At 58.6% G+C, this 64,460-nt stretch overlaps 2 protein-coding genes and 1 non-coding gene across 8 annotated transcripts; all 3 read right to left on the bottom strand.

Moving 5' to 3' along the window:
• Nucleotides 1-20,740: 20,740 nt before the first annotated feature.
• GLI4 (GLI family zinc finger 4) lies at nucleotides 20,741-48,550 on the bottom strand. Its single transcript, XM_057308010.1, has 5 exons — nucleotides 48,398-48,550; nucleotides 47,076-47,237; nucleotides 43,808-43,924; nucleotides 42,091-43,000; nucleotides 20,741-24,824 (listed from the first exon to the last, which is right to left on the bottom strand). The coding sequence occupies exons 2-5, from the start codon at nucleotides 47,197-47,199 to the stop codon at nucleotides 24,050-24,052; spliced, it is 1,926 nt and encodes a 641-aa protein (XP_057163993.1). The 5' UTR covers nucleotides 47,200-47,237; nucleotides 48,398-48,550; the 3' UTR covers nucleotides 20,741-24,049.
• On the bottom strand, nucleotides 25,078-29,379 carry LOC113247662 (uncharacterized). The gene is made up of 4 exons (XR_008957848.1): nucleotides 29,314-29,379; nucleotides 27,830-27,933; nucleotides 27,146-27,542; nucleotides 25,078-25,158 (listed from the first exon to the last, which is right to left on the bottom strand). It is a non-coding gene; the product is annotated as an uncharacterized LOC113247662 (transcript).
• A 4,924-nt stretch (nucleotides 48,551-53,474) lies between the features above and the next one.
• Nucleotides 53,475-62,213, bottom strand: ZFP41 (ZFP41 zinc finger protein). 6 transcript variants are annotated; one of them, XR_008957847.1, is made up of 5 exons: nucleotides 60,966-62,213; nucleotides 57,743-59,367; nucleotides 57,229-57,372; nucleotides 56,209-56,345; nucleotides 53,475-55,761 (listed from the first exon to the last, which is right to left on the bottom strand). XR_008957847.1 is itself a non-coding variant. In XM_057308008.1 (5 exons), the coding sequence occupies exon 2, from the start codon at nucleotides 59,178-59,180 to the stop codon at nucleotides 58,590-58,592; it is 591 nt and encodes a 196-aa protein (XP_057163991.1). In that variant the 5' UTR covers nucleotides 59,181-59,367; nucleotides 61,336-62,213; the 3' UTR covers nucleotides 53,475-55,761; nucleotides 56,209-56,345; nucleotides 57,229-57,372; nucleotides 57,743-58,589. The 6 variants fall into 6 exon arrangements, 5 of the variants coding, with proteins under 5 accessions (XP_057163991.1, XP_057163992.1, XP_057163988.1 ...); XM_057308008.1 differs by having other exon boundaries at nucleotides 61,336-62,213; XM_057308009.1 differs by having other exon boundaries at nucleotides 61,981-62,213.
• Nucleotides 62,214-64,460: the final 2,247 nt, after the last annotated feature.

Below are 64,460 nucleotides of genomic sequence, written 5' to 3'. Positions count from 1 at the left end.
AGAGGAGGGGCAGCCTGAAGCAGCAGGGACAGAACCAGACGGCACCCAGAAACCTGGGGAAAGAACAGCTGGTGACTGGTGACCGATGCCTTGTGTCATGCTGCCGACGGCTAGAGGGATGAGACCAGGGATGTGGTACGGACCGGTGCAGACCTTGCCAGGAGACTTCTCAGGGGGGTGTGGACAAAAGGCTGCTTGGATCCGAATCAAAAGTGAGCTGGAGAGGAAGTGGACGTATGAAGTGAACACATGTCTGGGGAGTTCTGCTCTGGACGGGGCACAGAACTGGTGTGACCCCTGGCCGTGGGGTCAGGGGAGGGCCACAGGGCCGGCTGGCCTTTGGCAAAAGTACTAACAGTCCAACCACAGAACAGAAGGGAGTGGAAAGGGGGACATCGGCACGGTGCCCGTGGGGCTGGGAAGCGGCAGAGGCTCCCCGTGGACTGTTTCTGTGTGTTGGTGACCGAGGAAGCAAGGTCCCCCACTGACCGTGGGTTGCCGAGGGACAGAGGTGGTGGCAGGGGGGTGGGGCTCCATGGGGGGGGATTGGTGGTTTGTAGGGGTGAGAGGGCACGGGCCAGCCAGATGAGACCTTGGATAATGATTGTGCCATCCTGATAGCTCGTGGTATGTGGGGGGAAAAAAACCCTTAATTCCAAAAACTATCATTCGTGACCTAAGCCAGAAAGATTCAGATTCTAGATGGAGGTAACTCTGACATCACCACCGAATAGCTTATTGTCAGACAGTTTGGGATATGATTTATAAAATGTTTTTGACATCTGCCCTGCCAGTCCCCTGAGAACAAGGCTTTTACCCCAAATCCGGAACCACCTAGACAGAGCTGCCCTCAAAAATATGGATCATCAGAAAATACGCATCATTCATATACCAAGCAAAAAAGGGGGCATTATTCAGTGGAACCACAGCTTCCTTCTCCCTGAAAACCTGTTTCTATTTTCCACGTATGACTAATTTTTAATCTTAGTGACTGAGCGGTAATGCCATCGTCACTGGCGCTGACAAGGGGTTTTTAAGAAGCATATGATGGATGTTGCCTTCATGGTTCCCCTTTTTGGTTATTGTTCCTGTGGCGTTCTGAATAGAATGAGCACAGCCTCCGTGCGGCTCGAGCAAATCCAGGCACCATTGTAGATCAGCTGCCATCTTCACGCAAAGCTCGGGCGGCACGCGCTCGCTGGCAGCGTGAGGCCCCCGGCCCCGCAGAAGGCTGCCGTCGGGCCATGACTCACCGAGGCAGGAACACAGCTATTTACTTACCGTCCATTTGTTCAGAAGGCAGGAAAGCGGCATCTTTAATCATCTCACACAAAGGCACTCGAACTTATAAAATGATCAAACTGTAACGCCCCCTCTGCAGGTTTTCGGGTGGTTTTCCTGCGCCCGGGCCGGAGGAGAAGAGCCGACGCCGCAGGCAGCCGCGCGGACTGGAACCCTGCAGGCTCCTAGTTTCCACCTCCCTCCAGCCTCGCTTCCGTCTCCCGTTGGCTGGAGGCGTTCGGCGTCCTGCAGGCCTCCCTGCCCCATGGCCGTCTGCCCACCAAGGCCCAGTCATCTCTACAGTGCCAGGGGAAGGATGTGGTTGCATTAGCTGAGCCGGCGGTGCCCCCCGTCCCTGGCAGCTGCATCCGTGCCCCAACAGGCACACACTCTCGCTCACACTCTCACGCACGCTCAAACAGTTCGGCCAACAGGCTCCGCGGCCTGGCCAGGTGTCCTCTGCACTCCGATTCCTTCCACAGGCACCTGTGACCCTCAGGAGGGCCCTTCTCAGCCAGTGAGGCAGTGCTCCGGTCCCCCTCAGCTGGAGGAGCCCCACCTCACTCTGGAGGCGTCGTCTACCTTCTCCCAGCGGCCCCCAGCACGACGGAGCCACAGCGCGAGCTTGCGCTCCAGCACCCGTGGGCCTGGCCTCTCCCGCTTTTGGCCTTCGTCCGGCTCCCTTACCGGTGCTGCCCCGGCCGCCTTCCCAAATAAAGTATTTGCACAGAGGGTGTGCTGCTGGGGGAACCCAGCGTCGGACACTTGCATCCACAGTGCACCCACAACAGCTGTCGTGCCATTTGCAGCCACTGGCTGTGGCCTCGTCCACACGGCCCCCTGGCTGCCTGGAGTCCACTGTCCACGTTCCCGACTCAGCTCAGGCGTCTCCTGCCCCGACTGTCTCTGCAGACTCGGTCAGCCCTGCTGTGCTTTCAGGGTGACTGAAGAACACGCTCGTCTGCCCCACACCCCACACGCAGCCCAGCGCCCAGCACGCAGGGCTCCCCCGCACACCCGCTGCGCCCTGGCCATCCACCATGGTTCTGTGAGCTTCTCTCCAACAGTAACCCGTTCAGCGTTCAGACAGCAAAAGCAGCGTGATGTCTGCACTCCTCCAGGGCCCAAGTCCCAGCACAGCGTGCGAGGGTCCAGGAGGGACCGTGGTCAGCCTTGGCCTGGCCCTGGCCGCTCCTGTGCGGCCCGCCCCGCCCCTACCCCGCCCCATCAGCTGCGCATGCGCCAGCCAGCTTTCCCAGAGGCCCCCGCGGCAGCCAGCAGCACGTGGGGGCAGCGACTGTGCGTCAGGGACTGCGGACCCTGGCCGGGGGCGCAGGTGCTCTGGGTTTGGGGGTTCCGGGGAGCCTGGCACAGCCGCAGAGGGGATGAGACCCGGCCTGAGGGCGCAGGGGCTAGCGTGGGGCCCAGAGGAGGCCGTGCCCTGGGTGACTTGTTCCCGCCGCTGAGCTCATTCCTCTCGGTAACCTGGGCTGTGCCCTTGGTGACCCCTGCTATGCCTCGGTGCCCCCCTCGGGGTGCCTCCTGCTCATGTCCCCTTGCCCTCTCTGCAAGGCTGTCCCTGCTCCCTGCCCCCTGTTCCTGCGGAACGGAGTCAGGGGTGGGGGTGGGGTGGCCGGGACCACACCTGCTGCACAGGGAGAGCGCCTGCGCCAGTCCCAGGGCCCCAGGGTTTCCAGTCCTCAGGGGAGCTGACCCACCCCACGTCCCCTTCCTCTGCCCTAAAGGGCTTCCTGCCCTGGAGCCTGCCTGTCCAACTCCGGCTAAGCTTAGGGAGCCGGTCTTCCAGCTCCTCGCTCCTGACTCCGTGCAGCCCTCCTCCTTGTCACCTTGCTAGTAACGCCCTGTAATCTTGTAACACCTTGAGTTTACAGGGTTTTTTCCTTTTTCTTCTCGTCTGACACTTCTAAAGCCGTAAGTACTCAGCTAGAGTTGGCAAACGGGCTCTTTTCAGTGGAGTCTATGTGTGCATTCCCAATACTTGGTTGTAGTACTTAAAAGTATAGGCATGATGACGTATAAAACCCAGGAAAATGCTCAGGACCTGTTAGCGGAAGCTGTTTCTGGAGAGACTAATAAAAGAGTGACAACGGGGGTCAAGAACGAATACATCTGTGGACTGTCAGATCCAACACAGACCTCATGGACAGTGTGCCTTTGCTCTTCTCTTGGCTGCGGGCTGGGTTAGCTGTTGCTGTGTTTTAGGTGTGGACTCAGCTGGCTGCACCATCAGCTCCCGGCTCGACAGGTCATAGCACATGGGTGCCACGTGGGACGAGGCTCACCTTCAGAGCTGACCTGTTGCTTGCCCTGGGGTCTTCCACGATGCTTCCCCGGCCCCTGTGTTTTCTTACAGTCGGGGATATGCAGTTACAGATAAAGGAGGGGGCCAGGGGAGGTGGTCAAGTGTCTGATTTGAAGCCATTCTTGGTGAAGGATAAAGTTGCCCTCATGAGATAATAGGATAGTTTTGGGAAGAAGTGGCCTTTGCTAGGTGGGTTGTGATTTTGTTCACCAGCTGGCTGGGCTCTTGTAGTCGCTTAGTCTAATTGAGCCCTGCCTGCAGCTTGGAGAACCGGTTGGGAGGAGTGTGCGTCTGCAGACAGATACAGGTGTTGCGGAGCAAGGGCCTGGCTATCAGACTGGAGAAGGAGAGGGAGGCGGATACAGGTGGTGCGGAGCAAGGGCCTGGCTATCACACTGGAGAAGGAGAGGGAGGGGGTGATCTTATCACTTCTCTGTGCAGTTCCTGTTTCTTCCCATCAAAGACATTGTTTCAGTGTTGGCTTTGCGTTTTTCCCCTTGGGAGTCACGTTGAAACATTTCTTTGATTAAAGGAAGAAGAGAATACTGAACAGATGAAGCTAGAAACTCAAAGAAATACAAAGGGAAGGAACCAGACCAAAAGCAAATCAGGGAAGATGTGGGGAACACCAGGTTTGAGTCTTTTATTTGCTGTCAGTGTTTCACTTTTAAAGCCACAGCCTTCAGTATGTTGCATTCTTCATTTTTTTAGCCCCTGAGCCTTTCTTAATTTGCATGTCATCTTGTCAATTTGAAAATATGTACTTTGGGTTCACGTAAAGTACATTTATTTCAAATTTCAGAGGGTGTGCTGCTTTCTGTGTGGCGTGCGGGGACTGGAGTGGCCCTCAGAGGGGTGGGTGTGGTTGGTCACTAGTCAGAGCCCTTTTGGTGAGTTCCGCCAGCGGCAGCCACTAGCAGGTGTCAGAGTAACCTGGACCCCGTCTCACATCCCAGGGGCCCCGGTGGTGGTGGTCTTTTTAGTGCTTTAACAGAAGTTCTAACCGTCTATCATGACACCGAAATGCTCTCAGTGAAGGAAGGCTCCGTCGCTTGTGACTTGTAGCCGAGCTTGAAAGAAAGTATATTCTCCATTTCCAAAGAAAATCCAGGCCAGGATAATCTTGTTATCAGTAGGGTTTATTCTCAGTCCCTGTTCTCTGTGGAGGAGGGGAGGTAAGGGATGGGGAGGGAGTGAGGTGAGTGCCGTGCAAGGGGTCCTCAGTCTGGCCTTGGCCGTGGAGTTGGGGCCCTCATGTCTATGTTTAGCCAGTCTTTGCTTTGACGCAGGGAGAAGTAAGAATCCCGTCGAACTGGAACGGAGACAGAGGCTAACGGCCTGAGCGCGCCCTCTCTCAGCCACCATGGGTCTTTTTTTTTTTTTGGCTTTGTTTTTGTTTTAAATAAATGATTCTTGCGAGGAATAATTGTGAGCTTGGTAACAATCAACGTAACCACATGTCTTTCAAAGACTAAAAGCAAACATGGTTAACAAGGCATGAGGTAGGGGTGCCTGGGGGGCTCAGTCGGTGAAGCGTCTGCCTTCAGCTCAGGTCAGGATCCCAGGGTCCTGGGATGGAGCCCCACGTTGGGCTCCCTGCTCAGCAGGGAGCCTGCTTCTCCCTCTCCCTCCCCCTGCTCATGCTCTCTCTCTCGTTCAGTCTCTCTCTCAAATAAATAATAAGCAATATCTTTAAAAACAACAACAAAAGAACAAGGCATGAGGTACAGGGTTGTCGCTGGCCTGTCTTTCCCTCTCCCGTTCTCTACTCCGTTCCTGTATCAGATGATGTGTGAATAGCTCCCTTTGTCCCCGGCAACAAAGAAGACACCTGCTGGAAAAGATTGCGGTGGGGTCTGCTTCTGAGACGGTTGGCGCTGAGAGCAACCTGTGGCTCGACCATGGGATTCGCGTATCCCTTCCCGGTGAATGAGACGTGAGTTTTAGAATCAGGTAGTGTGACTTCTGTTCCGAATATATTTCCACTTTTCAATGACATGCCTGGCCCTGGACTATGTGCCTTGTAGCATTTGCTGTTTTCTCTGGGCAACACCCAGTGGTGTTTACTAGTTTTTTGTAGTCTTAGGGGAGACACTGGGGGGCTGGGCTGCTCCCTTCTGTGGCCAGCTGGGTGGCTTCCATGTCCCCGCTGTCCCTGCCGTGAGGTGTGTGCTCACGTCTAGGTGGGTATGTGCAGACCGAGACCCACACGTTCCGGGTGGCTGATCTGTTCAGGTCGCAGAAATTGGGACTGTTAAGGATGACGTGACCCAAACGTTAGACGTTGCCCGCGGTGTGCAGAGCTGCTGGCCGGCCGGCCGGAAGCATGTGTGGCGCGGATTCAGCTCGCAGGCAACCGTGTTTGGCCACGTGCTCTGGGCCAGCAGGGTTTCTCTCTGTGCCTGACGTCCCGTTCCAAATCCTCTTTTTCTCTCCTGGAAAACATCAGAAAGTTACAGAAGCTTTTATTTTGTGTTTCTTTTAATTGTGATAAAACTTATATAATAGAAAAGCCAAGCCGTGACCTCTTCAAAGTGTGCAGTTCGGTGGCAAGAAGTACGTTTGCAGCCTTGTGCCACCACCACCTGTACCGGCTTCCAGAGCCCCGAACCACCCTAAAGGGAACCCCGTACTCCTCTTTCCCTCTCCCCCAGCTCCTGACCACCTCTGACCAGCCTTCTGTTTCTATAGGTGGGCCCGTTCTGGGTATTTCATGTGAGGGGATCGTGCGATATGTGTCCCTTTGTGTCCCTGGAGCCCGTGTCGGTACGTTTGGTTCGTTTTCATGGCTGAGAACATTCCACCGGGTGAATATTCGTCCTTCCGCTTGTCCGTGCACGTGCTGATGGACGTCTGGCTTGTTCCTGCTACTGCTGTGAACGGCGTCTTTACGCGAACGCTGGTGAGCGGGACCGTGGGCCGGGTGGGGACTGTCCGCGCTGTGGGGGACGGGCCCGCGCGTGGCCGGAGCGGGAATTCGTTTCTCGGCATCCTTGACGGCGCCGGCTGTTTTCGGCCTTCCTCACAGTCCTGGTGCATGTGACGGGCGTCCTTGCGGGTTTTGTGCAGTGAGCTGGGCGGCCAGCTGACCAGCCGGTTGCCTGGCTCTGCTCGCCCCGATCCTCGCGCCCGGGCCCAACCGCCAGAGCCGCGAGGGCCGCTCAGGTGCCACGACGTTGGGTCCTCTCTGTTCAGTTTGCATTTTGTGTCTGTTTTCTCGCCCTGGTTATTTCTTCGGAAGCCGACGGGGGTGGTGAGCGAGCTGGCCATGCCGCCCCGTCTTTCCGGGGGCAGCAGGGCGGCTGTGGGGCCACACCTGCTCCTGCGCCTGGCCGGAGCCGGGCCCCTTCGCCCCTGCTCGCAGTTCGCGGTCTCTCTACCAAGCACAGGTCTAAAAATGGGAAAAGGTCCCTTGGAAAGATCGGAGACTTGTACAGGATTTCGAATCTTTCCCTCCGTGTTCAGAGCGGCAGGCTCGTGAGTGGGCGGAGATTCACATGTTCCGTATGAATGTGTGGTTTGGACCTGCAGAGATGGCCAGGCCGCCAGGACGAGTGACCGCGGAAAGCCGTCGGAGAAAAAAGGCAGGAGAGCATCTTGGAAGCGTGGTTCTCAGGACGGACGCCCTCAGCGCCCTGGGGTTGATTCTTTTTTTTTTTTTTTTTTTTAATTTTATTCGACAGAGATAGAGACAGCCAGCGAGAGAGGGAACACAAGCAGGGCGAGTGGGAGAGGAAGAAGCAGGCTCATAGCGGAGGAGCCTCATGTGGGGCTCGATCCCGTAACGCCGGGATCACGCCCTGAGCCGAAGGCAGACGCTTAACCGCTGTGCCACCCAGGCGCCCCCCTGGGGTTTATTCTTGCAGACAGACGGCAGCGCCTGAACCCAGGGCCTAACTTTCTAGCAGGGATTTTTTGTGAAGTGAATGGTGGGGCCCGGGTGGGGAAACCGGTGTTCGGGGCGGGGGCACGGAAGCCGGAGGTGGTCTGGCCCCGCGAGCGCGCCCGGTTCCGCTCCGAGAGCCGCGCCCGACGGCTCGGACACAGCCATTGCAGACGCCGCGGAGACCCCGGGCGTGGGGCGCGGCGGCAGGTGCTGCGGGGAGCGCGCGCTCGGGACCCTCGCCCGTCCCCGGGGGCTCCAGCGGGTGGCCCGCCGCCGCATCGTGCCCGCTCGCGGTGTGTTCGCTGTGTTCTGGGGACGAGGTGGAGACGGCCCTTGGTGGACGGGAGGTGGTCCCTGAGGACGCAGCCCGGCGCCCGCGGAGGGGAGACGCCAGCAAGTAGACGCTAGGCAGGGAAGAGACGCGGTGAAAATGAAAAGCAAGAGAGAAATAAAGGCAAAACTTCGGAAAGGAAAAGGCCGGAGGGCTCGAGGAGGAGGGCCGCGAGCCGCCGGCGCGGAGGGCGGCGTGGAGGAGGCGCGGCCCGGTCGGGGAGCCAGGAGCTGGCTGCCCCAGGGGCGGGAAGCGTTCGCGGACGGAGGCCGAGGCCGCACGGTCGGGAGGAGGGCGGAGGCGCGCGGATGGAAGGCACTAAGGAGAAGCTGCGGGCTTAGGAGCTGACGCCGAAGTCGGGGGGAAGGCACAGGGTAACGTGCCCCGATGGGGGACCGCGGTTTCCCCGAAAGCCCAGGAAAGGACGGCGGACGCAACAGGCGGGAAGGGGCCCTGGAGCCGGGGAGCCCAGACGCGCAGGGGGCCGCGCAGCGTGGGCACCAGGAGGCTCGGAACCTGGACTCGGGGGGGGGGGGGGGAGGTGAGACAGGGCGGAGACGGGGGCGGAGGAGAAGCAGGGTGGGGAGGAGCGGAGGCAGGTCGGAGGTGGGGCGGTGGGAGGGGCGGAGAAGAGGAGGGGCGAAGCGGAGGCCGGGAAGGTCCGAGGGGCTGGGAAGGGGCAAGGCGGGTGGAGATGGGGGGGGGGTGTCGCCCCCTCTCCGCCGTCTAGCCCCCCACCTCCAGTGTGTGGGTGCGGAGGGCTGGGTGCATTCAGTACAGGGAGTGCTACCTGCCCGCTGTAGGGCTGAGGGGAGGCCTGGGGGATAACTCCAGAAGGTTCTGGTGCAGGGGCAGCTTTTGAAATGTGGGTGTTTTGTTTTTTTTTTTAAGATTGATTTATTTATTTTAGAGAGAAGGGGAGGGGCAGAGGAAGAGACAGAGCCTGAAGCCGACTCCGCGCTGAGCATGGAGCCCGGCAAGACTTGACGCCCCCAACCCTGAGATCACAACCTGAGCAGAAACCAAAAAGCAGACCCTCAACCGACTGAGTCACCCAGGTGCCCCAAATGTGGGTTTTGTGGGTACAGTGGGCCGTCAGTGTGGATGCGTGTGTTCTGTGGCTGCACGGCTTCTGGCCCGTCCTCGGTGAGGTGGGTGCTGTTAGCGTCTCTCAGATGAGCAGTCCAGGGTACGGAGAAGTTTAGTGACTTGCTAAAGATTTAGTTATTTTTTAGGGAGCGTGCTTGCGAGCGACTGGGGGTGGGGGGGAAGGGAGGCAGAGGGAGAGAGAATCGTAAGCAGGCTCCACGCTCAGCACAGAGTCCGAAGCCGGGCCACATCTTACCACTGAGATCTTGACCTGAGCTGAAATCAAGAGTTGGTTACTTAACCCACTGAGCCTGGCAGGCGCCCCGAGATGTTGATCTTTGCATGTGCTTGCTGACCATGTGTTCATCTTCTTCGGAGAAATGCCTGTGCAGGGTCTTTGCCCATTTTTCATTAGGTTATTTGTCATCATTGTTGATGTGGGATAGTATTTTATAGGTTCTGGACACTGGATTAATGCCAGATATATGATTTGCAAAGATTTTCTTCCTTCCTATGGGTTGTTTTCTCGTTTTCTTGATGGTATTCTGTGAAGCACCAAGTTTTCACGTTTTGACGAGTCTAATTTAGCTGTTAGATCTTTGGTTGCTCATACTTTCAATGCCATATTTGAAAACCATTCATGAAGACGTACAGCTGCATTTTCTTTTGCGAGTGTTATTGTTTTCGATTTAGGACGTTGATCCCTTTTGAGTAAGTTTTATGAAGGGTGTGCTGCTGCTTTCTGCACACAGACAGTCCAGTAGCATGTGTTGAAGATGCCTTTTCCCTGTGGAGTGGCCCCACCGCCCTCGTGGGGAGCCAGCCTGCCGTAGCTGCGTGAGTTTATTTCTGGACGGTGAGCTTCGTTCCGTCCATCTGTACGCGTGCATTCTGGCGCCAGCAGCACGCCGTCTCGGTGACTAAAGCTTTACGATGCGTTTTTTAATCGGAATGTGGGATTCCTCCAACTTTGCTTTTCTCTTTCAAGACTCTTTCGGCTATCCTGGGTATCTTGTATTTTTGTGAGAATTTTAGAATTGGGTTGTCCATTTCCGCAAACATTTGGGGATCTGGGTGGGGACTGGGTTATATCTGCAGGTCACTTTGGGGAATATGTCCATCTTAGCGCACAAACACGGGATGAATTTCCATTTATGTAGCCTTCTTTCATTTCTTGCAGCTGCGTTTTGTTGCTGTCCTTGGCTAAATTCATTCCTAGATATTTTCCTTTTTGGTGGTTTTGCAAATGGAGCCGGCTCCTGACTTTCTGCTCGGACCTTGTACCCACAGCCGGGTTGCGTTCTCTTACTAGCTCTAGATATCCTGTAGATGTTTTGGGGTTCTCGAGCTGCACAATCATGCCGTCTGCAAGGAGAGGCCGTTTGCTTCTCCCTCTCCAGTTCGGATGCCTCTTATGTCATCCCCTCGCGCCTGAGCTCTTGGGTTTGCTGATCGTGAGAGGTATGGGATTTTGTCAGGTGCCTTTTCTGCATCCGTGTAAAGATCCTACAGCTTTTACCTGCTACGCTGTCATTTATAAACCTGCGTAGTCTGAACTTGAAAACAGTGGCCTCAGGATTCTGGTGACGGAACAGGGGCCTGAGCTAGAAGGCACTTCCTGGTTTTAGAAGGACGTCGGGAGAGTCTGTGCAAACCGTAAACACAGCTGGCACTAGGTCATGTCTCGTGTACGTCCAGCCAGCGACGGCATGGCTCACCCTGGAGTGGTGACCCCCCACCCCCCGCGTGGGTGCCTGGGTGCTGGGATCCAGCCCCTGCAGCCACACCGCTGTGTGCCGGGCTTCCGGCTGCCAGGTGTCAGTGGGAGCTGGAGAACTAGTAGCAGGGGTGAGGGCTGTTGGGAGCGTGCAGGGGGGCTTCCTGTCCACGAGCCTGGGTGTGCTCTGTGCTCTCAGGGTGGACGCCGCACAGGCCCCCTGAGGTGTGCTGCTGCGGGGGCTGCCACATTTTATGGGAAATCACCAGGTCATGAATACACAACAAAAGAAGTTGTCGTGGGAAGCTTGGGGGGCTCCGTCAGTTGAGCGTCTGCCTTCGGCTCAGGTCATAACCTCAAGGTCTTGGGATGGAGTCCAGGTCGGTCAGGCTCCCAGCTCAGAGGGCAGTCTGCTGCTCCTTCTCCCTCTGCCCCTCCCCTGTTCATGCTCTCTCTCTCAAATAAATTTTAAAAATCTTAAAAAAAAAAAAAGTTTTCCAAAATAACTCTCCAGCGACTGGTGCAAGTAGGTGCCACGGGCGGCCGTGGCCTCCAGCTTGGACGCGCCACGCCAGGGCTGAGCTGCCGTCGGCTGGTTGCTGCCTCTCCTGGCCTTGTTGGGCCCTCAGAGGCTACACCGTTTGGTCAGGACGGCCGAATGCTCTGCAGACGTTTCCCTGCCTGGTCACTCGTGTCCAGGAGCGCCGGAGAGGCGGGCACAGGGTGTGGAGCCAGAGCTGCCCGGACCGTGCCTCGTGCCCCCGTGAGGACCGTGTGGCTGCGGGGAGGGGTGCGGGAGGCCGGGAGGGGCCAGCGAAGGAGACAGCAACACTTGGTGGGAAGGTCTTTGAAGATAAAGTGCTACTTTTTCATGTTGAACACTGAGTTCTGCGTGAGTCCGCGCTCACCTTGGCGGACAGCTCAGACCTTCCGTATGTGTACGTGCAGCCATGGCCTCCGCCCGAGAAGGAGCATCCCCAGGCCTCTTCCCCGGCCTTCTTCGGCGTGACACCGGTCGGTCTGTCCCCGGGTTGCTGGTCACTGCTGGTGTCCTGCGCTCTGGGGACACATGTTTGCTTCCCTGTCGGCTGGTGTTCAGACGGTCAGCCTCACCGAGCGCCCTCAGCACTTGATGGACGGACTGGCCACCAAAGGGCTGTGCACGCGCCAGGCCAGCCTCACTCTGCGGGAGCAGCTGCGGGCGCAGACGAGAGCTGAGCGCATCCCCACTTGTCAGATGGAGAAGATGCCCTGGTTATGCACTGGCTCACAGCTGCTTGGTTGGGGGAAGGATGCCGTGTGGCCAGTGTGCAGGGAAGGGGTGGAGCCTGCTGGCCCAAGGGGACCGTCAGGAAGAGGGTCCGGGGTCTCCACTGAGTGGCCTGAGGGACCCCAGGCATGGTCGCCGTGGCTTCCCTGCAGGGCCCGCTGCTCCTGGCTGTGGCCTGGGGCATCCTGGGCGCCTCTGCTCAGCACCCCTTTCCCGACGGTGTCAGCCTCGTGGCCACACAACCCCACCTCGTGGCTCGTCCACCCCTGCCTCTCAGCACAGTTGGTCCACCTGCTGTATTTAAAGAAAAGAGCAGGGGCCGGGGGGCAATAAGTGAGGTGCCGGAGAGACGAGGAGCGCTAGCCTCGTGGGCGTGAGGCGCTATTTCACTGTGGGCTTGATTTGCATTTCCCCAACGGCTGACGGGCATCTTTTCTGTGCTTGTGTGTTTGTGTGTGTGTATGTGGTGTGAGGTAGGGGTCCGGCCTCCTCCTTCTGCGTGTGGACATGCAGCTGTCCCGCCCCATTTGCTGGGAAGCCCCTCCGCTCCCCATGGGGGGCCGTGGCCCCCGTCGAAGGCCCCGTGGCTGCGGGTGGCTGGGTTACTTGTAGACTCCCCGTTCTGCCTGTGTTTATCTGTGTGTCTGTCCTTGTGCCAACGCTGCTCAGTCTTGATTCTTGCAAGTTTCGGAGTCGGGAAGTGCACGTTCTCCAGCTTTGCTTTTCTCTTTGAGGGTTCTTGTGGCTCTTCAGGGTCCCTTGAAATTTGACCTGACGTTGAGGGTTCGGCCAGCGGGGATTCTGACCGGGCTTGCACTGAGTCTGTAGATCAGTTTGGGAAGCATTGTCTTCTTAACAAAGTCAAGCCTTCTATTTCTTCTTTAATTTCTTTCAACAAAGTTTTGGAGTACAAGTTTTGTACCTTTTTTGGGTTAGATTTATTTGTAAGTGTTTTATTTTTTGCTGCTGTTGTAAATGGAATTTTCTTGATTCATTTTTTGGGTTGTTCACTGCTTGCTCAGCTGGGGTCCCCAAAACCACCCCGGTTCAGTGATTCACTAGGAGGCCCCCCAGGACCTGGCACCGCTAAGGTTGGTTCCGGGGAAAGGGAAAAGGCCCGAAGCTCAGAGAAGCCAGGCGTGAACTTCAGAGGCCTCTCCTGGAGCGCCGGGGTCACAGGCCAGTGCAGATAACTCCGGTGCGACCGTGTGGTTTCAGAGCTCACTCCGCACCCCCCGCGCTCCGCCCCCTCCCACGGCCGGATCTCAGGGTTTTCTTCATTGTTACAGATTTGGAGCTCACATTCGGCCATCATGACCTCACACTTCTTCACGTGTCCTCTTTCTCCCCCAGACCTTTCGTCTGGGTTTTGTGCCCTGGGGACGAAAGCATCTCCCCAGACATTTCCAGGGATGGGGCAGGACAGAGGGCCGCATCTCCACGAAGTTCTGAATGGCTTTATGTCTGAGTGTGTGGGTCTCCTTTCTCCTGAAGACCCAGCGAGTGGCGGAGACAGCTCGACAGTCACCTGCCCCCTGAGGGCCGCAGAGACGCGAGGCCGGTGCTCCCTCTACCCCTGCAGACAGCGCTGACCTGGGAAGTGTCAGGTCGAGGGCTGAGCCACGCGTGCACGCGTGGGGGAGGGGGTGATGCGCCCACCTGCAGACGTGCAAGGCTCACGCAGGAGTGCGCTCAGTGTCACACACACACACACACACACACACACACACTTGGTTTCTGTCGGCCCCTCTGGAACGCGGCCTCTCCCCGTGGGCACCTGCAGGCACACTCGCTGGTCCAGCCGGCAGCCCTGACGGGGCTGTCCTAAAGCTGCGGCGTCCCAGGTCTGGGCCCGCCGGGGCCTCCATCAGCCCTGCTCTGCTGAGCAGACACCCCACAGCAGACGCATCTGCTCTCTGCTCAGGGCCTGGTCCAGGATCTGTGCCTTCAGGGTTCCACACAGACCCGCGGCTTTCCTTCCGCAGCCGCACAGCGTCCCCGGCCCTGACCAGCGCCTCTGTGTGGAGGTCAGAACCCCACCGGCTCAGAGTCCCACGGAGGGCTCAGGAGCGGCTGCGGCAGCTTGTCGGACTCCAGAGCGCGTCTCTATCCGGGGGCAGGGCCTGCTTCCCCAGAGACTCTGGTAGGTGACATCACGGTAAAAAGCCATCACTTAGGGACTCTGGTGTTTCCAGGACTCAGTGTAAATTCTGACCTCCCCGCGGGCTGCACAGAGCAAGGCCGTGTTGTCCCGCCGATGCGTTTTCCTGGCACCTTCCTGACTGGGACGACCCCTCTAGCGTTTATGGAATCATAAGCATTTAACATTCTGATTCCATGTTTTTTACTATACACGTGGATGCAGTAGACACAAAATAAATCATTTCAAAAACTCCGTGTTTTCTTGCCGCAAGTTTACTCTCAGCCCCGACAGTTACGGTCCTCCCAGGGCTAACGTTCCGGCTTCTGGGAAGATCCAGCTGCAATAGGAGGTGCGGGGTGCGGGTCAGCTGCCGAATCTGCCGCTTTGTTCCAGGCCAGGGAACTGCTCTGACAATCTTCTCTCCCACTGGGAGGGGAGAGCAATGCAAACTTTTCGCATTTTTGACCCATCCAAAGCTCACCCTTGGGAATTTGGGGAACTGCTTCTCCCACCTGGAGAAGAGAAGCCCAAAGCATCCTCTGTGCTGCGCTTCTCCGTCCCATGAGGCGGTGTGGCCAAAAGCAGCACGAGGATCCAAGCCCACTCTCTTGGGATTGGATCTACCATTTCCAGATCCCCCAGGTAACTCTTGCCCCTCACAACGGACAGCACTTCCGCTGGTCTCACACCATGGACGACTCGGTGCCCGCCTCCACCCCCGGCACCAACGGTGTCACGCCCCACCCCACATCCTTCCTTTCAGCCGGTGAGTCTGAGTGCAGGGGAATCCCGCTGTTACAGCAACCCCGTCAAAGGGCCCCAGGACCACCTCTAAGTTTGGTGATTCTGTGGGATCCCAGACTTGGCGCAGAATCACAGCTCTGACTTCGTACAGCGAAAGGGTACAGAGCAAAATTAGCGAAGGGAAAAGATGCACGGGCTTGCGGAGCCTTACAGGACATGCTGAATCCCCTCCCCAGCGATGTGTGACAGCCTGCGTGGAATGCCGTCCACAGGACGCTCCCTGGAGACTCGGGGCGGGGCGGTCACGGGGCTGGGCACCGTGGCGCTGTCTGGCACACACCCACCTTCTGGACGCCCAGAAGGAAAGCAGGTGTTCAGCACACACTCTGTGCTTTTTCCTCTTCTCTTGAGATGATTGTGTGCTTCTTTTTCCTGTTGATAGGGTGTGTTCCGTTAATTGTCGGGTGGGCCACCCTTGCGTCCCCAGGAAGCGTCCTCGGATCCCGGTGTGGGGTCTCTGCATATCGTGGGATTGTTTCACCAGCCGTGTGGGGGATTCCGGCTTCTGTGTTTGCAGTGGAGGCCAGCCTGTGGTTTTCTTGGATGCCTTTGGTTGTAGTATTGGGTGTAGTATCAGGGCAATGCTGCTCTCAGAGTTGGGGAGTGTTTCCTCCTTTTCTGTTTTGTGAAAACTTGTGAAGAATTGTTCATTCTTCTTTAAGCGTTTGGCGCGATTCTCCAGTGAAGTCCTTTGGGCCCGGGCTTTTCTTGTGGGGAGTTTTGAAGTTACTGGTTCATGTTCCTTACTTGTTACAGGCCTATCCAGATTTTCCATTTTCCTGAGTCAGGGTGCTTGTCCATGTCACCTGGGTCACCTGACCTGCCGGCGCAGTCTCCCCGCCCTCCCGCCTCACCCTTCCTGCTTCTGCACTGGGGAGGGCCCTTACTCTTCGTTGCTGCGGCTGTGGGCCTGGAGACTTCCTCACCGTGACAGACGTCCGCGTCACCGTGACGGGTGTCCACAGGTGCAGAGGACAGTGGTTTTTTTTTTCCCCAAGGTTTATTTGTTTATTTTGGGGGGGCAGAGGGAGAGAATCTCAAGCAGATTCCCCGCTGAGTGTGGAGCCCCATGCGGGCTCGATCTCACACCCCTGAGATCACGACCTGAGCTGGAACCAAGAGTTGGAGCCTAACTGACGGAGCCCTCCGGGGGCCCCAGAGGGTAGTTTTTAGTAGTGGGGTGCCTGTGTGAGGAACGTCAAGCAATTAGATCAACGAATGTTCCTACTCAATGAAGCTCAAGCCTGCACGCCCGCCCCCCAATCTCCGGATCCCCAGAAGCAGCTGCTGGGAAGCTTCTGGTGTGTGCCCCCCCCCCCCGCCACGTTCCCCTCCCTCTTCTCCACGTAAGCACCGGCCCAGTGTCTTCTGTCCTCCCTTTGCCCTCAGGCCCCTGGAGTGTTCACTGCAGTCGTTCTGGAGCGGCCCCTGGACGTGGAGCCCACGCCTCTTGACCGCTCGGGAGACTTGCCACCTTTCCGGCCGCGCTGCGGTGGCGGCTCTTGGGGCTGCTCTGGGCCTTGCGGCAGCACGTCCACTCGTACCCATGTCTGGGCGGAGGGGAGCGTGAGCTCCTGGAGGAGGCCTGGCGCCGGGGCCCATGTGCGCTGCTGTCATCTGCCCCATGCTGTCCCAGGGCCTCGGCCTGTCCAGCATCACCAAGGCCTGTGGAGCCAGGAAAGGAGGCCTCGGTTTGGATACATTTGATTTCCTTTGAAAGGTGAACAGAGGGCAACCTCTCGGTCCCTTCCCCCTTCGGGAGCTGTATATCCCTGTACCGTTGCTCAACAAACCTTGCTTTGCTGCCCACCAAAACAAAACCCAAACCAGACACGGTGGAACAGGGCTGAGCATCTGCTCGGGCACGGGAAGGCTCCTCTGCCTGCTCCCTTCCTCTCTGGCTAAGGCCTTTGCCTGTCACGTGTCAGACGTCCACACTTTCCCTCTCTGGGATGTCTGGGCCACGATGACTGCCCCCATCCTCTGAGAGCTCTTCGGTGGTGCAGGCACGGTCCCTGCCCCCCAGGGCTTCCCCTCTCCTCTCTGGGCAGTGGGCAGGCCAGGGGCCCGTTCGGGAAGTGTGGCCCCCCCATTTTTGCCAGACTGCTGGAGAAGCTGCTGGAGCGGCCATAAGACTGAGCGTGCAGGCTGCAGACAGGGCGGAGAGCAAGTCTGGGGCCCTGGCCACTCCCAGGCTCAGCTGCCGGGATCCCCAGATCAGTGTCACCTGCTTCATGGGCCCCAGCTTGGCCCCCTGTGCCCCTGTGGTCAGCATGGGTCCTTCCTAGGATGGTCACCCCCCCTGACTGCCATGCGTCTGATGCCAAGTTCCCTGTCATGTGTCCTCCCTCCTGAGAGCTCTGGGACGCGGGCCCAGTTAGATATGGTGGCCCTGAGCGTCAGGCTGCCTGCATCGCCCCACCCAGGAGGCACTCAGCCCACTTGCTGGGTGTGAGCTTGGCCGGGTCTCCTGTGAGTGCCACATGGTGGCGGCCTGGGCTGCGCAGGGGAAGCTGGCCCCGGCAGGTCCCTCTGCAGCCCTGGCGGGGTGGCTGTGCTGAGGGGCAGGAGGAGGTGGTCCTGACGGCCCTGGTGGCCTGACCTGTGTCCTGGGCGCTTCCCGAGAACCCTGGTCTTCTCTGCAGGTCTGAGAGGCTCGGCTGTCTGTGGAGAAGATCTATGAGGTGCGGAGGGAGAAGTTTGCGTGGGCTCCTGACCCAGCAAGCAAAGACCTTGAATTCTGAGTGCACGTCTCTGCCCTATTTCAACTTTGCGGTTTTTTCACTGTTAAAGCAATATTGGGGATTTTGTACAATGAAATGTTCGTGTGTTTGTTGCCGTTATACAGAAGGTGGCCGACACCCGTGGCCCGTCTTTCCAAGTGCGTCCCCCCTTTCCAAGTGCGTCCCCCCACCAGCTGGTGAGTCTTTGTTTCTTTTTTTAAGATTTTATTTATTTATTTGACAGAGACAGCCAGCGAGAGAGGGAACACAGCAGGGGGAGTGGGAGAGGAAGAAGCAGGCTCCCAGTCGAGGAGCCTAATGTGGGGCTCGATCCCAGGACTCCGGGATCACGACCTGAGCTGAAGGCAGACGCTTAACAGCTGGGCCATCCAGGCGCCCCTTCAGCTGGTGAGTCTTGAGCTGCCTCTCAGGCTTTCTTCACAGAGGGACGGACGGGAGGCGGTGGCCACTTGGCTGCCTGGCCAGGAGCCGTGTTCCCACCTGTGCCCACTGTGGAACCCGCGAAGGCTGTGCGGGGTGCTGGCACCGGCAGAGGGGCCCTAAAGAGGATGGACCCCAAGCCCTGACTCAGGGAAGAGTCTGATCGTCCCGTGAGAGGCCTGTGTGCCACCCCCACGCCCACACTCTGTCCCCGCTCTGGGCAGGGGCCCCGCAGACGTGCTGCACATCCTTCCCTGAACAGACAGGACAGCAGGGCCCCGACAGCCTGCCCGAGCCTGTCCGCTGGGGCGGGGCTGCCTAGTGCCCGTGGCCAGGCTCTCCTTCCAGGCTCTTCAGCTCAAGGGGGCCCTGGGATGGGAGGTGTCTTAAAATTCCGTTGCAGAGGGTGGGGTAATTTTTGTTTTTCGTTGCTAGGTCTCTGGCTCCAGAGGCATCTCCTCCACTTCCCGATCTGACGAAAAGGTGTTGCTCCCCCTTCGTGCTGGCCGTGGCGGCTGGACGAGACTCTGGGAGCCTTAAACGGGGCAAGTGTATTTCGCACGTGGAAGGGTAGTAAATGTTCGTGCCCGCAGGGTGCGCTGTGGGAAACCAGGCTGGCCGCGGAGCTCTGCCGTTCCTCCCGGACAGTCTGTCTGCCCATCCTGGGCGGGCCTTGGCTGCGCTGCTGTGGACCCATCTACTGGAGCCTTCTTAGTCCTCTGTCTCACTACGCCCTTGTTTTGGAGACCTCCGCTTAGTGTCTCGTGAAGAACACTTTCACAAAAGTCAGGAAACAGTTTTGCTGAATTTGCGCATCTGAAAATGCTGTTCTACTACCATCACACTGGATGATTCGACTGCGTGCCAACTTTTAGGCTGCAAATTATTTTCTCGTGTAATTGTTAAAGCCTCACTCCGCTGTCTTCTATCTGTGACACGGCTGTGAAGGAGTTTCCCCCGAGCCTCCTCATCCCTTGTGGGGTCCGCCACGTGGGCGCTTGCCAGGCCTTCACGCGCGGCCGCCGGTGCCACACCGTGTCGTGCGCGCTGTCACCAGGGGAGCTGGCAGGTGCTTCCACTGCGGTGACGTGCGTCTGTCGGTCCTGGGGAAACTCAGAGGAGGTCTCCGGCCACCCCACTCCCAGCTCGTTCTGGTTTTTCCTGGAATTCCTGCTGGTCCTCATCTGTCTGCCTCCTCACCCGCCTCTTCACCTTTTCCTTTTTGAAAAAGATTTCTTCACTTCACCTCTCAGCCGACTTACTAATTTGTTTTTAATTTTGGCTATCACATTTAACTTCTAAGGATTGTTTTGAATTTTTCCTTTTAAGATACTATTTGTTAGGGACGTCTGGGTGGCTCAGTGGGTTAAGCGTCTTCCTTCAGCTACGGTCATGATCAGGGTCCTGGGTTCGAGTCCCACATCGGGTTCCCTGCTCGGTGGGGAGCCTGCTTCTCCCTCTCCCTCTGCCGCTCCCCCTGCTGCGCTCTCGCTCTCTCTGAAGAATAAATAAAATCTTTAAAAAGAATTAGAATACTATTTATTCTTTTTTAATGGACGCAGTTCCTTTCCCATCTCAGGTCACTAGTCATCATTTTGTTCACCGTTTCTGCATTTCCTGCACCATCTCTTTTTCCTTTGGTTTGATTGCTCACTTGCACATCAGAAACATTCCTCAGATGCCTGGCGACGACCGGCTTCCCACCATGTAGGAGTGAAGAAGGCGGCCAGGAGTCCTGTGGGCACTGGCGAGGCTCACTGCTGCTCGAGCCCTTGAGCACTGGCTTTGGGGTTTGTAGAGCACATCAGCCCGTCCTGTCTCTGGGACAGCTCGCTAGCCCGTGACGTCCCCTTGGCGGGCTCTCGCCTCCGTCTATCTCCGTCTTCATCTATGTTGTGGTTCTGAGTAACAGACCCCTCTTACCCATCTTAATTTTTTAACTGGAAGTTTCCTCCAGTTAGACCTACTGTGATTATGGACCTGTTCTGCCATCTTGCTCTGTGATTATCTGCCCAGTCCTTTTCTTATCTTTCTCTTTTCCAACTTATGTTTTTAACTGATAGTTGTTCACTTTAAATCATTGCATTTTTTCTATCAGACTGGAAATATATACAGTTCATATTTACTAATTAACATTAAATTATACTACACGTATTCATCGAAGTCTAAACTTAAAGAGTCTTCTGCCCCTTCCCAGCTGTAGGAGGATCTTAGATCATTTACACCCCCTTCTAGCAGACATGCTATTGTCTGGTATTTCAGTCGACATTCTTCTTTTATACGGACAGTGTTTGGGCCTCACTATCATATTGGTCATTTTGTTTGCTCACCACTCCGTGTCATATCTAAGACCATCATTCTGCGATCATTTTCCTCCTCTTTGCAGTATAAACTTCAGAGGTCGTTTCAGTGAAAGTTCCTTACTGATAAATGATCTTATATTTTATATATCTATAAATGTTTACAACTTCTTTATGAAAAATAATTTTGCTGGGCATGCAATTCTAGGTTGACAGGTGTTTCCTCCCAGCACATCGAAGAGGCTAAGCCAACTGCCACCTGTGTTGCTTTGAGAAGTCTGCTGATAGGTGTGACGGTGGCTCTTTTTTGTGGGTGATCAAGCCTTTCAGATGTGAAGATCTCTCTTGCTGGTCTGTGCTTTTACTGTGTTGTGTCGAGGTGTGGATTTCTCTTTATTTATGCTGCTTCATATACATTATGCTTCCCAGATGTGTGAATTAAAGTTTTTTTATTAAATGAAGAAAAGCTTTTAGCAACACCATAAATGGAGGGGTCCAAAAAAATCCAGTCCTGTAAAGTGCAGAATCTCATCCTTCTGAAGAGTGAAATGAGCCTGCACCAATGCCAGGCCCCTCCACACAGTCTCAGCTGTCAATTGGCACGACTTGTTAACAGTTGTCCTTTGTGGCTTACATGTTGAATGTGACGGTTCTGGGTCTTGAGGATGGCTGGAATTGCCAGTGTATTGGTAACAAGTTCAGTGTCCTCTCCTTTCATTGATTATTTTGTTGGCCTGATTATGGGGAGACTGGGCCAGTTAAAATTGGGGATGCAAACACTCATCTTCCCCAGGTGGGGTTGGCTGCTGTCTCCCTGCCTGACTTCACCTTCACCTCCATTCTGAACCCTGCACAATACGGAGCTTGAGCCTGGCTGGAGAATAGGGACTGGGTGGGCTGTGGAAGCCAGCTGCTGATAAAGTTGGAAATTGTGTAATCGTGGCGCAGGTCATTGCGGGGCCTCACTGGGTGTCCTCTCCTTCACTCTCTCTTCTCCTGGGGCTTCTATCAGGTCCATGCCAGACCTTCTTATTCTGCTTTATAAATCCTTTCACATTTCCTGTAGATTTTTTATCTTGTCTCTGTGGTATCCGAGTTCCTTGGATACATCTTCCACTACACTAATGCTCTCTTCAGCAGTGTCTAATCTGCTATTTAACCTACCCACTGAGTTCTATTTCAACAATTATATTTTTCATTTATAGAAGTTCTTTAAAAACCCTGCCTGTCCATGCCTGATAGTCCTTTATTGCTTTCTCCTTGCTGTGATTGCCCTCTTTATTTCTGTGCATACTTCATACATAACCATCCCCTTGCCTGCATTATCTGGCAATTTCATTATCTGCAGTTCTTTGAGGTTTATGACTACTGTTTGGTGTTTTTGTTGACCCCCATTCAGTGAGATCTTCAGTGTGGTTGGTGATCTCTAAGCTCATTGCTTGACCTCATAAACAGCAATACTATAGGTCTAAGTAGCAGAAGCTTTCCTCTAAAGAGTGATTGCTTTGGCTTCTACTGGTATCTGAGAGGGACCATGAGCCTGGGCCCCCTCAGCCTATCTGAGGATTTGGGCTCAGCATGGGAATCCCGGGCTCAGTTTTCCACCTCACCACTGGCCCAAGAGTCAGCAGCCCAGTAGCTGTGGTGCCACTGAATCCACTCTGAGGGCAACTGTATCCTACAGGCTGCACAACCCTTGGCCTAAGCTCACATTTGCAAAGAAATAGGTGCCCACAAGAGCCCTAGACTGGTACTGCTATTTTGGAGGTCCCAGCCAGTTACAGGACCCAAAATAACTCACAATCAGCAGTTAAGCTAGAGCAGATGATAACCATGAAGTGACATCAAAGCAGAGCCTGACCAGGACAGATTTGGATCATGAATGGATGTTAGGACTCATGGCCAGGGGGCTGCTTAGATTTATCTTAGTTATCACAGTAAACTTCCAACAAGATGACCTCACTCAGTTCATTATGGCAGAGTTCTAGGACATGCAACAAAGATACTTGGCCACTCCTACCTGGCAAATAACACGTATCTGTATCCATGGCGCTGCCATGGTGTGATGTAAAATGTTGAGTTATGAATAGTGAGTTCACTTAAATTTTACTGTCTGCCTTCTCTGACTGCAGATTCCAAGGTTCCGTGAGTGAGCACATTTCTCATCCCCTTTCACGCCCCCTCGTGCACCCTGGCCCCTGCTTTGTACACAACATTTAGCCCATCTGTTGATTAAATCTTTTGAAGAACTAGCTCAGGAACCCCCATTCCTGGGAGCTCCTCCCAGTTTCTTCCCTCGCCCCGATCATCTGTGTGCACCTCTCTCCTGGGCTTAGTTCCTTGGAGGTACTTCTGTTACCAGGCTTTGTATTGGGCACTACACAAATGACTTTCCTTGTCTGTCTCGCTCTCTAACCTGTGAAGTCCCTGAGTGCTCATGTCATGCTGGTTTTGTCTCCCAGAACAGTGGCAGGGAGCCTGGACAAGTAAGTGCTTAGGAAACATTTGTTGAAAGTACTTTTTGTTTGTTTGTTTGAGAGAAAGCACCCTAGTGGGGCAGGGGCAGAGGGAGAGAATCCCAAGCAGACTCCATGCTAAGCATGGAGCCCAACACGGGGCTCAATCTCATGACCCTGAGATTATGACCTGAGCCCAATCAGGAGTCAGATGCTCAACCGAGCCAGCCAGGTGCCCCGAAAGTACAAATATCTTGAATCACTGAATTCTACTCCAGAAACCAATACTGCACTGTATGTTAACTAAAACTTAAATTAAAAAAAAAGAAAGTACAAATATCTTAAACTTCCTTTTCTTGTACTGCCGTTATGAGGCTGAGCAGAGTTCTGCAAGCTGCATACTCTGAAATGGTGTGAAAACACAGCAGATCTGTGTTCTCTTCTCCTCTGGCCGAGCCTGTGGTCTCCTCTGTAAGCCATCTGTCACACACTCCCTACATATTTCACACTCTTTGGTGGAGTATATTCTGCTTTTCCATACTCTGTATGGAGGGCTGTGTTAAAACAATTCTGGCTCCAGGAGCTCCTACTTTGATGGAGAGACACAAACACAGAGCTTTGATACAAAATAGAAAGTGACTCCTGCCTTTGAAAAAGTGCTATGGAACTAAGAAAACAACAACAACAACAAAAACCCAAAACAAAGTATGACTGATAGATAAACCTCAAAAACATGAAGCAGAAGGAAAGAAGTCAGACATAAAAAGTATATGTTAAATCAGTCTATTTGCATAAAGTTCTAGAATGAGCAAAACTCTAGTGACAGAAACGAGATCACTGGTTGCCTCTGAGGCTAAGGGGTTTGGCTTGAAGGGGTGATGGAGATAGTTTATTATCTTGATAGCATGGTGGTTCTAAAGGTCAAAACAGGTTATATCTGTCAAATCTCATAAAACCCAGCCCTTAGGATCTGTGCACTTCACCATATGTGAATTATAGGTCAGCAAAGTGTCACGAATGTGAAATTAGTTTCAGTGGACACACGTGTCCTCATCAGATCTCCACCATAAAGCCAGCCTTCCCTCAGACTCCTCCTTCTCTTCTGACTGGTGGGCAGGGGAGCAGCAGACACACCGGGGATTTCCCCATGGGCAAGAACTTAAAGCACCGGCAGCTCCCTCATCCTCCTCATGCAGGTGGGATGAAGTACATGGCCCTGCAGGTGCAGCCAGAGTTTCACGGGCGCTGCGCCCACCACATCCAGGTCAGTTCACCCACGGGAGGCTCAGTCTGCGCCATGGATGCGCTGGTGCTGGATCAGGTGTGAGCTCAGGCGGAAGGCGTGGCCACACTCGGTGCAGCGGAAAGGCTTTTCCCCGGTATGGACCCGCCGGTGCCGGAAGAAGCCCGACAGGGCCCTGAAGGCTCGGCCGCACTCCCCGCACGCGTAGGGCTTCTCCCCGGTGTGGATGCGCCGGTGTTCACTGAGGAAGGAGCTTCGGCTGAAGGCCCGGCCGCACTCTGGACAGGCATATGGCTTCTCGCCTGTGTGCACTCGCCGGTGCTGGAGGAGGTTGGAGCTCTGGCTGAAGGCCTGGCCGCACTCTTGACATTCGTAGGGGCTCTCCCCGTGGTGGGTGCGCTGGTGCCGGGCCACATTGGAGCTGTGGAGGAAGGCCTTCCCACACTCGCTGCACACGTACGGCCTCTCGCCCGTGTGCGTCCTCTGGTGCTTGGCGGCGTCTGACCGCTGACCAAAGGACTTGCCGCACTCAGCACATCCGTACGGCTTCTCCCCCGTGTGAATTCGCTGGTGCCTGACAAGGTTGAAGCTCTGGCTGAAGGCTCTCCCGCACTCCTTGCAGACGTAGGGCTTCTCCCCGTGGTGGATGCGCTGGTGCCGGACCACGTGCGAGCTGTGGATGAAAGCCTTCCCGCAGTCGCTGCACGCGTACGGCTTCTCCCCAGAGTGAATGCTCTGATGCTTCGCCACGTCCGAATAGCATTTGAAGCTCCGGTCACAGGTGCCACACTGATAAGGCCGCCCTTTTCGGGGGCCTCTTCCGCCCACGGCAGAGCGAGCATTCAGGGTGGCATCCAACTGGGACACACTGCTCTCTAGGCTGTTCTGCCCTCTAGGTTTCTCAGAAACAACTGGTACCCGAGGGGCATCTCTGGGCCTGTCTCCAGCCTCCTCATTCCTGCAGCTGTCCAGAAGCCCCAGTGCCCAGGGAGGCCCCTGTAACGGGCCCAGCACTCTCTCCCCATGGTGTGCCCCTTCTTCTTCCAAAGCCTCCTGCTTTGGCGTTGGCTCCGTGCTCTGAGCCCCTCGCTCTGCCACTGAAGCAGCACAGCCAGAAGTCTGGCCGCCGCCTGATGCCTGTGCCAGGGAAGCTGGAAAAGAGGGTCAGAGACGTGTGACCAGAAGCCTAAGGAAGCTCTGACAGCACACAGCTGCACGGGACTGGACGGGCTGGCCGTCTGGGTAACAGCAGAGCTGTGGTACCAGCGTGCAGCACACAGCTGTGCCATTGCTGCCCAGACCGTTGCTGCCCAGCTCTCCCCAGCGCCTGGCACCTGCGGTCCCTCAGCTGGGACTCCAGGGTATTCTGAGCCTCCACCCTCAGGCTCAGGAGGGCAGGAGACAGAAGCCCAGGCTCTGGGTGATCCTGGTTCTGCTGTACGGCCTGGAAGGCAAAGAACACTGGCAGCAAGCCAGCAGAGGTACCAGGAGGCACAGGGTAAGAGTGCCCCGGCGGCACACGTCCTGGTCCCAGCTCACTTCTCCAACCCTGGACTCTCCAAGACAACTCTGTCCTTGACGCCTCCCGACAACCCACCAAACGCAAAGGGCCTCTGGTCCAGGCAAGCAAGAGAATCCTTCCTCAGACAGAAATCAGTGCCAAGAGTAAGCAACAGCCAGCGACCAGCGCCAGCCGGCTGGACTGAGGGGCCTCCCAGGCCTGGCTGCTCGGTGGTGATGCTGCTGGTGGCCCCGGCCCTGCTGGCTCCTGGGCACAGGCACACAGCCATTTAGACAAATGGCTTCAGGGATGTGGTTGCAAAACAGATGCCAGGCAGTTCTTGCCACGTTCACAGGGCCTATGGGGGCACCTGGGAGGTGAGACAAGGACACTTCCTTGCAGGTGGCTTGGTAGGAGGGCAGCCCCAGGGCAAGCCCATCAGCCTCCAGAGTAGCTTTCCAAGGGGTCCATCCCTGCCTCGCTGCACTGGAACACCTCTCAAGAACTGAGCCAGCCCAGGTGATAAAGGCCCCTGTATGGTGGCGGAGGGCGGGGGGGGGGGGGGGAGGCGGGACAAGGCCAGTATTCCCTGGGGCGGGTTAGAGCAGGCAGGCATCCACAGCCACTTTCCATCAATTCCCTAACAAGGCGGCTGTTCAATTGAGCAACTGGAGATGGGGAGAGGCCCCAGGCACAGGGCTAAGAAACAGGAAGCCCTCTAGGGAGGCCCAGTCTGGTCTTGTGGTTTGGCAGACTTAGAGGTTCAAGAAAGCAACTCATAGGCACTGGTTTTGAAGCAAGAATTATTCAGAATTAAAATGGGGGGGGGCACATACACCCTTTCCAGTTCCAGTGGGTCAGGCTTTGGGTCCTGTGAACTGCTTGCTTCCTGAGGCCATCCCAGGCACCAGCAGGCAGCCCTGTGTGTGTGTGTTTGGAGGGGGGGTCCTCTCAGTGATCAGCTCCCAGGGCGCCCTGAGGAGCCCTAAACATGAAGCCCTTATTCTCGACTGGGCACATTTGGCTATGTGGGAAAACATCTTTGCCTGTCACAACTGGGAAGGGTGGTACTGGCATCCTGTGGGTAGAGTCCTGGGATGCTGAATATTCTAGAATGCCCAGGACACTCTTACAATGAGAACTCTTCCATCCCAGAATGTCCAGTGCCAAGGCTGAGAAACCCTGATGGAGGGAAGTCTTCCCAAAAGGTTAGAACTTGGTTTCTAACCAAGAAACTCAGTCTGTGGCAAAGATGCCGGTCTCCCGACTGACATACATGAGACCCATGAGACCCACCACTGGTCTCACGCTCGCCTGCATCCCGCTTTCAGGCCACAGATCCCATGGCATGTGCTCAGGACCAGCAACCAAGGGATGGTGCCCCTTAGTCCCTTTAAAAATGTGTGTTTTGTCGTGACCTGTTTCTCTTCCACCACTCTGTGTGTGTTGACATTTGCTAAAATCATTATTTAGCCCAAAACTGCGGGACTGTGAAGAACCCCAACTGGACCAGATCTGGCCAGGATTAAGGTCAGATGAGGGAGGGAGAGGCAAGTCCGGGACTTGAAGGGTGGCTTCATGGCAGGGCCCTAAGAAGGGATGAGTGTTTGTTCGTGGACTTGGAGTAGCTGAATCACCTGACACAGGGGTTCTCTGACTTCAAGGGAGAACAGGTACAGGTGGGGGGCGGGGGCACGCAGTATGTTCTAGCAGCCACGGCCATACTCCACCCGGGCTCCTGCTGCCGAACATGCCACTCAGAGTATGACGGTGGAAGAGCCTGAGGCAGTGCGTGCGTCCGTGCTGGGGGGAAGGCGGCGTTGTCCTGAGCACTGCTTGTCTCTCACTGTAGCAACAGCAACCATAGTAAGCTGGATGGGAGTCCTCAGCTTCGATAGCCTGCAAGCACGGCCTTAAATCTTCAGAATAGAGTGGGGCCCGGAGCCTGGGAGGGCAGTGGGCGGGAGGCTAGCCAGATTTTCACTCCTCATACTCTTCTGGGTCACCTAGTCTGAGCCCAGGCTAGCCGGGGTTCTGAGAAATAGGGCCAGAATTAATAGTCTCATTCTCAGGAGTCTCCAGGCAGGGGCGGGGGCAGAGAAAGAGACAGGGGTGCAGAGTTTGGCCATGAGAGCAAAGGGATGGAACAGGGAGTGGTGAGGACAGCAGGCAGTAGGGGTGGGAGCCGTGTTAGGCAAAGAAAGGGCAGGGCAGTGCTGCCTGAGCCCAGTGACATCCCCTAGTAGCCAGGCAGGTGGGCTCTGAGAGCCCTCCTAAGCTGTCCCCTCCTCCCTAACCCCACCTGGCTGTCCACCCCTCACCTGTGTGTGTGTCCATCAGGGTAGCCCTCTCCGTGGTGTTCTGGAGACCCAGGCCTGGGGGATCTCCTTGCTGTGCCTTGCAGAAGCACCAGGAGTGGGAACACCTGCTTGAGTAAGAAAGAAGACAAGGGGAGAAAGTGACAGGGAGAGTGGGGGTGAGCTCAGAGCCACTCCTGGGGACTCCACGGGCCTGTGTCTGCCGCTAGAAATCAAAGTCATGACTAAACAGACACCCCAGTAACTAGTGTTCCATAAGGTACCCTCTGGGAATGCTGTCTGGACCATGCTGGCCTCCCTGAGCTCCGCCGCCCCCACAGGCTGAGAGCACAGCTGGGGGTGGCAGCACCTGCTAGCTGCCTGCAGTGGTCTTGCTCCAGGATGAACAAGCCCAGCATCATTGGTCAGTCCTCAAATCTCTGGAGACACATCAAGGGAACCAAAATTTTTCTTGATAATGATAAAGATTTGAATATAAAAATATGAAACCAAAAAAATTAAAAAATTATTTGAGTGGTGCAGTTTTGGATTGAGGAATGATTTTGCTATGCTTAACACCAAAGGTAAAGTCTGACAGATTTAACTACACAAGGAAATTTAGAGTAAAAGAGAAGGAAATGAAAAGAAGAAGAAGCACCACCACCACCACCTGGGGGGGCGGGGTGGTGGTATCGTTATAACATAGATTCACATCCTTAATACATAAAGACCACTATATGTTAACGAGAAAACATGACAAACGTAACAGTCACCAAGTAACCCACAAAAGAACGCTGACGAGTAGCCAGTGTATTTTTTAATAAAAGTTCCTCATTTGTCCCACCTCATTTGCAATTAAGGAAGGTAAAGTAAAAGATCAGTTTTTACTCTTCAGGATGGTAACACCTTCGGGGCAAGGGACCCATCAGCCCGGGCAGCGGGACAACCCGCAGCCTCCAGGCACACCGCGGTCGCACCGGTGGGGGGCCACCCTGACACCGAGCTCGTGGTGCTGGCGGAGAGCCACCTGCACGGACACTGCATCCCCAGCTTGTTGAAGAGCAAGCCTTGGTAACCACGTCATCTCAACTAAAAAACAGGGCCGGTTAAAGTGTGCGAGCCGCGGGGAATGAAGTGACCCCGGCGACCGTCACAGTGACCAGGGGAGGCTGTCCCGAGGCCGTCACACCAGGGTCGGAGGGGGAGGACTGTCCCCAAGGCCATCTCACTGGTCAGGGGTCCCCAGAGCCGTCGCACGGGCTTGGGTGGGAGGCAGGGCTGTCCCGGGGCCGTCACAGCGGTCAGGAGGGCTGTTCCTGGGCTGTCACACCGGGGTCGGGGGAACTGCCCCCATGCCGTCACACTGGTCAGGGGGACACTACCCTGAGGCTGTCACTCCCCACGGCGCACGTGCAGCTCTTTCGAAGCGAGAGCCTCGCATAAGCACGTACCCGCGTCCGGGCCCCAGGTTCCCGCTCCCGCACGGCCCGCAGCAGATCACCACTCACCTGCAGCCCGCTGTTCGCCCGAGGCGCCGCGGTTCCCAGGGCGGCAGGGCGCCACTTCCGGTGACGCTCTAGGCTGCAGGAGGACTATACACCTGCTGCCTGGGCGGCCGCGGCGCGGGCACTTCCGGTGGCGCTCTAGGCCGCGGCAGGGCTGTGCACTCCGCTGCTCCCCGGGTCCTCAACCCCAGCTGGGCGCTCCAGGCGCTCGCTCCGGTCGTGGCATCCTCACGGACCACTCCCGCTCCGGCCCGCCAACCTCCCAGAGCCGCCACCCTCCCAAGTCTTAACTCCCTCGCCTCCAGCCAGGCCCGGGTGGGGTCAGGGGCGGCGGGATGAACGAACGAGTGGACGAAGGCCGTGCAGGTGGACAAAGGTGGGGGCGCCCTGGGGGAGGAGGTGGGCCGAATCCGGGGGGGGGCGGGGGGAGGGATGTGGGGAAACCTCCTTCAGGGACAGGGGCCGCTAGCGTCCGCGGCGGGGAGGGAGCCCCGCAGCTGCCCGCTTCGCGCCTTCCTGGCCGGCCCTGCTGCCGCGCGCACCTCGTGGCTCTCCCTCCTGGCGCGCGGCCCCGGCTCGGCTGCACAGACGCTCCTGCGCCCGGTCTCCCTCACCGCTGGTTTTCAGTGCCCGCCCACCTAGGGGCGCGAGGACCCGGGGGAGGCCCCGCAGGACCAGCCGTGCGGGCTCTAGGCTTCGTGCAGGACCGAAATCACATGCGAGCCGGAGAAGGTGGGAACGGTTTACTGAGTGGTGTAAGTGACGGAGAATAGCAGGCCTAGCATCTGGGAGACTCCGGGGGGAAGTGAGCCCCCTCGTCGCTTGGGGTCCGGGTACTGCTCCTTCGTGAATCCAGGGTAAGGCCCTATCAAAGGCGAGTGTGGGGTGAACAACAGGTGCTATTCCATAAGTCATCAAAGGCAGGGGTTTGATGCCAGCGTCAGCCTAGGTTGGTTTGAAGCTCATTTCCTGGGTCATGGCTGGGATCTGGCTCTTCTCAGGTGTTACCAGATGTTTGGGGCCTGGGACAGAACTCAGAGAATGATTAACTTGCTTCTGGCTTGGAGTGGGAACTGAGCTTTGACTTACTCACAGGCAAAGATGGGTCATGGGCCTGGCAGCAAAACAGCAGAGTAGCCTTTCAAAAATGATGTCCCTTTAGCTTCCCTGCCTTTGTGATCTGTTTGCTTGGCTCAGGAGTCTGGGCACAGCCTAGCCACGTCTGTGTTTGGGTCTCTCCCAGGGTACCAGGAAGGCGTGGGTGGGAGCTGGGGTCTCTCCCGAGGCTCCAAGGGGGAGCATGTGCTCCCAGACTCGCTTGGTTGTTGGCAGGATTCAGTGCCTGAGGGTGGGAGGTGGGAGTTCTCTGGCGTCTCCAGACACATTAGCTGGGGATGCAGGCTTTCCCACAGGCCCTGCATTCTTGGGTTTCTCGATGGAATGGGTGCTCTCGTGTTTCATCGCTGCTGAGAAATCTTTACAGCGTCTGCCACAGGTCTGTGTCGTGGGGCTTGAACGGCATGTCCCCGAGGCACCATACAGTTGTCTTTCCGTGCCCCGGGTGCTTTCCTGTCAATGACTTCTTCTGTGGCTTCTCGTCAGCCTCATTCAGACATGCTTACAGAAACCCCAGAACTCGGAGGGCCCCTTGAAACGTTCACCTGCTCCCTGGCAATGATTCTTTCTACAAGATTCTCCTACAAAAGCCTCTTGCTCTGGTGTCTGCCGTGTGTCCTTAACCCCACACACCAAACAGAAGCACCGGTGATGAGTGACCCCTGATGCTGGGCAGGAAGAGGGGCATCATCACAGCTGGGCTGGGCCATCTGTGGTGGACATGGAGGACGCCGGCAATCCAGAAGCTAGGAACTCCATGCCATCTGCTGTGCCCAGTGCACCCTGACCTTGATCAGCCTGGCGCTGGCCTGCACCCCACCACCTCCAGCACCACCTCTCCAGCTCCCAACTGTGGGACCAGGCGTCATGCCCTGAACATGCCAGGCCTGCTTCAGCCTCCCTCTCAGCCTTCGCTCCTTCTGCTGCCCAGCCTGGAAAGCTGCCCCTGTGCTGTCCACAGCCTTGTTCCCTTTCCTCGTCACTGGACACGGGTCCTACATCTCCAGAGGGAATACTGCAGTGAGGTGTTCACTGTGTCCATCGGCTCGTCACTGGCTACGGATAATTCTGATCACGTAGTCAGAATGTCTGGGTTTTCCACGGTGTGGTTGCTCTTTTCCCTTTGCAACTAGTAAGCCGTCCTTGAGGAGAAAGGCACAGGAACTGATCACACTAAGGAACCGTGAGGACACATGGCAGCTGGAAGCAGGACATGGCTGCTGGAGGGGAGGGAAAGCCCTGCAATGACAGCAGTGGACACAGGCAGAGCTGGGGGCGGTGCTGTGTGCGGTGTTGCACCAGCGTGCCCGAATTTGGTGACTGTCCTGTGGCTTCGTAAGAGAACACCGAGTGTAGGAAGCACACACCAAAGCATCAGGAGACCAAGGGACTTGGTGTTTGCAAACCACCTAAAAAGGGTTGGAAGAAAAGATTTGTATAGATGTAAATAAATTTGAAGAGTACACTTCTGCCACGTGGTGAGAACTGTGACGTCTTTCTATTTGTCTCGTTTCCCAAATTTTCTACAAAATACTTTGCTTATGTAATAGAAAAAATGCGTCTGAGTCCCCTGTCTTGCATGAACTGCTCTGACAACCAGGAGCCAGAAGAGGGCTTTTTCATTGCCAGCTAGAGCGGTGACTCCATCCTGGGCTGCACATTATTTTTCTTTTCCAGCAGGTTCCAGGGCCTGTTGTTTGCTTCTGCTCAGGACCTCTCCCCTTATGCATTCTGGCAAGAGCACACCTTTACTTCTGGGGAGTGTTCCTCTCCCTGTGTTCCCCTAGATCATTTTGGAGCCCAAGGCCACACAGGGCCTTGCAGAGATGAGAGGTGGTAAGGTGACAGGGAGAGCTGGTCACAGCAAGGTTTCGGTCTCCACCAGGACACCTGGATTCCCTGGGTTGCTGAAGCAGCGCTTGACTCTCGGGGCTGCCCCTGGGCCTTCCAAGCCTGTGGGGCCCCAGATGGTGCCGAGCAGTTCCTGTCGCTCACACTGTTGCTTTGGCAGTGGTCCGCCTGCCTTCAAGGGTCCAGGCCCTGGGCCCCCAAGACCTGCCAGGTGCCTGCAGGAGCAGAGGGGCGTCATTTGGGCCAGGCAGGTGCTGAAGGGCTGAGGGCCAAAGTCACACGGACTGGCCTGCAGCCCCAACCGTGCATGTGGTCCGTCCCTCTACTGATGCAGCCTGTCTGTAGCCCCTCACTGTGTCTGTCGCCTCTTCTAGTAGTAAGGACCCTGAGAGAGAAAGAGACTACTTTGCAGAGGAGGAAGTGAGGATTTCCTGAGGAAGGAGCTGGCACCCGGAAAAAGGAAGTGACATACCTCACTGTTTCCGGAGAGTCCTGGCTACTTCTGTGCTGACAGACCAGCACCCAGTCTCTGCGGCCGGAAACCACAGAGCTCCAGTCATTGCCAGTTGGCCAGCTCTGCGTCCACAGATACCGAGTGGCCCCTCCAGCTGGGGTCACAGCTCCGGCGTCTCCTGCCTGTCCAGTCTAACTGGTGGGTCACCAGGCTCACGGGGAGGCTGCTCTTGCCTCTGGGCTCGTGTTCGTGGTTCCTGTCCTCCCCGTGGGCAGCCCCACCAGCCCCTGGGCACCCCCACGGCTTCTGCAGGACCCAGCAGGTCCTTGGCCCGGTGGCCCCAGCCTTGGGAGCTCTGCCCCCCGCCAACACCTGGGGCTCTGTCTCCTCCAGGTTTCCTGCAGGAGTCTCTGCTCCTCGTTCTGGGGTGCGTGCAAATGTCACCAGACTGTGAGCCACCGCGTGGAGAGACTTTGGGCAGCAACATTGTCTCCTTAGAGCCAGTGGTGAGGGAAAAAGGAAGCAAGGACAGATGCCGGAGTAGGAAGGGGTGTGCATTGGGGGGTGTTAGGCAGGGGTTGCGGGGACACGGGAAAGGGCTGGCGATGGGCCCTGGGACCGTCCTCACCCCCATGTGTACATCAGTGCGGCTTTAGCACCAGGAGTCTGGTCTCCTGTTGGTCACGCCTCACCTGGGAGGCTTGGGAGCTGCAGGTGTGGGTCCCTGCGGGGCTGTGGTGAGGAGCACCCGCAAGGTGCAAGTTAGCACGTGTGGCGTTCTGGCGCCCAAACGGCTTCGCGAAGCACGACAGGGAACCGGCCCCCCCGACTGCGCGGCGCCCGCTCTGGGCGCTGGCGGGGCGCCGGGCTCCCTGCACAGGGGCAGCCTGTGTGGGACTGAAAACATGCGCCCTGCCCCGCGTGTTTGCTCTGCCTCTTGCCGTCTCGGCGCCGGTGTGCCGCTGCAGAGTCACTGAGAACTCTGAGCTCTGCTTACTTTTCCGCAAAGGAAACCAGGCCTTCTGATCAAAGGTAACTGCGTGGAGGCCTTTACTTCTTTGCCTCAGGCTGCTGAAAACGGTGTGAATGGAACGGGAGCGGGGAGGTGAGATGTGCGGCCCCCCGGGAGGCCCCGGCTGACAGGTCTGGCCGGACCACCGGAGCTGCGGGCCTCAGGGCAGGGGCCAGTGGGAGGGCGCATGGCCGCACCGCATGCTCAGCCGAGGGGCCAAGGCCCCGTGCAAGACCGAGCTGAGGTCAGCAGGTCTGGCCCCGCCGCCTGCTTTCCCCCAGGGCAGTGCTAGCGCAGCCAGAGGCCCAGATGGCTCCTCCCAGGGCAGTGAAATTGCACGTGGCGCGACCGACCGACAAACACGAGGAGCTCGGACCAAGGGAACGAGTTGACGTCACGATAGAGGTCGAATCAGCAAAACGCAGAAAAGACATGGAAGGAAAGGCATTACGTGGAGGAAGATGCAGGAGAGCAGACGCTGAGGGATCACCCCACAGCCACGAGGACCCGATTCTTCCAGGGGCCGGGGGAGCTTGCAGCGGGGCTGCAGGTGAGGACGCGCCTAGCCAGCACGGGGACCGCTGCCAGTGAGGGGCCCCAGGCATGCCCACCCCGGCCTCTGCCCCCCGCAATCGGAGATGGCATGTGGGCTGAGAGAGGGCTTGAGGGGAGACACCCCGGTGGCCCTCCAGTGGAAAATGCCAGTTCAGCGGGTGTGGGGTGCGGAGTCGCAGCACAGTGAGACCCAGAGGCTGCCCAGGCTGGTCTCAACCCGCAGCGTGCGGTGGAATCTAGCAGAACCGGCCGAGGGCCTGCTCCTGCTGAGCTGGACGATGGGGATGCACACGCGGACCCCGCATCATAGTGCCTGCCCCTGGGGTGCTCCCAGAGGAGAAGGGAGACACTCAGAGGCTCGGCGGTGCGGGATGGCAGGTGCCCAGCGTGCCGACGGCTGCCTCAGCATCCGAGGCAGGAGCCGCCGACTCTGTTGGGACAGCGGCCGCGGGCACTGCCCGAGCGGCTTCTGAAGTGTGAGCAGGAGGGTGGGAGGGGCTCTGCGGCCAAAGACAGCGGGGAACCAGGGGGCCAGGAGCCCGGCTGCACTGACCACCCTGGAGCTGCCAGTGGGTTCTAGCTAAGAAACAACCTCGAGAAGCAAAAATGGGGTCAAACAAGTGTTCATGTTGAGAAGCTATTTAGAATTTTTAAAGTCCTCTTCGAAGCACAAGTTAGAACAGTTTACTAGGATTTCATTGTACATTGTTAATTTCTTGGTAATTCTTGTGAAAAAGGAAAATGCACTGGATTACTTAATGTTTATTCCCGTAAGACAAAAAGGTATTATCAGAAGTAAAAACGTTAGAAGCAACAGGAAGTTGAATTCACACAACAGAAAGCCAAGTCAGGGAGGTGGAAGGTGGGTCTACGGGAGCCTCACAGAGTGAAGTGGAAGACAACAGTTGGAAGAAGACGAGAAGATGTGAAAGGCAGAGGAAGACAAGCAGGATGCTTCCCGATGGCTCTTCTGCAGAAGATGACCAGTCCTTCGATTATGGAAAGGAGTAAAGCTGTCCGTCAGGAGCACAGAAGGGCGGGCCGCGGCACACAGGGCCATACGGGCGAGCCTCAGAAACACTCTGCTGAACGCAGAAGTCAGGCACAAAGCACTGCATAGGTCACGGTTCCACGTATCTGAAGTTAAGGCTCCAACAGTGGTCACCTTGGAAGTACTGACTGGGGGGGGGGGCGGTTCTGGAAAGTTCTATGTCTTGAACTGGGTGGCTTTACAGGAGAGGAAACATATGTAAAAAGTCAAGCAGGACACTTAAGATGTGGGAGTTTTAAATATGTTAAATTATAACCGAATAAAAAAATTAAAAATATTAACCACTCCATCCCAGGAAAAATCAATATACAGTGTCCCACAGCAGCCATGTATAGTGGTGAAGCTATTCAAGTTCAGGGGCAAGAAAAGAGTGATGAGGCCCCACAGTGCCAACATGGGACAGACTCAGGAGAGACCTGCAAGGGAAAACCCCAAACCACAAACACACACCCCAAGAATTTTAGATACCTGAGCTGCTCTTCAAGTGTAAGGACCATGGAGAGTGTTCTAGAGCTTTCAGAGACGGAAGAAATGCAGCCCGCTCCATCACGGTGGTGCCCTCTCCCAGGCAGGAGCTGGTAGAGGGGTGCTGCTTGGGTGGACAAGTGGATTGGGGTCCCGGGAAGCAATCTGCCTTGTGCCTGCAGGTCACTAAATCTGTTCCCAGGTTTGGCTCACTGTCCACCATTCTCTGGCAGGTTGCTGCCCTGTGAACCAGGGGGTGCTCATCCCATGGGGCAGCCTGAGGGTCAGGTGCACTGAGAAGGACAGTGGCCTTGCAGTGGTGCTGCATACAGAATGCAGGGTGGCTGGACAGGAAGCCCTGAACCTGGGGTCAGGAACACCGTCAGATGCTGTCACTGGGAGGTACTAGCTGCATAATTTGGACAAATGAGTTCACCTGCTTGAGACCTAAGAAAGGGCTGCAAGTCCACCGGCACATGTGGACACCTGTCCCCTCCTAGCTCCCCTGGGCTGTGTAGCTCGTCCACGGGAGAGACCACAGCTTTCCATCTGGGCACCTGGGGCCTGGCACACAGTGCCGAGCAAGTGGATGGTGCGTCCACCAGTGGTTACAGCAAACTGTGTGTGGGTGGGGGGATCGGTCTGAGGGTACCAAGTCTGCGTTCACACTGAGGCTGTGGTTAAGTCTTCTCCGCCTTGGTTTCCTGCCTCTAAGTCAGGGGTGCTGGGGCGCCGCTCCCGGCAAGCCTGAGCCCTGCGGGACAGGAATGTTATTTTAGGGCGCGGTTAAGCACGGAGTCCACTGTTTAAACAGCGGCAACAGTCAGCCCCAGAGCGTGGACGGTGGCTGAGAATGCCAACACCCCCTGCAGCCGCCGAGTGAGTTCTTTCGGGGCGGGGGCGTGCTCCATTCTCCCCCCACTTTCCAAACTGTCTTTAAAGAGCGCGACTGCCTCTCCCCGTGAAACTAAGAGTCTGTTAAAATCTGTTCTCCTTCAAGACCGGGCTTCAGTTTCTGCTCAGATGCGGGGTCCGAGGGACGACGACTGGGGCGGGAGAGGGCAGCGCGCCGTCCCCGGAGCCCAGGCTGCGCAGCGAGGGCCTGGCCCCTCAGAGGGCGCCGCGGACGCTGCGGACCGGGGCCCACGGGCGGCTCTGCGCCGACACCCGCCGGGCGGGCGCTCTCCCAGGGGCCGCCGCCTGCGGAGTTTCGAGACCGGGAACCGGCCCGCGCTGCAGCTGCGCCGGCTCCCTCCGCGGCTCCCTCCCGCAGCTCCAGCCGGGCGGACTCCGGCCGTACCGGGCGGGGCGGCGACGGCAGGTCGGAAGGCCCGAGGAGGTCGCGGAACCTGTCTTCGCGGAGCCGTAGGCGCGCGGCCCGCCCACAGGAAGTCCCGCCCCGCAGCGCCGGCACTTCCGGGCGCTCTAGGAAGCTCGGAGGACTCGCCCCAGGGGCCCACGCGGGGGCGCGGGAGAGTCTGAGAGCGGGTCCTGGAGCTGTCCGAGGTGCGGGGTTGCGCGGGCGGTGGGCATGAGATCTTTGGGGGCATGAGATCTGAGAAGTGCATGTAGGGCCCTGAAGGCCGTAGGAAGGGCTTTGGGAAGCAAGCGAGGGACCTACCCAGTGTCTGACTCGAGAAGACCCCCTGGTCTGTGGGTGGTTGGAGTGGTCCAGGGGAGGAATGGCGGAGGGCAGCGGGAAGGCCCGCGGAGGCTGCGCATCGCTGCAGCCTGGACTCGGACTGGGGCGAGGGCATCGCCGTCCACCGCTACGGCAAGTCCAAGAACGCTGCGGCCGGCCGAAGGCGCCGAGTGCTTAGGAAAGAGCCCGAGGCTGGGACAGCTGGGCGCGCCAGAGCTGTCCGTCCGGCAGTTCCAGGGCCTGGCCAGGTGGTGGCTGAGTTGAACCTGCCTGCGCAGGTGCTCCTCCTTTGAGGGCGGGTGAGACCAGAGGTTCCCATCCTGGAGCGCTGTCACTGTCACTGGGGGTGTTGGAAATAAACCAGAGCCCCTGATTTAGCCCGGGCCTACTTCATCTGTCTCCCCGGGATGGGGCCTGGGAAGCTGTGTTGTCCAGCAGGCTCCCCAGGTGATGTGACCATGTGGCCCCTCAGTGGGTGCTCACACCCCGCGAAATAAGATCCTAGAAAATGCAAGGTAAGGGGACTTACAGGAGGCCAGAGCCTCCTACGAATTCGGTGAGCCCAGCATGAGACCTCCCACGCCAAGACAGGGGTGTATGGAGCCTCTCCAAGGAGGTCCAGCTTGACCAACAGGGAGGGCAAGGCTGGGAAAAATGGTTGAAATGTATCCACTGTCTGAAAAGACTGCGTAGAGAAGCCGCCTCTCTTGGACTTCTTGGTGGGGCCTGTAGCAGCGACAGGAGACGCTCTCTGCCTGTTGCAAGGGAGGGTAGCTGGGCTCAGCGTGTGGGGGAGGCACACAGGCCTCTGGAGGGAGCGCCCTGGCTGTGGCGTTGGCGGAACAGGAGGGAAGGAGAGCTTCACCTCCTGCTGCTTCCCTGGTGGCAGTGCTGGTGTCTGGGGGCACGAGATCCTTGCCTGAAGGCTTTGCTGTGGCCCCCTGCGGGGTGGGTACGGGCTGTCTGGCTGGTATTCCTCAGATGCTGAAAGTGTTCAGCGATGGTTCCATCCTGCATGAGGACAGCGACGAGGTTCTCTAGTGCAGACTACGGATGCCCGTCCGCGAGCCCTGCGTCCACGGTCCCGTCTCTGACTCCGCTGTGAGCCAGCACCCTTCTCCACATTCACTACATTCAGAGGCTCTCTCTCCTTGTGAACTCTGATCCCCGACAGCCGGACCCTCTGCCAAAGGCCTCGCCGTGTCTCGTCCATTCATTGGCTTCTTTCCGGTGTGAACTCTCTGATGTGGAACGTAGCCTGAGCTAGCGCTGAACGCCTCGCGCGTTCCCGACGTTCCTGAGGTCTTCGCCCCCCAAACTCTCCGGCGCGTTGTTGCATCTGACGGTCCGTCCCCTTCGGGTGCGTGTACAGGTGTCTCTGTACTGAGAAGTCTCTGGTGCTTCCTAACACCTGAGCTCCAGCCCGTGCCCCGCCCCGGCCACCACATCCACCTTGTCTCTCGAGCGCACTACGTTTCCAGCTCTGACTGGGGGCCGGTCCGCACCTGTGGCCCCATGTCTGAGGCTCTCGGACGCTGGCTGCATGTGGGTGAGGACTTCCTGCAAAATCTCGCTTGAGGCCATCTGTCTGAGCACTGACTAAATTCTGGCCTTTAGCATTTATCTTCTGAATAACACTCAAATGCAAGTGGCACCAGACATCAAATTTTGTCCCTCACCACCCGCGCTCCCGGGCCGGCCTCCCTCCCGCCTGGCTCTGCAGACCCCGCTTCCCAGGCCGGTGCCGCCATGCGAGGCTCCGCCGCTAGGGGCGCCAGACGGAGCGGGCGGCGCAGCGGGGAGGGAGGGACGTGCTCCTTCCTCTGCGCTTCCAGCCTGGCGGCCCCGCGGGACTCTCCTCTCCGCCGCTGTCCACCCCGCTGCCGGTTTTTTCAGTGCAAAGCTTCGTCGCGCAGGGTGTGTGTCCAGCCCGTCCCTCCCCCAGCCCCGAGAACCCCCGCCCGGATTCGCCCCTCCGCTGGGTCCGGGTCCAGCTCAGAGATCCCAGTCAGAGACATTCCTACACAGGCATCTCTGGGAAGAGCAGTTTGCCTGGTTTTCACTAGCGTCGGAGAAACGCTGCCAGATCTGGTTTAGACGACGACCTTGGGTTTACAAGATAAAGCCGAGGGGATCCGATCACTGATGCACTTGGGTGACTCCTAGTGACTGTTGAGTCGTGCAGCAGACGCACAGACCCACACCCAGCTGCACCAAGGGCGCGGCTGGATGAGACTTGGTGCGCGGACCGCCATCTCCGAGGTGGGGACCGCCAGCACAGCGCAGGTGCCCAAGCAAGGTTTACTGCGGGCGTCTGGGTGGCTCAGTCTGTTAAGCATCTGACTTCCGCTCAGGTCATGATCTGGGGGTCCTGGGATGGAGTCCCGCAGCAGGCTTCCTGCTCAGTGGGGAGTCTGCTTCTCCCTCTGCCTCTGTCCTTCCCCCTGCTTGTGCGTTCTCTCTCTCTTCTCTGAAATAAATAAACAAAATTTTAAAAAGAGAGAGAGGGAGGTTTACTGGAGTGAATGCATAAATGTTATGAATTTTCATGGCAAAGGATGTAATTATTTTCCAGATGGTGGCTGTGTGGGTTAGGGCTCCTACTTGTTACCTTCTGACTCTGGCCCGTGCTGTGCTTGTTCCCCACACGATCTCAGCGTTCACACGAACCTTGTGGTACGGAGTCACATGCAGGATACCAGTGCAGCTCAAAGACCGGGTGTACCTTGCCCAAGATGGCACAGAAGGCCTCCCGAGTAGCCTGGGTGTCCTTAGAAGCTGGATGCTGGGAGCTAGCTACCCACCTGCTTAGGGGCACAGGGCGCACAGCAGGTGCTCCCCCCTCTGGGCTCGCTATTGTTCATCTAGGGTCTCGAAGCCTGAAACCCGGGGGTAGTGCAATACGGAATGTTGCGTATCAACGGAAAAAGACAAGTGTGTGAACACTTACAGTTCAGTCTGCGCACCCGGGCAAGCTGCCCGGGGAAGGTGGTGTGATTGAGAGGCTGAGAGCCATCTCTGAGCCCAGCTTCTTGGTCCCAGCCCCTGGCCCAGGGATGGATGGTGAATGGCTCGAGCCCCCCACAGAACCCAGCAGAGCCCTTCCCGGGGATGTGTCCAAGCTGCTGGGGCCCGAGAAGAGCCCTTGCCCCTCTTGTGGCTAAGAGAAGGAGGTGGACCTGCGGCTGCTTTGCGCTCTGCTCTGTCACGGTGACAGCCTATCTGTAGCGGCAGGAATTAGGCCAACCCTATGGCATTAAGTACAGTTCTTATCTTTGCTGTGGTGGTTGGCTGTATGTGTCAACTTGACTAAGCCATGGGTGCTTAGATATTTGGTCAAACATTATTCTGGGTTTGTCTGTAAAGCTGTTTCTGGATGAGATGAACATTTCAATTAGCAGAGTGGGTGAAACGGGCCGCTCTCTCCTCTGTGGGTGGGCCCCATTCAATCAGTTAAGGGGCTCAATAGAACAATAGAACAAAAGGGCCCAGTCGGCCCACCCAGTCCTTGTAGACAGGTGCATGGGGCACTGGCGTCTGTGGGACAGTCTAGGGCGGTGTGCAGGACCTCCAGTCTCTGCTCTTGGTGGCTGCCTACCAGGTCTAGTTGTGATGCTGGCATCCCAGGGTGGCCTCTGCACAGAGGTGGCAGGATGACCCTTCCAGAGCATGGGCTGCTGCCTCCGACCCCCGCGAAGCCCTAGGGGCTGTGCGTGCGGGCTCCTGGAGCACCAAGGCCCCACATTACCCTCGCGGTATTAGGGGGAGCAAAGAGTGGGCAGAAGGCAGCTTTCCCTCCTCTTTCAGGCTACAGCGCACCAGCAAAGGTGACTAAGGAGGTGCCTTGAGCCCTGAAGCTGATGCAGAGACTGCCTGACTTCTCCTTTCCCTTACAGCTGCTCTCACCGAGTGGGGGCACATGGCAAGGGAGTCTAAAGTGCTCGGTGGCCACGAGGCCGTGGGAGTGTGGCCCAGAGAGGTGAGGCAGCCCAGCTACAGGGCCCTCGGGCTTGGAACTGGGGAGGTAAGGCTCTGAGTTGCAGCCAGGGGACGGGCTGGGCAGCTGCTCAATGTGGGTAGGGGTTGGTCCGAAGTATTCAGGAGGGAGCAGGTGGGACAGGGGAAGTGCACACTCCCCCACCCAGCTGAGCTCTCCTGTCCCTCGGGCTGGAAGCCTGACAGCTACAGGAAAGGTCTGAGGAGGGCCAAAGCCAAGGCCTGGCCACAGCCGCAGAGGTCTCTGCCTATCAGGAGGCGAACACCCTGCGCCCCCCTCTCCTGGGGGCTGGAGGCAGCTGTGAAGCCTGGGACACTTGGCGTATGGCTCAGGGTAATGGACAGGAGGCACTCGCCTCGGGCAGCCACCACCGGACCTCGCCCGCCCCACTGCGGCTCTCTGCCCCCAGAAACACCTGGCTATGGGTCCAGGTTAAGTCAGGAGGCCTCCGGACCTCAGGCCCTGGGGGGACCACACGCCAGCCACTCCTCTCCAGAGACAGGCAGGAGTGACTCCCATTTCCATCAGTTAAAAAGAATTTATTTGGGCCACTGGGCGTGCGGGGCTGGCTGTGCGGCTCAGGAAGAGGGGGAAGCAGGAGCCCTCCCTCTGCAACCTCCTCCTGGTCCCCCGCTACTCCCGGTAGTGGACCCTCTGGTGCTGGATGAGCTGGGAGCTCTGGCCGAAGGCCTTGCCGCAGGCGCCGCAGGCAAAGGGCTTCTCGCCCGTGTGGGTCCGCAGGTGGCGGAAGAAGTGCGAGCGGCCGCGGAAGGCCTTCCCGCACTCGCCGCACTCGTAAGGCTTCTCGCCGGTGTGGATGCGCTGGTGCTCGATGAGCACGGAGCTCCAGATGAAGGCCTTGCCGCACTGGCTGCAGGCGTACGGCTTCTCGCCGGTGTGCAGCCGCTGGTGCCGCACCAGGTTGGAGCTCTGGCTGAACGCCTGGCCGCACTCGCCGCACTTGTAGGGCTTCTCGCCGTTGTGGGTGCGCAGGTGCTGCGTGAAGTGCGAGCTGTGGCTGAAGGCGCGGCCGCACTGGCCGCACTCGTACGGCTTCTCGCCCGTGTGCACGCGGTGGTGCTGGATGAAGCCCGACCAGCCGCGGAAGCGCTTCCCGCACTCGTGGCACGCGTACGGCTTCTCGCCCGTGTGGATGCGCTGGTGCTTCAGCAGCAGGGACTTGTACTTGAAGCTCTTGCCGCACGCCTCACAGCGGTGCGGCTTCCCGCCCCGCTGGCCCCCCGGCCCCGCCCCTCGGCCGCCCTCCGGCTCGCCGGCCCGCCCGGGCTCCCCCGCCGTCCCCGAGGCTCCCTGGGGCAGCAGCGTCATGCGCCAGGGGCCCCTCTTCTGGGAGCAGGGCGCGGTCCCTGGCGGCTGGCCCGTGGGCCGCTCCAAGCTGGACTCCTGCCCGAACCGGTCCGCACACTTGGGTCTACGGGGAAGGCTCCTCAGAAGGGTCCTCAGTGCCCCCCCGGCCTGGTCCACCTCGTCCTCGGGATGGCGCGGGCGGGGAGATGACGGAGGCTGCTCCGGCTCTGCCTCCGAGTCTGAAACGAGACAGGGAGGGCAGGTGGCACCCGCGCGGGCATCGGCCTCCCCCTCCGTGCCAGCAGAGGGGACCAGCAGGGGGCGCCGCGGTGCTGGGGGCCGGGGTGAGGGCGGACCGAGGTGGACAACGCCCCCCCCCAGACTTAGCCCCAGAGGCGAGCGGCAAAGCACCCTGCTCCAAAGGGTGCTGCCCAGGCTCCCCGCAGGGGTGCGGCCCCTCCCCTGACGCTCTGCAGGCCCGGGCCACTCCAGGAACTCCACAACCGTCTCCTGGTCTCGTCCCCCTGCTGCCCCGGGGATCTCCTGGCACTGTGGCAGGGAGGGTCTGCTCCAGGGAGGACCTCCTGGGGGGCGCAGAGACCCCAAAGGGGGCATCCCGAGGGCTTCCACGGGGGGGGGGGGGGCAAGGGGCTGAGGACCTGAATTAGTGCAGCCCAGCCAGGCTGTGGGGAGAAGGGGATGGGGACCAGAGCTTAATTTAAGGGACTCGTGGAGGCCCAGGGCACTACGTGGGGAAGGGGGACCCAGGATGACCCCCTGGCTGCTGGCCTGGGCGGGGAGTGCTGCTGTGTGGGAGATGCCGACTGGCGACAGCCCTGGGCTCGGGAAAGAGGTGTGGGCTGCACTCACAGCTTGGGGAAATGTCAGTGACAGACGGGAACTGAACGGGGCAGGGCCATCGAGGACAGAAGCCAGCACTAAGGCAGGGCCGGTGCCCGAGGCGGTGGGCGCTGCAGAGCGCCTGGCACGTGGCAGCCATGGTGAGTGCCCTCGGCAGGGACGGGATGAAGGTTCTGCTCGCTCACCTGGCCGGCAGGTGTCTCTGCCAATCTGGACCTCCTCCACATCTCGGAGATCCAGGCCGGACAGCTCCTCCTCCTGCAGTGGCTGGGTGAGCGCCTCAGGGCCGCTGCCAGTGGAGTCTGGGGGCACAGGGGGTGGGGGCTCATCTCCCCCTCCTCTCCAACCTAGCCCAGGCCTCGCTTGGCTGCTCCTCACGCAACACGCCTCCTTGCCCTCCTGGTGGCCCCGTGACAGTCCTTCCCTGAGAGGGAGGGGCCCCAAGGCACTGCTTGGCTGCTCCGGAGGGGGGGGGCGGTCCTGGGAACATGGGCCTTTCTGGGCTGCAACCTCCACACATTCCCTTCCCCCATCACTCCCCACCACCTCTGAAGGCCCTGGCCGGGGCCCCAACACTGGGCACTCCTGGGGAGGCTGTGACCCTGAACCTGCCATGCCGGCGTGGAGGCCCCCAGGCCTGGGGCTCTCATGGACACCACACTGTGGGGGCCGGCCTTCCAGAGGAGGGAGAGCTGGGGCCAGAAGGGCGGGGGGCTTTCCTGGCTGGAAGGGGCGCTCCTTGTTTGTAAAATGGCACAGAGTCCATGCTTGGATGTGGACACGGGGAGGAGTGAGTTGGGGTGGGGTCAGAGTTCAGGTCTTGGGTGCCGAAGCCACGCACCCTATCTGGAAGGCCTGCTCCTGGCTGGGGGATGGCGCTGCCCTGGCCCCACAGCTCCTCCCCACCTCCGGGCAGCTGGTACCTGCCCACCCTGGGGCTGCTCGTCCTTCTCTGTCACCTGCTCCTGCCCACAGGCTGCCCCTCCTACCACAGGGCTCCAGACCACACCTTCCAGAACGAGTTCTGGAAGCACAAGTCCTGGCAGGCACAGCCTTGTGCCGGGCCCCTTGGCCAGCCCAGCACAGCCCTGGCTCCCAATGTCTGTCCTGTTCCAGACCCCACCTGCCTAACTCCCTGCTCTGGAGGCTCGGGGAGGAGTGGATGCCAGCTCTTTGCTGCATGACCTCACCAGCTTCCCCCCCACCCCCAGGGACCAGGCCGAGTGCGTGGTGCCCATGCTGCTCCCCTTGCCCGCTAGAGCTGACAAATACCCCCCCCCAGCATTGTGCCCAGTCACAGAGATTTAAAAACTGGCTCTTTGCGTGAGGTGATGTGGGAGACTGGTGGGATCCAGCCCTGGGGTGGTCATGAGGGACCCCAGGTTTCGCAGGGCAGACCACACCCCTAACACTCTCTGTGGCCCACCTCACCCACTCTTGTCTGGGAGTTGGGAGGCTAGGGCTCCAGAAGTCCTGGCCTCACTGGCTGGAGGACCCTGGGCAGATTCCTGAGATGCTGGGGTATTTCCTCTGAGGGCACGTGTGGACCCCAGGGCACAGAGGAACTCACCAGCAAAGGCGATGAGGTCCAGAGACTGCGAGGAGCAGCTTCTGCCCTGGACAGCACCTTGGTCACGGGGCCCAGCTCTCCCTGCTGGGCTGGTCTCCATGAGGAGGGGTGGAAGGCATCCCCTGTCCTCCCTCTGGCCCCTTGGACCTCCCTGGGCTCCGTCACCCTCCAGCCACACCTCCTCCTTCAGAGCCTGCCAGAGGCCCCACCCCCTCTTCTTTAAGGTCCATCTTGGTTGTTTTCCTTGCGGGCAGCCCCCCCCACACACACTCTGTTTCTGAAAAGTACAGAGAGTGCCGAAGCTGTTGGCGGCAGCCCACGCTGTCCCTCACTGGGCAGGGCCCCTGGGCACTTGAGGGCACATGGCTGCAACTCGGGGGACCGAGCCCGGCCTTCAGGCTCTTGCTGGATCAGGGGCAGCCCCACTCTGCGTGGGCTGGAGGACCCGCACCCTGGGGGCCAGTCTTCTCGTCCAGCAGACCTGGCTGGGTCAGCATGTCTTCCAGGACAGCCCCTCCCCGGTCCTATGTCCTGCCAGTTAAGAACCACAAGCCACGGCTTGCTGGGCCCGGTGGGGGGAGGCAGGGTTGATGGCCCCGGGCTTGAGTCAGACTGACGTGTTCTGAATCCTACTGGCCTCCACTGGCTCACGTCTGGGCTTCCACATCCCTGTCAGAAACATGGGGACAGGAGGTCCTACCTTGCCAGGCTGTTGTGAAGGGTGGCATGAGAAACTGGAGGTGAAGAGTGGGCCCCAGAATCCTGACTGCATGGGGTCAGGGGGCACAGCCATGGGGAGGGTCTGGGAGAGGCCCTGAAACCTGCAGGGAGAGGCAGCTGTGCCGCAGAGTGTGTGCTCCTTCCCGGCAGCACCCAGCAACACCCCTCCCACCCCCAGCCTGGCCACCGCAGGGACGGGCAGGAGGCCGGGAGCAACCCCTGAGCCAGGTGCAGCCCAGGGCATGGCTACGAGCTGCTCCCGTTCTGAGCTGAACTGAGCTGGGAGAGAATCCCATGTTCCCTAGCTCCGTGTGACCTCTGTGGGCCTCACCGTCCTCATCTGTTCATGCCCCCAAGGGTGGTCACTGGGCTTTAAGACAGCCCGCGCAGCGCCCTCAGCACGGAGCTGGCACCTCTCCACCGTCATCACGTCACTCCCTGTATTGCCGGACTCGCCAGAGAGCCCCGGATGCAGAGCAAGGCCCTCCCCGACCCCAGGCTCAGGGCCAGCTCTTCAGGACACAGGTGGGATGAAGCATGCCCAGGCCCTCAACCTGGCAGTCATCGGCTCATTTGGGTCCTCAACTGCGAGGAGTGAGGCCAGGCCTCCTGTGGCACGTGGGGCACGGACAAAGCCCCTGGGACTTCCTGATGGCTGAGTGTGAGCAGGACCCAGGGGCACCCCATGTCATGGGGCTTGGACATCTTCTCCGCCCCCAATGCCCCGTCAGTCACTGGCTACTTCTATCCTTTGACAGCCTGAGACCCTGCCAGGAAGGTGGGACAGGCTGGCAGCTCCATCCCTGCAGGTCCCGGGGGGACCCCAACCCAAACCAGCCTGCCCAGAACTCCAGATGCTGTTTTCTTGGGGTGGCAGCAAAGGCCCATAAAAGTAGATGGGAGGACACAGGGACCTACCACTGAGGCTGCTCTTCCCCAATCCCCCAAAACACAGTCCCGGGGGACTATGGGGGCCATCGCTCACAAGGCCCAGTCTCCGGCCTTAACCACTGCTGCCCATCCCGACCCAAGTGTGAAGGTGCGGGAGCCCCAGCAGCCAGTGAGCACCCAGTGAGCTGCCTTGTTTCCAGCCTGCAATGCCAGTGGTGTGGGGTGGGCAAATGGTGCAGGGAGGCGGAGGGAGCACAGCGCAGGGTGAGTACCGTGTTGATGACCTTGGAGGTGAAGCCGGGCCTCGCGGTGGTGGGTTCCAGGTGTCCCTGGTGATGCAAGATTGACAGGGGACGGGACACGAGGGGGCTCCTGACCATACCCCAGGGTCGCCATCTTCCCCAAGGCCTGCTGAAGGTATGCACACCTGGGACCTGGGGAAATGAAAACCATGGCAGGATGAGGGGGGTCAGAGGGAAGAGTGAAGAAGAGGAAGAGGGGGTCAATGCCAGCTGCCCGTCAGCCACAGGGAAGCTGGGGGCTCCACAGAGGGAGAGGAACAGGGATGCCAGGACGTGCCATGTGGGGCCTGGGGTGAGAGCAACTGGGCTCCTGGGATGTTTATCCTGCCATGTGAACAGCACCAGCATTCCCGCAGGGACCAGGCCCAAGCACCGGTCTGGATGGTTCTCCCCACCCAGAGCCTAAAGCACGCACGGTCTCCCTGAAAAACTGCCCACAGCACAGCCGGGGGCTGCTGGCCCTGGAGAAGGGCGAGAAATTGAACGCTGCCTGCCGGAGCATGAACGTTCTAGCTCGAATCTTAACGCGACAATTCCTGAGAGGAACACTGCCTTCCTCAGACCCTGCGGAGCCCCGAGGGCTGCGGGCTGGAAACCACAGGGTGGCCCACAGTGCTCTGAGCCTCCTCTGGGATCGAAGGTACTTGGCTTTAATTCGGTTTGCAATAACGGTTTGGTCCAGTGTGAGAAGGGTTTTTCTTTCGCACTGTGGTGAAGCAGGATTCCTTATGAGGGTGTGAAGAGGGCACAGGAAGAAGTTCATTAAGCAATGGCTGCTTCAAGGAGGTGGGGAGGCAGCCCCCACACGGCTCCTCGCCAGCGCCTGGGCCCTCTCAGCAGACCGCATTCCCTAAAGATGGAAGGGTCACGGGCACTCAAGAGAAGTGGACACAGGGGGACACGGGTAGGGCGACAGTCATGACATCTGGGTGCGGGCCCTCAGCCTCCTAAGTCTCAGCTCAAGTCACTGAGTTGGCTTCCCGGACTTAGCAGGGAAGGGGCACGCCCCCCACCCTGGCTGTCCGCGCGGGGGTGGCGCTCGCACAGGGCCGCCTGCACGAGCTCCGAGCGCAGGTTCCACGCCCACACTGCTGCGAACGGCGGCAGGAGGAAGGGACACTGACGCCACGGCCAGGAGCAGACCTTCCCGCCCCCTCTGCTCCCGGCCTGGAGCCTGAGCCCCGCGGGGAAGGGCCCGATCTCGGGGCGCTGGGCGGCAGGGCGGAGCCTGCCCGGCCGAGTCCGGCGCTCACGCCCCCGGCCGCGGACTTTTCTGAGCCTCCGCGTCCCACCTGCAAAGTGGGCACAGCGCCGGCTCCGTCCCCGCGGTTCCGGGGGCGTGGGGAGGCGCCCCGCACACGGACCCCCGCGCTCGTCGGGGGCCGGTGCGCCCTCTGCGGCCCGCCACCCCGCGGAGGCCTCCTCTGCGCCCCGGAGCGACGGGGCGCTCACCCGCGCCCCCCGGGCGGGCCGGGGCCGAGGTCACGGCGACGCGGGGTGCGGCCGGGGCGGGGCCCGCGGGGACGACGCGCGAGCACGGGCGGGCCGAGCATCCCCGCAGCCGCCGCCGCCGCCCGGCGCCCACTCACCTTCCGAGCGGGAGGCGGCCGCCCGCGCGCCGGCCGGAAGTGCGCCCGCACCCCGCCCCGGCCCGCCCGCGCGCACTTCCGGGACGCTCTGGGCGCCGGAGGACCGCCGCCTCCGTGGCGGCGCGGGCGGGGCGGGGCGGGGCGGGGCGGGGCTGGCGGTCCGCTCGAGTCCTCGGCAGGCGGCTGTGGCTTCAGTGCAAACGTCGCAGCCAGAGCGCTGTCAGTACCGCCGTGCTTCCCTCGCGGTGCTTCTGCTGGACGGCCACGTCGCTGGCCAGCTTGCTGAGAACAAATCTCTTCTTTTTGGGGTGTCTCAAACGCCCCTGCAAACTGTCCACCACCAAAATGTTCCCAAAGCCTAGGGCCTGAGAAGTGGCTGTTACAAAATTTCCCAGAGCCTCACCACGGAATTCCTCCGATGCGCACCCTGAGTCTCTTTTCCAGTCCTGTCCGCACGACCCCAGAGAGAGGAAAGTACGCGTCACTCCCGGTCCGGAAAGCAGACCGCCGAGCAGGCTTCTGCGAACCAGCCCAGCAGGGTGCACGCGCAGGGGCTTGCTCGCCCACATGGCCCTGAGCCCAGGCCGGCGGACGGCGCGAGGACAGCCAGGGAGCCCCAGGCTGCAGGGATGCCCGGGGCGGGTGCCAGGCAGGAGGGAAGCTGGACGGTCAGGGGCAAGTGCAGGACTCCGCGACTGTGTGGGGAGGTGCGGTCCTCAGCTGGCGGCGAGACAGGATGAGAGCTGGGAACGGGCAGCCTGGAACCGCTGAGTGCAGAGTGCAGCCCCCCCACCGCAGGCTTCAGCCCTGCAGGCTCTGTAAGAATCGCCCGCTGCTCCCCTCTGCCGGACCTAATGCCAGGCCCTGGGCCAGTAGCTGGGGTATAGGGGGAAGAGGGCAGCTCGCTGACTCGATGGAGCTCCCATTCTAGTGTGTGGGAGAGAGCACCAACAAACTGGCAACACACCAGTATCACAGCGGGGTAAGAGCTTGGAGGGTGCACACGAGCGCCTACTGGTGCACGGAGGGCTCGCTAGGGCAGTGACATCAGAGGAGAGGGAGGAAGAGAGTAGGGCAAGCTAGTTGCACAAAGGCTAGAGGGAAGAGTCTTCAAAGCAGAAGGAAGAGCATGCGCCAAGGTCCTGAGGCATGAGCGTTGCCAAGGGTTTGGAAGAGACTAGGCAAGCTGGGAGTGTGGTGGGCCAAGAGCGAATGCAACTAGGTGGGCAAGCCGTCTTGCAGGTGTGATTAGGAGCCTGGATTTTAAGTGCACCAGGAGCCACCGAAGGTCCTGCGCAGGGCACTGAGATCTGATGTGCATTTTAAGATCAGTGTGGGACAGCAGGGAGGCAGGAGACAGGTGGTCTAGACAGAGAGTGGGCTGGGTAGGGCCCGTGTTGGGGACCAAACTGACAGCACCTGCCATTTGCGGGGATGTGGGGCACAAGGACTTGGGGTTCAGGCTGAAACATGACTGGCAGCCCACAATGCAGAGAGGTGGCTGGGGGCTGCCAGTCCCCTTCTCTGCCTGTCCCTCACCCTCTCCTTGCTGGCCTGTGTGTGGCCCCGCTGGCTTAGCTTCAGTGGCGTGGGGAGATGGGGGCGTATTTACTGCTGCGCAGACTTATAGCCCATCACGCGTCCCGCCTGCCTCTGCCCCACTTTCAGGGGATGCGGCCCCGCCCCGCGGTGCCGCCAGGCTCCTCAGCCTCCACAGGCTTCCTGTCAAGTGTTTGGGTTTCTGCTGAGAGCTGCCTGGCCTCCCCCTTGCTGACAGCTCTTCTCTTCTTTGTCCTCCCCGCCACCTGACTCCGGGGCTCAGCTGGAGCTCATCCTTGGCCGGGTCCTTGGCCACCAGGCATCCTGTGCTCTGCAGGGTGCCAAGCGGCTTCCCCGCTCCCACCCACCAGATGCCAGTGGCGCCTCCCCTCAGTTGTGACAAGCAAAATGTCTCCAGATATGATCATGCCCCCTTCTGGGGGTCAGGACTGCCCTCGGGAGAGCAGCTCTTCTGTGGAAGGCAAAGTGAGCAAGGGCATGGGAGGGCAGCCCGAGCTGGGCTCCTCAGAACTCAGGGAAGCAGCCCCTCCAGGATTATGACTACGTAACACAAAGCAACCAAGGAACCCCTAGTTTCCCAGAATCTGGGGCCAGAAAGGCCATGTCTCTAGAGGGACATAGTATTTTGTCCCCTGAGGGCTCACTCTCACACTAAGACAGCAGATTCCTTTCTGGTTTATGTCCGTCTCTTACAAGTTTGGTTAATGTGAGGCAGCCCCCAAGAGATGCGTCTGGAGGCAGGGACCAGCTGGGTCTCTGGCTCCACAGGCCTGAGCCAGACCCAGCACCTCTCTGGGGAGTCCCGACTGCACCCCCAGACTGCAGGGACATGAGCGGGACCCAGTGAACGGGTCAGAACAGATGTTTATTACGGGAGAAAACAGATTATCCACAAGCAGCAGGACAAGGACGTGTTCCGGGGTGAATGCTGGGGAGGCGGCTGGAAAGTCCCGCGGACCCAGTGGGACATCCGTCGGGATGCAGACAGCCCCACGTGGAAGAAACCACAGACCCAGGATAAAACAAAACAGAATGTGTGCCCCACATGCAGAGCAGACTCGCTTTCTGAGGACGGAGGGAAGTGAAGAGACTAGAGTCCAAGTTCATCAGATGGACCTGTGCGGAAAGTCCCACTTCCCGCGCCCACGACCAGCAGCTGCGGAGAGCGCAGGTAGCCCGGGGACGTGCACTCCACCGGGGGCGTGAGGACAATCCCGTACGCGGAGTGCTCGAGCTCACCAGGAAACATGCACGTGTTAAAACCGGGATGCCGCGGGGTGGCTGCTGACACCGGGGGCACATGTGGAGTGATGGGGAGCTCGTGTGGACCCCGGTGCCGGCATCCACGTGTGCACCAGGGCCGAGGACCCCGGGTGCTCATGCTGCAGGCCTGGGGAGCCCACGTCTATGAGGACTGCAGATGACCACGGGCAGCAGCGTCCACGGGCCGCCATGGCCCCATCTGGGTCCTGGCAGGACGCTGGTCAAGGGGAGGACCCTGTGGTTCGTGGCACAGGCAGCTGGAGTTGGTGAGGAGGACACCAGGAGACCAGCAACTCTCCGCGCAGCGCGCACAGGTCGCTGGAGGCGTGGGCCACCGCTCGGAGCCCCGAGCTGTGTCCTTGGGCAGGAGATACGGAGTCTGCCCCATCATCTTTGCCGCCGCTCCCACCCTGAACTGGCCCTCAGCCCATTCCCTCTCTGGTCCCAACACTGCTTCCGTGGGCCTTGGGGATACCTCTTTACCCCTCTGTCCTGCTGAACACCCTGCCCTAGCCGGTCCTGCTCCAGAGCAAATGTCCAAGTGTCCCCCGTGCCACAGGCTTCTGCCTCGAACACCAGGACTCGGGAACCCAGGCTTCGCGCCTGGAGCCACGGCTGCGGGGCACCTGCGGACCTGCATACTCTTCAGCCTGTCTCGGGGCCTTGCTCAATTTCAGGGGAAAGGAACGATCACAGCTTGGTGTCCGGATTGGGGAGGGACACAAGAGGTCACTGGAAATCAAGCCCAGGTAACACCCCGGTGCCTATAGCCTCCCCGGGGATGCAGTGGACCCGGTCACAAGTGAGCCCCCCAATCCGTGTGGGAGGAGGAAGCAGAGCCCCGCCTGCTGTGTGGCCCTCACGGCCCACTCCCCCACAGCGCCGGCTCCCACCTTCCCTCAGATCAAGGCCAGCGTGAGCCCCCTAGGGACAGATGCTGGCCGGGCTCCCAGGACGCCAAAGTGAAGGATGATCGAGGTCACCTCCTTGGGACATCGCAGGTGTCCTCCGTGCCCCCACCCAAGAGAACCGTGCTCAGCAGGGGGCACCCTGAAGGGTTCCCACTTGGAAAAGGCATTTCCCAGAGACATTCCCAGGACGCTGGGCTGGGAAAGTTGTTGGGTTGCCTGCGGGGTTTCCTCTGCCTGCAGTGCATTCCTAGAAGGCTGGGTGGCGTCAGCATTGCCCTCCTGGGGGGGGCGGGGCCAGAGGTGTGAATTTTATGGCTTTGGGAGAGGTTGGGGAACCGGCAAAGGCCCCACAGGGAGTCCGCAGCCTTCATGGGGCTCGGCAAGGGGACTGGAGACAAGCCGCTGCTCACCTGTGGCATCACTCAGCCCTGCCCCCCCAGCGTGGATTTCCTGCCTGGGCCCCGCGCCCCCACCGTCCCTCAGACGGTTCCTCGGGGCCCAGGACTGGGGCAATTTCATTAGTTGGGAGGTCCACGTTTATGCACAGTTCATCAGGAGCTTCTTGACTGGGGTGATCTGCTCTCACACCAGAAAAGGACAAGAATTACCTTTTGAACAAAGAAACGCAATTATTACCTGGCTGCTGGGAAGCAACGAGCACACAAGTGAGGCCGTGCTCCCTTCCCTCCCACGCTGTGGGAGCCGGACTGGCCAGCGCTGGCGGTCGGGGCTCCACCCACGCACCCCAGACCTGGACGGCAACAGAACCGGGAGGAAAGTGCTCATGTCTCAAAAAAGTTCAGAAAGTTAGCAAATGTAACATTTCAAACAAAGGTAAGCCTCAGGGGGATACGGTGTAATGCACAGCTGCTCACAGCTCTGCTCCCGGCCCACGCGGTTTAGGACCCAGTCGCCCCACCGACGCCGCGCCCGAGGGGGCCGGGCTCCTCTCTCCCTACCCCCACTTCACTGTTGATGCACATTTGGGTTATTTCCAATTTTTCTGACATTCCATATGCGCTATAAATATTACTGGGCATGTAGGAAAGTTCTCTACGGTGTTTTAATGAGTGAAATTCCTGGGCCAGCACCGTGTGGCACATCTGTAACTTGCTAGGAAATGCTATTTTTGTTGCTAAAGTGGATTGATAACTTTTTAAAACTGCATTTTGTTAATAGCACAGCAAATTCAATTGACTTTTTTTCACTGTGGGGAAATATACACGGTGTTTATTATTTTGTTTGTGTATAATCCGTGGCATTAAGTACACCCTTATCTTTCCCCAGCCTTCTTATCGTTCCCAACAGAAACCCTGCCCCCACCAGACTCCCCTGTGCTGGCCTCGGGGAACCTCCACCCTGCAGCTGTGTGCGGGGGACGCCGCCTCGGCCCCTCCGGAGAGCAGGCCACACAGCGGTGTCCCGGGCCGGCTTCCGAGGCTCAGGCTGGGGCAGGTCGCAGCCTGGGTCTGCGCTTCATTCCCGCATGGCTGACGGCTGTGCCTGGGTCTAGCACCACGTGTCGTGTGTCCGTTCGTCTGGTGAGGGACACTCGAGCTGCGTCCACTGACGGCCACCACGAGTGCCTGCCGCAAACCTTCCCGAGCCCGTCCCTGACGAGCCTGCTTCCCCTTCTGCCTCTGGGCCTCCGGGAATCCTGCTCCTGACCAACTTGCGACAAGCTTGCTGGGCCCTTAGTTTCAGTCCGTGGTGACGGTGTTCAGACTCCACGTAGACGGCAGGCTCACCTGCTGATAAACCCACTCAGGGTTTCCCACTGTAATCTGATGTGTGTCTTTTCCTCCTAGTCTGGCTCCTGGCACAGGGGGAGCCGTGAGGCCGGCCCTCGTGTGTTCTGTGCTCACAGGGGACGCCGGCTACACGGGACGAGGCTGCAGTGGGGCTCCAGGGGCTGGGAGACGCTCCGTACCAGGCTTAGATAATGCTGTTATATTCCTTATTTATGAAGGTAGATTATCATAAGGGACGGTGCATTTTGGCACATAGTTAACTATTAAGATGATAATATGCCCCTCCCCCAACGTGTTGATGGGAGAAATCACATCAGTTTTAAGCCAAACTGACCTTCCTGGAAGAGACCTCATCTGGCCGCGCTCCGCGCTCGCTGCTGCCCGGCTGGGCGTAGTCTGCCGGCACCGTGCTTGGGCCCCTGCGCCCGCGAGCACGCACGTCGTGGCTGTCCCAGCTCATAAAATAAGGTGACGTGTTTCCTCTTTTCAATCTTCGAGTCCGCAGAGGACTGGAATGGGTTCTTGAACTCACTTGTGTGCCTTCTGGACTTGCGTTCTTTGGGGAAGACTCTAGACTCCAGACACGCTCTGCGTGGCAGGCACGGGGTCTTTGGGCCGCTTGTCTTGGGCCGGCTTCCCTACCTCACCTGTGCTCACGTTCCCTGGCTCCGAATTTGTCTTTTCTGATCTCTGACATACCCGCTGTCACGTCCCCTTTGCATTCGCGATGCTTCGTTGGCTCCTGCTCTCTTCCTGGGCCCTGCTGCGGGACCATGCCAGCCTGAACGGTCCTTGCAGACAAGCAGCGTCCACCGGCTTCCTGCCCACGACAGCCTCCGTTCCCACTGGTTGTGTGGTTCTGCTCTTTGTGGTTCCCTCTCTGCCACTTTGCATTTGTTCCGCGGCTCTTTTTATCGTTTTCAAAGTCAAAGGCTCAGCCTCTGATTTCTAGCTCGGGCCGCTGATGGAAGCGCTTAGGGCTATACGTCCGTGTGTGGCTTCAGTGGCTCCCAGAGAAGCTCTGGCGAGTCCTAGTCTCAGTGTCAGTGAGGTCTGAGTATTTTATAGGTTTCATGTTTTTTTAACTTGAGTCAGATTATTGAGAAAGCTTTCTTTTTCCTAGGACAGGAGTTTTATTTGAACAACAGAAAAATCCTCAAAACTCCCAGAACGACAGGAGGCAGAAAAGGCCACTCACTGAATGGAATTTGATTTTGTGATTTTTCTCCTGACTGTAAACTGTATTCAAAAAAAAAAATTTCCAAGCCTTGCTTTTTAAAAAGTATTCTTCTGTTGCTCTTTTCCAGGCTGAAGCAGTTGAAGCTGCCGTCTTCCCGAGAGAGGCACTGAGGGCCATCGGCGTGCACGGCCACTCCCGTGCGCACGAGCAAATGTCCACCTCGCTAAAAACACAAACACATGGGGCGCCTGGGGGGCTCAGTCGTTAAGCGTCTGCCTTCGGCTCAGGACGTGATCCCAGGGTCCTGGGATCGAGCCCCACATCAGGCTCCTCCGCTGGGAGCCTGCTTCTTCCTCTCCCACTCCCCCTGCTTGTGTTCCCTCTCTCGCTGGCTGTCTTTCTCTGTCAAATAAATAAATAAAATCTTAAAAAAAAATAAAAATAAAAACACAAACACAGAGCAAGAAGGCCCACACCCAACGCGGGGCTCGAACTCCCAACCTGGAGATCAAGAGTTGCAAGCTCCATCCCTGGAGTCGGCCAGGCGCCCCCAGAGCTGACATTCTTAGATCAGCTGGGGGGAGCCAGCCCTGCACTTAAGACTTCACACGTCGACTCACTGAGTCAGGTTAAGCTCCGTCAGCGTCCCCATGTCACGACTGAGGAAACTGAGGCAGCATGAGGAGGTTAAGTACATGCCCCCGGTCCCACATCGCCAGACACAGCTCAAGTAGCTAACCCCTGGTGAGAGCCTGTGCCCTTCACCACCCACTTCCTCTCTAGAAATCAAAGCCTCAGGTCAGAGTACATTTCTTTCTCTTCTAACAAACTGGCAATGACGAAACCCACCTGCCTGCTGCTGGGGACGCCAGGGCAAGCCTGCTGTCTGTGTGCCGCCGGGGTGCCCACCCCGCACAGCCTGGATGGGGGTACTTGCCGCCACGATCTCCACCTGTTTCCGTGCCTGGGGACCCATCCTGTTGGCCCTAAATGCAGAAAAGTATTTATCTCAGCATTATTTCTAATGCCCGAAACCAGAAACAACCCACGTGCCCATTAGGAGACGGCCAACCCCTCTGTTCAGCGCCCCTCTAGGCAGCAGTCCAGACCATGGCCGCGGCCGTCCGCACAGGGAAATGCCACACAGCCCCACATTACACAGTAACACACGTGTCCTGCTATGTCATCAGGCCTAGTAAATACAGACCAAACCACTCTGAAGAGGACGCGGACACCCTGGATGTGCGCGCCGTGGCCGCCCGCGCTCCGGCACCAGGGCTCACTGCTCTGAGCCCCTCCGTGGCCCTCGCAGGGTCTCCTGCCACCTCCTGCGCCCGGCTTCCCCCCCAGCAGCCAGTCCTGCGGACGCCAGCGCACACGGGATGGGGTGACTCACATGCCCTTCACCCACGACAGGCCCAACCTGGCCGCCGCCTGTCTCTGTAAATAAAACACGGCACACTCACTCCCTTGTGTGTTGTCTGACTGCTGTCACATGTCACAGCACAGTTGAGCGGTGACAGAGGCCTTAGGGCCCCAAGGCCAAGAAGAGTTACTATCTGGCCCTTTGCAGAAAATGTCTGCCAGCCTCGCTCCAGGTTCAGGAATGACTGACACGCAAGCCATCTGCTTTGTCACTCTCAGAGCGTATACAGGCCTTGTTACTGTTTCTTTGCTGAACGTTTGAGAGTAAATTGCAGACATCATGACCCTGTGCCCCTGAAAACCTTAGTGAGTATCTTTCACAAGGACGAGGTCAGGACGGCCGCAGTCCAAGCAGGAACTTGGAAACTGGTGCAGCCCTGCCACCCAGTGGACAGTGTGGACACAAGGTTTGCCAAATGTCCCAGGAAGGTCCCTTACAGTTACCTTTCCAGTCCAGGACTATACCCTGTGTGTGTCCCCCCGGAACTCCTGCCACACCGGAGGCGAGCTGCGTCAGGTGTGGGAGGGCCCGCTGCGCCGGCGGGGGCGGGGTAGGTGCCCAGCTCAGGTGTCATAACATCACAGCTTCTAGAAAGAACAAGAACAACCTGGGGAAGCATTTCTACTGGGCGCATCTGTGACCTCCTAATGGGGAAATGGGTCTCCCCCTGATTCAGGACCTTCCTGCAGGACAGAATCCTCAAAGAGTAAGGCCATTTTGGGGGTCCGAATAGCTGAAAGTGTGGGCATCATTTTCCCAGTTACCCATTACCTCCTGGTTGACGGTCACCTCAGTCCGCTTACACTGTCGGAAATTCTGGGACACACTGCACCACCCCGAGAGCGTGGAGCCCCATCCAGACCACTCCAGGGGGAAACCAAGGATGGGAACAGCACATGGCTTTGCCCGGGGGATAAGATGGAACTTGGGGGCCAGGCGTGAGGAAGTGGCACTAACCTGGAGAGCCGATCCTGGGGGGCAGGGTGCACCGCCTCATGTCTGAAGACCCCACGGCAGACGCAGGCTGGCTCACAGTTGCCCTCACATTCCTGGGGCCTCCACCGTGTGTCCAGGGCAGGGATCTCCCACGGCGGCAGCAGGTAGGTCCTAAGTGATCCACCTGGGTGAGTCAGGCCGCTCCCCTGGGACGGGGGCCAGGCCAGGGGGGCACACAAGGGGTCCAGTTCCTGGGGATGGGGTGGGGGATGGTGGTAATGGTGAGTTCCAGGACTGGCGCTGCAGCCCGAGGAGGGAAGCCAGAGCACAAACCGCTGTCACCATGGCCAGCTGAGTGGGGACAGCAGGCATCTGGTGCAGCGCCGTGGGCACCACCACAGAACATGGCTCTCAGCTCAGGGCCACAGGCCTACTGCCGGGCTGCACAGGGATGGCCCGGCAGGTCGAGTCTGCAGACTCAAGTCTTCAAAGGAGCAGGTGAGAGGGCTGAGACCACAGGGGATGCCACAGGCAGAGGCCGCCGTGGGAGGTGCTGGGCCGCCGGCAAGCAGCCGCTGACTCCCGCGCCCCACGGACAGCTGCTGATAGCCCCAGGGTCTCTGGTGCCGCTTCCGCGAGCCCTGCCCACGTTACCATGGGGTCTCGATCCGGAGATGCTCTGGACCAGGAAGGTGTCTCCCGCGCTCAAGCACTTGCTTACTCCACTGGCTTGATTTTCCTGATGATGAGGGGGACGCCTGGGCACAGGTGTGCTGAGCTCACGGACCCCCGGCACCGATCAGATGCTGCAGGAGGGACGGCTCCCATCAGCACAAGCACCGCATCTCGGCAGACAGCCTCCCCGCACTCAGTGCTTTTTCCGTGGGTGACGCTTCCGATGGCGAATGAGACATGAGCTGTAGGCAAAGGTTTTCCCACATTCCTTACACTCGTACGGCTTCTCTCCAGTGTGCGTTTTCTGATGTTTTAGGAGATTGGAGCCGCAGTTAAAGGCCTTCCCGCACTCGGTGCATTTAAAGGGCTTCTCTCCAGTGTGGATTCTCTGGTGTTTGGTGACATCGGAGCTGTGCCTGAACGTCTTCCCACACTGCTCACACTTGAAGGGCTTCTCTCCCGTGTGAACCCTCTGGTGGCGAAGGTGGTCTGTCTTGTGCTTGAAGATGCGTCCACACTCGCTGCACTCGTAGGGCTTCTTCCTCTGAAAAGGAATGAACACAGGAACCCCCTCAAAGTCATCTTTAAATGAAGCATCGAAAGCATCAAATATGTGTTCTTCATCTTCGGGACTCAGGCTGGCTTCCTTGTGCTTTTTTGCCAGAGTGGACCTCTTGCTCGCCCTTTTCTCCCCAGGGGCTTTCTCTCCTTTGGGAGTGCCCTGTAGCAAATCTTCTCCTTCCTTTGGGGTCTGTGCCTTCTTTTTGCCCGTGGGCTTTTCCATCTTTTTGTTCCCAGGAGAGAGGAAGGGCCACTGGAAGCCAGGAAGGGCTAAGGAGAAAGGCCAGGGGCCAGACCCTCCACTTCTGAAAGCTCTCGCTTTAGTCACAGCTCTTCATTTTTCTGAGCTTGTAACGAGAGCTCCGGAGCAGGAAGGCTGCGCCAGAGAGAGGACGCCACCGATCCTCGTGCTGCCGGAGAAGCCAGACCATGAAGGTTAGATCACGCGGGCGTGTGGGAAGAACAGAGCTGTGTGCTCCTGCGGTGGAAAGGCTACGGGATGGACGGGGGGCGCCGGGGAACTCGGCCCCTTCCCTGCTCGTGTGTTCCCTGGACACCTCATGAGCCTCTCACCAAACAGGACACTCGCTCTAACCCTCTCCCTGGGGATGGGGTCTCCAGGCCTGAGTCCAGCGGGGTCTGACATGGATCACGGACCAACAGCTCCGTGTGGTCCCCACGTTGGCGTTTTTTCCCCACCGTTTTCTCCCTCCTTCTCCACTTCCTGTATTCGGGACCAGACGACGTGCTTTTGGAGCCACAGGACCCACATGTGCCCCTTTGGGAGCTGCCCTCCTGTCACCTAGAGCCTGGGGTCTGAGTTGCATCAAACTTGGGGCTAGCTCCCCAAGGGGCGCCCTAGCCCTCCTCCCGTGGTCCATCTCTGCCAGCACCCCGCGTCATGCACCTGCCCCAACCGCCAGTGCCTCACACTTACAAGCCCCACACATGCCTAACCTGGCCTGTTCTCTGGCCCTGCCTCGTCCCTCGGCCCACTCCTCACTCCCCTCCAGCCACCCAGCTTTCTTTGCGTTCCTCAAACATACCCAGTCCTTCCTGCCTCCGTGCCTGGCTGATTCCAGAAACAGGCCAAGAGCAGATGTTCATGGGGCTGGCCCCTCACTTCATTCAGACCTCTGAATGGGCCCTTCTCAGAGAGGCCTCCTTGACTCAACCAAACACCGCCCCCACTCCCTGTTCCCTTACTGGGCTCTAGTCTTCCCCAGGGCACTTAACCAGAGCAACTCCTCCATCAACTAGGTCTTGCGTACTGTCTGAGACACCTGATGTTCCCTGTCCCCAACTCCGTCTAACAGCACCCAATTCCACCACAAATTCAAACAGGATCCAACAGCCCCCGGTGTCTGGAGGAGCGTCACCCACACAGCTCCTAGTGCCTTTGTTGAGATCCCTCTTCTATTTCGTTCCTGTATTATTCCAGAACTTCCTTGCCCTCGTCTCCCCTCAGTGCTAACTACGGAATTCCAGCATCGAGCCTGGACAAACTCCAGGCTCTTTAACTGCTAGTGAAAGAGATCTCCACAAGACCGAGAAAAAGCCTTTTTTTAAAAAAAAGCTCCAAAGGCAGGTCCTATTCTGATCTTCCAACATTCCCTGCAAAAAGCGTTCTTAGCAAAGGTATCTTGTGGCCTGTGACGGCCACCCTGACCTACTAGGAGGCCTGTAACCCTGACAGGCTGTCTCACCCCAAACTGTGATGCCCTAGGTGGTAATACCCTCAGTGATGTGTTTTTCTTCTAATCTTCTTTTCCATCCCATTTATTTACCTGAACATTTTAATCTGTGTGACTATCCAACTCCTGTGTGTGAAAACACTGTACTTTTTTTTTTTTTTTTTTTTTTTTAAATAAGCTCTATGCCCAACTTGGGGCTTGAACTCAAGACCCCAAGATCAAGAGTCGCAGGATCCACGGCCTGAGCCAGCCAGGCGCCCCCAAGTGGTTTTAAGGTATAAATACTTCGAACTCTTTTAAAGTCAAAAGGGTACCTTGGGCTTTCCTCTCCTCCCCCGTGCAGAGGAAATGATAAAATGACTGGAGATTCCCCCTCGCGACAAGGAGTCTGAGAGTCTGGCTGTACACTTCGTTTGGATTCAGGCCTGTGTTGCCCCGAAGGCTCTACTGGAGGCAGGTTCTGGGAGGAGACTGCTCTCTGCATCAGGTGGGAGCCTGACCTGAGGTACAGGAAGCTCATCGGGGCTGCGGGAAGCATGCAGAAACGGGGGGCCCTCTGCTGGGGAGGGCAGAGGGCCACAGCACCAGGCAAGGACACTGGAGTCACAGGCTGCTGTCTAGTTTCAGTAGAAAACTGAGGAAAACCAAGAACTACTATGAAAGCGCCCTCAACCCTGTACCCACCCGCTGGAGGGCCTGCGTGGGGTTCCTCTGCGCTCGTTTCCTGCCGAGACTGGTAGGGAGGCCGCGGTTTCCCCAAGGGCAAGAACTACGGCTATTTCATCCCTGCATCCCTGGCTACGAGGCCACAGCCAGCACGTATCAGCGCTCAGGAATCATTCTAGATATTCGTCTCATCTGCCCAATTCAGGCTGGCAGGTGCCTGATGGCAAAGAGCACACCAAGTTATCCAAGAGCCAAAACCGGAGTAGAGCCGAGGTCGTGGTCCCCCACTTCCCAGGCCTGTACACGGGGGTGCCTGCCGCAGCCACACAGGCGCTCAATCCACCGGGCCCAAGGGCTGGGGTGCTGTGCCCGCTGTGCAACTTCAGAGTAGCTCCTTTCCTCTCTGGGCCAGGCCTCCTGAACTGCAAGCTTTGGGTCCCCCCGCCTTCAGAAGCCTGGGTCTCAGGGGAGCCTGGATTACGAGCTGCTTTGGGATACAAAGGCACACATGCACCCCAACAGTCCGCTGGGCCCTCCGCCTGCCAGCAGCCACGAGCTGGGTCGAGGCCGACGAAAGGGGCCCCGAGGGGCAGCACGATGCGCCCCCGCCAACGACAGGGCCTCGTCGGCCAAGCGTGCAGGGCCCCGGGGCGTCGCCTTCACCTCGATCCGCTCCTCGCTGCTCCTCGCCCTCCTCCCCGCGGCGCCCGGGAGGCGAAGGAGGAGAGGTCGCCGCCCTGGGCCGAAGGGGCGGGCCCAAGCGACGCCGGAGGGGACGGGCGAGTCCCTGGATGGAGGGCGGGGGCCCAGGAACGGACGTGCCCCTAGCCCAGCCCCGGCGCAGCCCGACCTCCCGCGGCAGCGCTCCCTAGCCGGCCCAGCCGAGCAGCCGGGCCGCCGCGCCCACCGGAAGGGCCCGCCCCTTCCGGCGCCGCTCTAGGAGGAGGGGCCCCGGGCCTCTCAGTGGTACGCCGGCGCCTGGCTCGGCCGGCTTGTCTTCTCTTTTTCATTTCTGCGACGGCTTCCTCGACCCCGGCCGCGCCCGCCGGAAGGCCCGCCCCTCAGGCCCCGCCCCTCAGCTCTGTCCCCGCCCCCTCTCTCTGTCCTCCCCTCCCTCGCAGCATCCTAGTCTCTTCATTCCTGCGCGCCCTCCCTCTCCCCGGCCCTCCCTCCCTCCTGCCTTTGCCCCTTCCCTCGCCCCTGCGCCCCCTTTCTCACCCCGCCCCCTCCGTCATTCCCCTCCCGCCCCTGACTGTGCTCCTCGCACACAGCAGGTGCACCCGGCCGGTGTTCCGTTGCGCTGGTGCTCGCTCTGCCTGGGACGCCCCTCCCCAGCTGTTGGCTTGGCGCACCCCGCGTCCTTCCGGAGAGCTCGGCTCCTCCTTGGCGCCCACCCCGCCTCCCTGTGTGTATTCAGTTCCTGCTTCCCGCACACTTAGCTGCTTAAAACGACACTTGTTTGTTACCTGAGTTCCTGTGGGACAGGCATCCCGGAGTCCGGGCCTGCCTCGGATGGCCTCTGTGCGGTCGCGCCAGGCTGCAGGCACGGAGTCCTCTGGCTGCGTTCTCAGCTGGAGGCTCAACTGGGGAAGAATCTGCTTCCACACTCCCCTGCTTGTTGGCAGGATGCATTTCCTGGGGGCTGTGCCACCGAGGGCCTGCTTCTTACCAGCTGTTGGCTAGAGGACCTTGGGTCCTAGTGCCCCCCCACATTCCCTGCCATGGGGCCTTCCCAACATGGCTGTTTGCTTCTTCAGGGCCAGCAAGAGAGCCTCTCTCTCCGTTCTGCTCAGATGGAGTCTCATAGAATGCAGCCCAACCGTGGGAGTGACCTCCTGTCACCAACATACAGTGTGACCTAACCACAGGACTGACGTTCTGTCACCTCTGCCATGTCATGGTTTTGTTTTGTTTTGTTTTAAAGATTTTATTTATTTATTTGACAGAGAGAGAGAGGGGGAACACAAGCAGGGGGGTGGGAGAGGAAGAAGCAGGCTCCCAGCGGAGGAGCCTGATGTGGGGCTCAATCCCAGGACTCTGGGATCACGCCCTGAGTCAAAGGCAGCGGCTTAACGACTGAGCCACCCAGGCTCCTCCCATGTCGTGGTTTTGAAGCAAGTCACAGATGCCGCCTGCATTTGGGGAAGAGAGCAGTCTCTGTAATACCCTAGTTGGTCTCTTCCCCCACCTCCGGACTTCCCGGCCCTGCCATGCAATTTTTTTCACAGCATATTCCAGCGTCTGACATACTATGTCATCTCCTTATCAGTATGTTTGTCAGGCACAGGCACACCTCAGAGGGTGAGGGCAGTGGGGCTCTGACACCACCAGGAGGCAGATGGCGCAGTCCGGCGAGTCCCAAGCATGTTGCCTTCCCGGTGTCCATCAAGGTTATGTGGACGCCACGCTCTAGTCCATGAAGCCGGCAGCAGCCTTGTGTCTAAACTACATGTACGAGCCTTCGTTACCAAACATACCCTCTTGCTACAAATGCTAGCGGCGACCTGAGCTGTCAGTGAGTCCAACCTTCGGCCCCACGGTGGCAGCTGCGGACTCATCTGGTGGCGGCTGCTGAAGCTGGGGGCGGCGGGGGGGCTGGCCAGTTCTTCAAACAAGACAACAATGAAGTTTGCCACATCAACTGACCCTTCCTTTCACGAACAGTATCTCTGGAATGTGTGATGCTGTCTGACGGCATTTCATCCACAGACCTTCCTCCAAAACTGGCATCTGTCCTCTCAAACCCTGCTGCCACCTTACCAACTAGGGCCATAGAATAGTCTAGATCCTCTGTTGTCATTTCCCGTCTTCACAGCACCCTCACCAGGAGCAGCTTCCATCTCCTGAAAGCATGTCCTCTGCTCCTCCGAGCGGCACCTCCTCATCCGTGAGTTTGAGCACGAGATCGCGGCAGTGTGGGCCACGTCCAGGCTCCACTCGGGATTCTGGTTCTCCTGCTGTTGGCACCACGTCTGCGGGGATGTCCTCCGCTGATGTCCTGAGCCCCTCAGTCGTTCAGGAGGGTTGGAGCCCCTTCCTTCCAAACTCCTGTTACTATTGACATTTTGACCTCTTCCCGTGAATCAGGAATGTTCTTCATGGCATCTAGAATGGTGACTCTTTTCCAGAAGATTTTCAGTTGG

The sequence above is a fragment of the Ursus arctos genome, unplaced genomic scaffold (genome assembly GCF_023065955.2).
Source record: "Ursus arctos isolate Adak ecotype North America unplaced genomic scaffold, UrsArc2.0 scaffold_6, whole genome shotgun sequence".
Taxonomy (NCBI): domain Eukaryota; kingdom Metazoa; phylum Chordata; class Mammalia; order Carnivora; family Ursidae; genus Ursus; species Ursus arctos.
Note: the sequence above shows the minus strand (reverse complement) of the source record. Positions and strands in the feature narration are given on the sequence as shown.

Bases quoted from the DNA above. Each gene is read 5' to 3' on its own strand.
- ZFP41 (XM_057308005.1), bottom strand. From the start codon at position 59,180: ATGGAAAAGCCCACGGGCAAAAAGAAGGCACAGACCCCAAAGGAAGGA.
- GLI4 (XM_057308010.1), bottom strand. From the start codon at position 47,199: ATGGCGACCCTGGGGTATGGTCAGGAGCCCCCTCGTGTCCCGTCCCCT. The intron at 43,001-43,807 runs GTGAGCGAGCAG...GTCTCGTTTCAG, and splicing joins CAGAGACACCTGCCGGCCAG to ACTCGGAGGCAGAGCCGGAG. The intron at 24,825-42,090 runs GTAGCGGGGGAC...CGTGGGCGGAAG, and splicing joins CAGAGGGTCCACTACCGGGA to AGGCCCCCGAAAAGGGCGGC.